This window comes from Bos indicus x Bos taurus, chromosome 25 (genome assembly GCF_003369695.1).
Source record: "Bos indicus x Bos taurus breed Angus x Brahman F1 hybrid chromosome 25, Bos_hybrid_MaternalHap_v2.0, whole genome shotgun sequence".
NCBI classification, from domain to species: domain Eukaryota; kingdom Metazoa; phylum Chordata; class Mammalia; order Artiodactyla; family Bovidae; genus Bos; species Bos indicus x Bos taurus.
Genome location: NC_040100.1, coordinates 6,792,647 through 6,862,031, shown reverse-complemented (window position 1 = coordinate 6,862,031; position 69,385 = coordinate 6,792,647). Strand labels below are relative to the sequence as shown.

Below are 69,385 nucleotides of genomic sequence, written 5' to 3'. Positions count from 1 at the left end.
GGGCCAGCAGCCTGTGCAGTGTCTCCATGAAGTTTGGAAAGAGCTGACCCGACACTTGGGCCGATGCAACCCCCAGGATGAAGGCAGACAGAGACCACTGTCCAGATGAAGAAAAAGCCCCCTTGGGGAGGGTGGATTCCAGCAAACCATCAGCAACATAGCACAGCCCAGGCCCCTCCCTCCACACCTGTGGGTCCCCAGGGTGACCCCTTTAGCTCCCAAAGACAGGATGAGGTCATGGCCGGGGTGTCCATCCCTTGAGCAGCCCCCTCCCCTGAAAAGAGAGGGAGGGAAGAAAGAAGGGAGGTTAGCCCCCTGAAGCCCTGCCTGAGGCCAGCACACACCAGGACCACTGGGAACCTGGGCCAGGTCTCACTCACCTGATGATACGAATGTGGCAGTGGCCGTGGATGAGGCAGTGATGGGTACCCAGAGCCAGAAAACCATCGGCAGGATCCAGGTCACCAGCATCTCCCTGAGCATGAGGCCCTGGCTGTAGGGTCTGCCCACATCAGGAGAGACTAAGAAATGAGTGCTTCCCAGGGAGGGCTCAGCTATATAAAGCACCCTGGAGACCTTTGCTTTGGGAAGGACAGTGTCTGGCCCAGGGTGGAGATGAGTGTGATACATGCTGACCACGGGGAGGTGGTCAAAGGGCAGCTGGGCCACCCTCCTCCTCTCTAAGAGACCAGAACCAGCCTCCGCAGGGTCTCTAGACAACGGAAGCCAGAGTCACGGGTGGGGCAGGGCAGGAGGGAGGGACAGGCAGTCAGAGGTGTCAGAGTACATGACGGTTGCCAAGAGGCAGGGGCCAACAAATGCCAGGAAGATGGTGACTGTGGAGGGAGGGGTACCAGAGCCCTGGCAGGAGCTGCAGGACAGGCCAGGCAGAGGGAAGAACCCTCCACCTTTGCCCCCGAGAAGCTTCCCTTCTGGTCTTCTTTCCCCGTCATCCACCCAATGCTGGCCCCTTCCGCAGAAGGGCAGTGGCTTCTTCCCCCAGGCCACCTCTGACCACTAGTGCCTCTCCTGGGTAGGGCTGCCTCTCACACCTGAGGCTTTATGGTCCTGGTCTCCACCCTCACAGTGGCCACTGCCAGTACCCTCTTCTGTCCTGAACAAAAGTCCCAGGGGCTTTCTGACAGCCCCACCCAAGGAAGCAGGTTGTGCCAGCCCTGACCCACCTCAGCTCTGGTCTGACGGGCCTGGCTGCCCACAATAGTGGGAATGAGAGGGGATGCTTGGCTTTACCCATCAGAGCCAAAGGCGGCTCTGACCATTGTGTGTCTGCTACCGAGGCGCAGTGACTGAGTTTGTGACCACACTGAAGGTTGTATCTGTATTATGGATGGTGGGGGAAGAAGGGATGTGATTTGTGGTGGTGAGTGAGGTGCTTGAGAGCGCAAGTGTGGAGCTGAGGTCACCTGTGGAGCTCAGTGAGCCAGTGGTACTCGTGGCTGTGGACTCAGTGGTGGCTGGTGTCGGGGTGGGGGCTTCGGTAGTGACAGAGGAGGGAGGTGCAGTCGTGGACAATGTCAAGGTACTGGTGTCAATGGGAGTCGATGTGGTGGATGCCGGAGAAAGTAGCGTGCTGGTGGGAGTGACCGACGATGTGACTGATGACGGAGAGGACACCTCCGTGGTGACAGGCTGGCTGGAGGTGTCACTGGGAGGAGTTGCTGTGGTTGTGTGCAGTGCACTGGTGCCTGTGGCAAGTGAGGTGGTACTTGTTGCCTGAGTGGTCCTGGTAGCACTTGTAGACACAGAAGAACTGCCCAGTGATGTAGCTGGAGTGCTGGTCGTGAGGAAGGGAGTCACTGTGCTGTGGCTGGTAGCGGACGTGGATGTCTCAGTAGGCGCAGTGACTGAGTTTGTGACCACACTGAAGGTTGTATCTGTATTATGGATGGTGGGGGAAGAAGGGATGTGATTTGTGGTGGTGAGTGAGGTGCTTGAGAGCACAAGTGTGGAGCTGAGGTTGCTGGTAGAGGTCAGTGAGACAGTGGTACCCCTGGATGTGGACTCAGTGGTGGCTAGCGTGGTTTTCCTTCCTGTGGAGAAGCTGGGTGAAGATGTGATACCTGGTGTTCTTTGTGTTGCTCTTGATGTGGGTGTTACTCTGTCTGTAGTCGCAGTCTTGTCTATTTCTGTAATTGAGGTGGTTGACAATGTTGCTGTAACTGAGGTGACTGGGTTTGAAATATAGGTGGGAGTGGTGATTTCTGTTGGAGCCGTGGTCAGAGTAGTAGTGGGAAATGGAGGGGTGGACGTAGCCTGGGTAGTCGTTATTATCAAAGTGGATAGAGGGGAAGGGTGTGAGGCTGTAGTCAGGACTGGTTCTGTGGTCAGAGCAGGTGAAGACTGAGGCTTACTGATGGGTGATGTCAAGGTATTGGTAGTCACTAAAGTGGAAGTAATGGTTGTCGGATAATTGTCTGTATTTGTAGGTGTGTCTGATGATGTGATTGGGGGAGTAGAAGTAATCTCTGTTGTTACAGATTCTTTAGAAACAACAGTCATAGTAATAAATGTGGTTTTCCTGATGGAAGAAGCATGAGATGTTGGGTCCCTTGTCTCGCCTATTTCTTCAGTGGCTACAGTGGTGGAGGGTGGGGCCATGGTTGTGGGAGTTTTCCCTGCAGTGGTGACTGTGGGGGGACTGGTCACGGCGGAGGTGACTCTCTTGGTTGTTGACATGGCATAAGTACTGGTGATGGTTGTCCGTGGTGTCTCTGTCCCAGGTGTGGTGGTGTGAGAGCTGGGGAAGGACACTTGGGTCTGGCTCACGCAGGTGGTGGTGGGGTAAGTGGTGGTGATTATGAGGCTCGTTGGATTGGTGCACTCTGTCGAGCCCATATAGACGATCATGGTAGGTGGGGTGGTTTCAACCTTGAAGACAAACTTGGACGTGGGGCTTGTTGGGGGGTTGGAATTGATGGGTGATTTGAGCAATGTTTCAGACAGGGATTTCGAGTGGGGGGAGGTGCTGATAGTCTTGGGTATGTTTTCCCTAGCATCAGGACTGGGAGAAGTTTGGGGGGTGTTCAGTGGCCACTTTGCTGTGCCTTTGGAGTGTGGGGGATTCCTCAGAGCAGTGTGCCAAAGCTCATTAGGGGTGGATGTGGCCATGGCTGAAGTTCCTGTATTGGCGATAGAACAGAGGAACTCAGTGGTAGGTTGGCCCGTCACCTTAACACCACATATTTACTCACTTCCCCATGTTCCAGGTACGTGTCACAGAAGGTAGGAAGTGCCACCAGTTATTCCCCCATCAGAGCACTTTGGGGCCGGGGTCCTTCCAGGTTCAAAGGCCAACATCTCTCTGCTTCCCGGGGCAGCCTCACCAAGGGGAATTGGGATGGGAAGGAAACCTTAATCCTTTGCCCACTTGTCTTCCAGCCTTGGGATTGAGACAGACAGGACCGGGGACCCTTCACTGCAGTGTTGCAATGATTTCACCTCGACACACCTCTCCCTGGGCAACAAAATATGGAGAAAGTATATGGGACTACCATGCTATGCTGTGCTTAGTCACTCAGTCGGGTCTGACTCTTTGTGGACCCCATGGACTATAGCCTTCCAGGCTCCTCCGTCAATGGGATTCTCCAGGCGGGAATACTGGAGTGGGTTGCCATGTCCTCCTCCAGGGGATCTTCCTGACCCAGGGATCAAATCCAGGTCTCCCACGTTGCAGGTGGATTCTTTACTGTCTGAGCTACCAGGGAAGCCCATATGGGACTATTATATGGAACTAAAATAACTGCTTGCATTGGCAGTTGGGGCAATATTATGGACAAAAGATACAAAGAGACCAAAAACTCAAGTGCCATTTTTAAAGAGCCCAGAACAAAGAAGCCAAAGCAGGGAGTCAGAAGCAAAGAGCAGGGTACTGTGCGTGCCACCTTCACACAACGCCACTTAAGTGGTGGGCAAAACACCTAAACCACCCCTCTGGCCCATCCCCTGGACACACATGTACCATCACCCCACATAAGGTGCAAGCTCGCCTCCCCCTCCTCAGGGAGTTATTAATAGCAAGCAAGGGAACTTGCTATTTATTCTCACTTCCCCGTTCTGCAGCAGAGGCCCCAGCAAAGTCTTGCCTGAAATTTTGGTCTGGCCTCTTGTCAATTTCTATGGGTTGGAGAAACCCAAGAACCCTGGTCAGTATCAGGATGGCGGTGCTGAGCACGCAGGTTCAGCGTGCTACCTCCTCCCATCGCCTCTCCCATCTCTTCCTCCTCACACACCCTTGTTCCCCTTACTCTGCTCCCTCCTCTCACCTTCACCTGCTGCCCAAAGTCCCTTCTGGTTCTGTGCCCCACCCTCTGGCCCACCTCTGCCCCTCTCCCTGTGACCCACTGCTGTCTAGGCTGACTCTCCTCTTTGGAGAGGGAGAGACAGAGAACCCAGCCAAACCTGGGGTGGGGACACATCATGGAATTCAAGAGACGAGGGGTCAGAGAGCAGCGATCTCAAAGAGAATACCAAAGGGGAAAACAGACTGAAGCTCAGACTTCATTGAGTTTGAAGGGCAAGGAGTCTGGACCACATGCTGCTGAGGGTCAGGACAGAAAGGAAACTTCCAGAAAGAGACACCTCAGCAGGCAGGCATGAGTCCTTGAGACTTTAAGGTGCAGCCTTGAGTGTTGATAATATACACAGATACACTTTCTATCATTTATTCCATTTAAGCCAAGGGATTAATTAGTTTACAAACACGAGTCCCTCCCTACAGATATTGTCAATCCCACCTTGTAGGTGGTAAGAGTGAGGGTCAAAGATCTCGTGATGCTAAGGATCAACAGCAGACACAGCAGTTACAAGCAGGAAACACCCAGACCTCCTGCCCTCTCGGGGTTAGTGTCCTCAACTAGACTCATCATGTCTTTGCTCTGAGAGCTGGGATTTCACTTCTCAGCTTTGCTGGGGTGTCACAGAGGTAAGACAGGGGATTCTGAAGATTCCTGGCCCAGAGCCCTTGTCACCAAGAGCCGACCCTGGAGATAAGTGAGAGGGCAGACTGGGTACCTATGTGTTGGGAAGGTCTAGGATTGGGGCTCAGGAGTAGACCCTGGGGCAGGAGCAGAGGGAAGGGAAGTGCAGAGGAATTCCAAGGTTCCTAAGGAGAGGGAGAGACCCCATACCAGGTGGTCTCAGAAGCACCCTTTGGGAGCCATCAGAATCTCCCCCCACCACCCTGCCAAGGACATCTGTGTCCAGATACATGGGCTGGGTTGGGGTGGGAGAGTCAGGGGCAGAGCTGGAGGAGGGGCCACTGTGACCAAAAGTGGGGATGCCCCAGAGAAAGGAGGGGTTCCCAAGGCAGACAGGGAACCTCAGGTTCCCATTCAGGTCCCTCAGGAGGGCTGAATGGACGGAAGTAAAGGGAGGGATGGGGCTTCCCTGGGGACTCAGTGGTAAAGAATCTGCCTGCAATGCAGGAGACGCAGGAAGTGTGAGTTCAGTCCCTGCTGGGAAGATCCCCTGGAGAAGGAAATGGCAACCCACTCCAGTATTCTTGCCTGCGAAATCCCATGGACAGAGAAGCCCGACGGGCTACAGTTCCTGGGGTCGCCAAGAGGCAGACAACACTGAAGTGACTGAGCAGGCACGCACAAAGGGAGAGAGAGAATCCACGCTGGAGGAAGCATCAGAGCTGGGGGAGCAGGAGCAACAGGACAAGGGGAGCTCCAAAAACTGACTCCAATTGGGAAGACCAGAAAGAGGTTATCCCATCCAACTGATGCACGCGGACTCCTGCAAACCTGCTCCGTCCCAGGGGAGAGAGCAGCACCCCTGGGACCCAGCTTCCCTCCCCTCCCCCGCCTCGGTTCTGCCCGCACAGAGCTCTCTGAGGGACCCCTCCTCAGGCTCCTTAGACCTCAGAGTCCCCCCAGACACACACACACACTCTGCCCTGGGACATCAGGACGGTCTCCGCAGCCCTCCCCCACCGCGCCTCCTCACCTGTGGACCCCAGGAAGGCCCTGAGCATCCAGAGGAGACGCAGCACCCTGAACAGCTGCATGGGTCCTGAGGCGCCGCGGAGGCTGGGAGCAGGGCCAGCGCCAGCACGGGGGACTGCAGCGGGGAGGCGGCACCAGATGAAGTTATCTGCCCTGCTGGGCGTGTTAGCTAAGCATAACTCCACCTTTGCAGGGCTCCACCTTCCCCCTTTCCCCCCACCCCGTCTCTGGATCTGATGTTGCTGCAGGGAGGGTGGACTACCTAGAAGATAAGACAAGCCCAGGAGGAGTCAGCAGGGAAAAGCTCCAACCCTGGGCTGCCTGGGCCACTCAGAGCAGTTCCTAGGACATTGCCCTTCCCTCTGCCGGCCCCCCACCAAGAACTTGCAAGAGTGGACAGAAAACTCACTTGGCCAAGACTTTGGACTTTGGAGTCTGGGGCCTGGCCTCAGTTTCATTTCCAGCTGCAGCGGGGAGGGGTACCGATATGGAAACTTGTTCTTCATTCCCTCCACCCTCACTCTTTCCCTTCTCAGTCCATGGGGGAGGGACGGTTGGAGCAGAGGGGGCAGATCTCAGCTGCTGTTTGGGTTTTAAGACTTTCCGCAGGTTGACCAGCAATATGTTGTTGGTCCAGCTGTTCAGGTGGGGTCCCCGCATCCATGAGGTCAAACCACATGTGCTTCCAGGTCATTTTCCCCTGACCCTTTAGAGCCCATTAGGATAGCCCCTTTGGCTTTCTGAGCCGCTTCTCCATCTCTGGTCTTTCCCCCAGCCTGCACCCATTCCTGGGATTTGTCAGTTTCCCCCAGATCAGCAAAGGGTGGCCCAACATCATAAATATCATGAGTCATAACTGGGCTCAGCATGTCTAACCCTTCCTACACCAGGTAGTGAGGGCGGACGGGAGCATCTTAGCTCTCATTCCTGCAGTGAAGGTGGCCCAATCAGGACCTTTGAAGACAGGGGCATAGGCTGCCTGTCCCATTCCCAACTCTTTATGAATTTGTTGTACCTCTTCTATAGATTTCCAGGGTCCCACATGCCCAGGAAAGTCCCTGTTACTGGGCAAGCCTCCCTTCAGGGTAGAATAATCTGATCTATAGGAAGTGAGGACCTTGAAGCTCACTGCCAGCAGCTTGCATGTTTGTCAGATGATATTGATTGATTCTGTACTTTGTCTCTGCCTCCTTTGGATCAGTGAAACCATTGCTCCTCAGATCCCATGCCTGCTAACTCTGCTAGCTTTCCCTAGTCTTTGGCTAGAATTTAGCACCTATATCCATAAACCCAGCAGGTGTGTATTCTGTCACCATGAAAGTTTCCTGAATTGGGGGCATCTCCCCCACCCTGCAACCCTGTCTGGTGGTGCTTAGCTATGCTTTTGCATTTCTTTGTATTTGACTGGGGTAATAGTTGCACGGGGCTTCCCTGGTGGCTCAGACAGTAAAGAATCTGCCTGCAGTACAGGAGACCTGGGTTCTGTCCCTAGGTAGAGAAGATCCTCTGAAGAAGGAAATGGAAACCCACTCCAGTATTCTTGCCTTGAAAAATCCCATGGACAGAGGACCCTGGTGAGCTACATTCCATGGGGTTGCAAAGAGTTGGCCATGACTGAGCAATTAAAGCTTTCAACAGTTGCCCAGCTATGTGAATATACTAAAAACCACTGAATTGTACACATTAAAAAGCTGAATTATATAGTCCAGCTCAATAAATAAATGTTTTTAAAAACTAGTAAATATTGGATGGGGATGGGAGTGAGGAAAATATTAGAAAATACTGTTCTCATGAGCCTTTTTTGAAAATACTAAAAGAAAAAAAATCAGTCAACTGAAAGTCAGCCAAGAGATGAGTGGATAAACTACTAACTCTGATCACTGAATCTCTCTAACTGCTGAAGTAAAACTAAAAGCAATGTGAAGGCTATGGTTAAAAGACAGTGCTTCTATTATAAAACCAAATGGCATAGAAATAATGTTTTGTTAATTGGGAGGGGAAGAGGAGGCATGACTTCCTTACCTTTTACAGCCAGAGATTTATACACATCATTTAAAACTAATGAGTAATAAACTTACAAAAGTCTCTAACAATACAAAGGTAAATATTAAGAAAGGTAATAAGATAAACAGTACGGTTCTAGTGTATGGCACAGGGAGCTATATTCAGTACCTTGTAATAGCCTATAATGAAAGAGAATGTGAGAAAGAATATGTATATATATATATATATATATATATATATATATATATATATATCTGAATCATTTTCCAGTACACTAGAATCTAAACCAACATTGTAAATCAACTATACTAAAAGAACTAAAAAATTATAAAATGAGAACATAATATATACAAGCAAAGGAAGTGAAGGATGGGAAGCCAGAAGAATGAGATCAATATATTGATCTCATTATTGCTCATAGTGGGGAATTAAATCCTAAAGAAACAGAATTACATATAAGTTCCATATCCTATAATAGTGACCATAGTAACATTGCCTGATATTCCAAATTGTCAGAAGAAACATACAGAAAAGAAAGCAGAATCCAAACAATACAAGTGTTTTTAAGTTATAAAGCATAGGGAGGAAAAATGCGAGGAAAGAAAACAGCTGTCCCATAAATAAAAGAAAATGAATTTAGATTAGCTGCTTCCCTGGTGGCTCAGATGGTAAAAAATTCACCTGCAATGTAGGATACACAGGTTCGATCCCTGGGTCAGGAAGAAGGGAAATGGCTACCCACTCCTGTATTCTTGCCTGGCAGGCTACAGCCCGTGGGGTCGCAGTCAGACATTACTGAGTGACTACACGTTCACACACTTTTTTAAAAGATTTTAATATTGGCACACAAAGGAAAATTCAACTCTATTGTATACAAAAGAAACATCTCAGACAAAGTGATTCAGAAACTTTTTAAAAAATACTTTAATTTGATTGGAGTATAGTCCATTTACAATGCTGTGTTAGTTTCAGGTGTACAGCAAAGTGATTCAGTTACACATATACATACATCATTGTTTTTTAGATTCAGAAACTTTTGATGGCCAAACGTTTCCTAGACAAACGCAAACAAGAAAGCAACGGTGATAATATTAATTGATTTCTTCTTCTTCTTTTATTCTTTCATTTCTTTCTGTAAATTTTTATTATTTTTCTTTGGAATGTCTGCCAGGGCATCCAAGGCTAACAGTTTTGGCAATCTGAGTGTGAGCAGTTCAGTTCAGTTCAGTCACTCAGTCGTGTCCGACTCTTTGCGACCCCATGAATCGCAGCACGCCAGGCCTCCCTGTCCATCACCAACTCCCGGAGTTCACCCAGACTCATGTCCATCGAGTCGGTGATGCCATCCAGCCATCTCATCCTCTGTTGTCCCCTTCTCCTCCTGCCCCCAATCCCTCCCAGCATCAGAGTCTTTTCCAGTGAGTCAACTCTTCGCATGAGGTGGCCAAAGTACTGGAGTTTCAGCTTTAGCATCATTCCTTCCAAAGAAATCCCAGGGCTGATCTCCTTCAGAATGGACTGGTTGGATCTCCTTACAGTCCAAGAGACTCTCAAGAGTTTTCTCCAACACCACAGTTCAAAAGCATCAATTCTTCAGTGCTCAGCCTTCTTCACAGTCCAACTCTCACATCCATACATGACCTCTGGAAAAACCGTAGCCTTGACTAGACGGACCTTTGTTGGCAAAGTAATGTCTCTGCTTTTGAATATGCTTAGAGCACAATATTTGAAAGGAGCAAAGATCCAGTGTGTCGATCACAGATATAGTTACAATACAAAGGAAAAGAGGAAAAAAATCCAAGGACTGAAATGTATCCTGGTTATAATTCTTATACTAAAATTTCATTGTTTAGTCACTAATCAAGTCTGACTGTGATCCCATGGACTGTAGCCTGCCAGGCTCCTCTGTCCATGGAATTTCCCAGGCAAGAATACTGGAGTGGATTGCCATTTCCTTCTCCAGGGGATCTTCCTGACCCAGGGATTGAACCCTCATCTCTTGCTTGGCGGGCAGATTTTTTACCACTGAGCACCTGGAAAGCTGTGTCAATATTAGATCTCTCATTTTATCGCTGCTGTAGTCTACAATATGGATATACCACAGTTCATTCATTCACTGCTGGATGGACATTTGAATTGTTTCCAGTGTGTGGCATTTCTTTGAGAACTGAAGATTTCACTTCTCTAGTGCAAACACCCAGGAGATGGATTGATGGGGGTCATATGGTTAGTGCATATTTAATTTACTTGTGAGAAATGGAATATTTCCTGCCATGTTGATCTTGGTGAGGCAGCAGTGAGTGGTGGCCTGAAGCAAGATCAATTCCCTGCCCAGGAATTGAACCTGGGTAGGGCTTCCCCAGTGGCTCAGATGGTAAAGAATCTGTTTGCAATGCAGGAGACCAGGGTTCAGTCCCTGGGTTGGAAGGATCCCCTGAAGAAGGAAATGGCAACCCACTTCAGTATTCTTGCCTGGGAAATCCCATAGACAGAGGAGCCTGGCGGGCTACAGTCCATGGAATCGCAAAGAGTCGGACATGACTGAGCTACTAACACTTTCACTCTCAGCCTGGATGAAAACCAGGAATCCTAGCCACCAGACTAGCAAGGGCCAGAGGCTAGAAGCTGTTTTTCCCTGAACCTTTGCCCCTAATGAAAAATGCATTTATTACAGAGGCAGAAACTGTAAATGCAGGTACCAAGTTCATTACCTGAGACATAGCTCAACAAGTGGGAGAGCACATAGAAAAACAGTTTGTTCAGTTAAAATAGGAACAAAAGGCAGAGAGGCACACCTAGAGAGAAAGGGTGTGGGTGTCACCCCTAGCGAGGGGGAGCGCTGTATAAAGGCAGTTGAAAAGTAAAAGTGGCTCAATTGTGTGCGACTCTTTGTGAGTTTGGGGGCTCTATACAGTCCATGGAATTCTCCAAGCCAGAATACTAGAGTGGGTAGCCTATCCCTTCTCCAGTGGATCTTCCCAACCCAGGGATCCAACCCAGGTCTCCGGATTCTTTACCAACTGAGCTATTAAGGAAGCCCTAAAGAAGCAGTTAAGTCATTTATGTAGGTCAGTTCTTCTTTGTCTTCCTTCAGGCCAGTTATCTGGTTTATTTTTCCACATCTGATTTACCCTGCTGGGTGGGCACCTACCCTTCAGCCAAGATGGGTCTCAAAGTGACGGCTTCTGGGAGGAGCAAGACTCATTATGGCCTGGAGATATCCTGACTTTTGACCTCCAAGGAGCCTTGTCCCCAAAAGGGGGTAAGGGGAGATTCCTTAATCCTTTACTCAGACAGGGTTTTGCCCCGCATTGTCCCTGCCATGACTATTACCTTAGGATGTTTACAAGACAAAAAGGCAGGCTATTCACCCGGTTTCTGTTGTTACTTCCTTTTCAGAGGGCAAATAGGAGGCTGATTGTAAATGCCTTAACTGGAGCCCATTTAACTCTTGTCTCAGGAAATTCTAACAGTTTTAAGTACCCAGGCTGAAGCTCACTTCTTCGTGTCCCATGAAATGCAAACAGACGGCCAGTTGTAAATGTCTAACCTGGAGCCCTAAGGACACTCAGAAAGGAGAAAACTACCTGAGACTTAGCAGTCATCGCAGACTGCAGCCGTCCCTACCAGTGACCCCCAAGGGAGCTCAGGCAGTAAAACAAAACAGAAACAGGCTACTGGCCCTGGATTGCTGAAATGGATATAAGAGGAATGATTCCAGGGAGCCCAGGCTCTTGCATCTTCCCATACCTAGAAAAGCGCTAACTTCCCTAACTTGAGATCTCTGGCTTCCTTTAATTAACAATAATCTTTTGTTGAGACTACCTGCCCTTGGTTGCAAAACTTCTATATAACCTGGCTCCTCCCTTAACCTCCTCGGAGAAGTTCTCTCAGGGTTGCTTGAGATGCTGTCTCCCAGGCTTGTAGTCCTCTAAAATTTCCCACCGAATAAAACATAACTCTCGACGTTTAGATGGTGAATATTTTTTAAGATGACACTTGGTGAGAAACTGCCAAACTCTTCTCCAGAGTGTGGCTGTAGCATTTTCCGCCTTGGCAGCAATGTATAGTTTTGCTCCTCATCCCCATTAACGCTTTACCAACTGTCAGTGCTTTTTAATTTTACCATTCTCATAGGCGTGTAATGGTACTTCATTGTGGTTTTAATTTGCACTTCCTTAATGACTAGTGATGTTGAACATCTTGTGATATTCTTACTTACTACCTATATATCCTCTTTGGTGAAGTATATGTTCAAGTCTTACTCATTTTTTAGTATTTTCTTACAGTTGAATTTTGAGAGTGCTTTATGTATTCTGAATACAAGCCCCTTGTCAGATACATGATCTGTGAATATTTTCTCCCATTTTGTAGTTTATTTCATTCTCTTAACAGTGTCTGTCAGAGAGCAAAGCTTTTAATTTTGACAAAGCCCAATTTATCAATTTTTTCCTTCTACAGATGGCATTTTGGGTACCACAAAAGATGCGTTCTAATGGCAGGGTGTACAGTTCACAATGATGATAAGAAAGTTATCTATGTACCAATTTGCAAAGCACTAATGTTTTTAGAGCTATACTTATACAAAATAGAAGAAGGAACAGACAGAAGCATATGAACAATAGAAAACTAATTCATTCCTCTTAGCCCAGGAAAAATCAAATGGATCTAAAAAGAAAGAAATGTAGAAAGGGTTTGACAGAATCACAAGAGCCTACATAACACGATAGGCCAAGTCCAATTGATCTATATAATGAATACTGCGTCCTGAAACAGAGAATAGATCTCCTTAGCAGCTGCCAATAGAACAGCCACAAACATTACCATGCATGAGACCAAAGAAAGAGAACACATTTCTCTCTAAACCAAAAGAACTAGGCAGTATTGCATTAGTGGTCAGAAAGTTGGGGCCTGGGGCTGTGCTGGACTGTGGGTCCTGTGAGCTGCTCAGAAAACGCTAACCTTCTCTGACCACAGCTGAGGTCTGGGAATCCCATGCCCTCAGGCCCTAGCCTGGCAGAGGAGGGCAGTATCCTGCTGTCATCTCCTGCCGTCTGGAGAGTTCTCTGGGTGTAGGAGTGGGGTGGAGGTGTGAGGTTCCTGGAAACTGCAGACAGCATCACCTTCCTTCTCCCCCAGAGTTCATCCTGCCCTGGCTCTCGCCCCTCAGAATGCTGGGGCAATACCCTAGCAGCTCTCACCCTGACCCCAAGGTCTTATGGAGTCTCCCGGTCTTTGGAGGAGCTAGGCTTACCCATCAGAACCAATGGAAACTGACCTAGCCAGAGTCACCCACCTGCTTGAGCCAGCCCTGGACTCTTAACGTCTGGGGGAACAGACAACAAACCCAACAGACTCCCACCTGCTCCTTGAGAAAAATGGGTCCTCCAACCTTGATGTTCCCTTTGAGGATGGTCATGGACCCAGAGAGCCAGCCATGGACCCCTTCCTTCCTGGGAGAAACCAGCACTCTGAGGCCCCTAGACATATCCTCTGATATCCTTGTTCCTCAACTGAGTGAAGAGACCAGAGCATTAGAAAGAAAAAGACATACAGCAGTTTCTTTGAAAATGCTATATTAAACTACAATGCTATATTATGATCAATTGGGTGAACTGGAGACTTGCAGACTTCCTGTCCCCAGGTGAGGTCTTCCTACAAAGGAGGCTGGGCTCCTGGCTTCACAGGTTACAGCAGAGATGGGGCTGAGCCAGGGAGAGGAGTGGGGAGGGGAGGAGGGGGAGGGGTAGGAAGTGGGGGGCACTAAGGGAGAGGAGGGAGAGTTAGGGGAATGGGGAGGAGGGGCTGAGGGAGCTTTCCCACCTTAGGTCCCCTCTTCTCCTCATCTTCAGGGACCTAGGAACCTACCTGCCACCCCCCACCCACCGGGATCCAGGGCCCTTAGGGGTGACTGGAAGGATGGGGACTCAGAATGGGGGACCTGGCCTAGGGAACCCCAGTTGGGGGTCCTAAGATGAAGAGGGCATCTGTACCTACCTAGGGAGAGGGGGTGGGGAGGAGGGAGGATTTAGGAGTGAGGCATGGAGATGTGGGGGGCAGGGGGAATTTAGGATTGAGGGTAGAAAGATGAGGAAGGGGAAAGTATGGAAACAGGGAGACACAGGGTGGGACTGTGGGGGAGGAGGGACTTAAGAAGAAGTGGGTTCAGAGGGAAATGGAAACCCACTCCAGGATTCTTGCCTGGAGAATCCCAGGGACGGAGGAGCCTGGTTGGCTGCTGTCTATGGGGTCACACAGAGTCGGGCATGACTGAAGCGACTTAGCAGCAGCAGCAGCAGGTTCAGAGGGGAGAGGGTTAAGAAGTGGTGGAGGGGCGCAGCAGGGAGTTACAGAAGGACAGGGTAGGAGGCTGGGACAGGCTGCAGGCTGCTTACAGGTACGGGGGGGAGGACCTGGCTGGCAGTAGGGATGCACAGGAAAAGGAGAGGCAGAGGCCTGAGCCTCGGGGAAGGACACGGGGACTGGGGATGTGAGTGAAGCCATATGAGCACGAAGGCCGACACAGGAAGGTGCATGGGGACAGAGGTCGGACCCAAGACATCTGGTTTCACTATAAACAACAGGAAGTACCAGAGGAGTGGCCACTTGCATTTTGCAGGTGACAAAACCGAAGTTCGGAGAAGTTACTGACTTGCCCAAGGTCCCACAGTGGAAGAGCGTGGATTTGAACTGGGTCTCCAGGTGGGTTTCACCCAAGTTGGGGGAAGGATGAGGGTAGGCGGAGGTCTGTTATGCCCTAGGAAACCAGGAGACTGAGCCGCACGAGCCCGCGGCCATCTCTCCAAAGGCAGTGCAGATGGTTCTCTCCGCTGTCCGGGCAGGTGGAGAGAGCTGTGTGGGCTCACACTGAGGACGAGACCACCTCAGGTCTATGAATATGCACCTGCCATAGAATTCACAAGACGGGCAGTGAGAACAAGGAACCATCCTGCGGGGGGCTGGCTGGGACAGGAGGCAGTGACATCAGGAGCTGGACCTGTGACAGCTCCTTACCATCAACCCATCCCGACCCCTCACCCTGGCATTGGTGTCCATGGTGTCCAAGGCCACAGAGAAATTTTTATCTTTAACTGAGAGAGAAAAGAGAACAGGGGGAGGAAGAGGAAGAGATGGGGAGTAAAAGGGGGAGGGAAGGAAAGTGAGGAAGGTAGGGCCTCAGGGCGTTCCTGGGCCCCTGGGCCTGCCCTGCAGGGAGGGCCTGTGCAGGACCTGGGCCTTAGAGGGGTGCGTGGAAGCAGGGAAGCAAACTCTAGGGCAGGAGGTAGACGCCTGTCTTGGACAAGAGAAGTCCTCTGGTCTGCCCAGACCAAAATGGTGCCCAGGGAAGTGCCCTCCAGCCCCCACCTTCTCCAGGAGACCAGACTCACCTCTTCTGTCATCCTGGAAGGCAAAGTTAGAAAAAGCCGGTTTTGCACTCTCATCCCAGGTCTCGAACCACTTCCTGTCGTCCCTGGACCTGCCAGAAGGGCGCCGCGTTGTCAGAGCAGGGTAACCTGGTCTGGGACGCCTTTCCCCTCACCCATTCACCCCCAGCTCACTCACCTGCCTCGGCCTTGCCTGTCCCTCCTCCGGGAGCGCACAACGAACACGCTCAGCACCACCACCAGCAGCAGCAGAAGCAGGGCCCCGGCTCCCGCCAGGCCCCCGACCAGCGCCTTCCAGGAGATGGCCACCTCGCAGCGCGGGCCCAAGAACCAGTGCGTGTCCGTGGAGAAGCAGCTGGAGGAGGGGGTCACAGGTCAACACCCTCACCACCTCCCGCGCCAGGACAATAAGTGCCCCTAGACAACCCAGGTCCTGGCAAGTGGGCGGGGCTCCACCAGGAGACGAGGGGGCGGAGCCGGAGGGGCCTGATGATTGGCCCAGCTGGCTGTGGGCGGGACCTCACCGACAAGAAGGACCACTCTTCTGCAGAATGCATTGGCCCTGATGGCAGTCAATGGCGCCTTTCACGCCTGCTGTGCATTTGGTGACACAGCGGAGCTGGTTCTCCTCCAGGAAAGGGAAGTAGAAATCCTCAAAACCTTCGGCAGCAGCGCGGCGACAGATGGCTGGGGGGTAGGTAGGGGGTTGCAGACGTAAAGACCTCATTCACTCTACTCTGGGGCCTGGCTATGGTAATTCTGAAAATCGGTAGAGGACTGCACTTCCGCGGGTGGCGTGTCAGCGGGTAGACCGTGGGATTAGATGAGTGCAGGGTAGGCTCGTCACCCTCTCCTCACCTTCCCTGTTGATCCTTCCCCACGCGGAAGCTACCAACAAGGACCTGAGAGGCAGCCCTGCCAGGTCGGTACCACTTGCGTCCCCAGAAGGTCTCCCCTCCTCCTTGGGAATTCCAACGGACAGATGTCCCTTGTGGGAGGGGTCCCGGCCACCTGGGGCCACTCAGCCCTTTGCCCCACCTCTCACCTTCAGGTGACAGCTCCGTCCTGGTGTTGTTGTTCACCTTGATGGAGTCAGGCTTAAAACACAGGACTGGGGGGCCACAGGCACAGGTGGAATCGGGGGAGGCACAGGAAGGGACAGAGAGCGCTCTGTCAGTATGGGGGAGGTTTGGATGGGCCATGAAGGAAGGCTCCTTGGGCCTCCCTCATGTCCCCTGATTAGCCAGGGGTCCTCAGCCACCCGGGAGACCTTGAGCAACTCTCTCTTCTGCAGCTCCTAGGTTCTGACAACCCTTCCTTAGGCTCACCCTTGACCCGGTTTTCTGTGGACCTGTCTCTCTTCTCCTATCCTGCCTGAGGTACCACAGGGCTGACACCTGCCCCCCGAAGGCCCCTGTGTGAGTTGGAGCAGGCTGGGATGGTGGCTGTGACCCTGACCCCTCCCTCCAGCCCCAGGCCCCCAGCCTCTGTTCACCTTGGTCATTCTGGCAGCTGTTCCCATCCTGGCTGACATTCTGGAGCTCCTCCTTCAAGGCCACCTTCACCTTCTCATACTCCTCCTCCAGCTGGGGGCTGAAGGGTAACTCCAGCAGGACTAGATATTCCACCACGATGCTGCCATTCCTGGGGGAAGGGGTGGGGTGCAGAGAGCCTTAAAAGGGGCCCAGGCCCAGGCCACCATACAACTGTAGAAGGGCATTTCCAGACCAGCCACAGCTATGCAGGTGTTGGCAGGAAGGGGCAGAGGCAATGAGATGGGATTCCAGACGGATTATGTCCAGAAGGGGCTGCTAGCCTGTGTAGGCGGGACAAGGAATGATTGACATTCTCTTTGTGTTCCCTCAAGCCATAATCAAACCAGGCCCTTCTGGGCTCTCTGCCTCCCTCTTGCTGACCCATCCACTAGACCAGTTGCCAACCAGAGAGACCAGCTATGGTTCAGACACCAGGGACCAAGCCTCAGGCACCACCCCCCTGTAGATGCCAATCATTCTGCATCCAGCATGCTTCAAGGAGAGGGGAGACATCCCTCCTACAGAGGAATGAATCCTGAAAGTGATCCCCAAACACCCTCCATGGAGTAGTTTTCTTGCTTCCTCCGTCCATCCCTCTCTTTATGACATTGAATGATTCCAAAAGCAAGGGATGGCTTCCTTGGCCCTTCTTTGTGCTCCCCACCCACCACCACACACACTTGACACTTGCCTCCACAGCCCCGGAAAGGGGTCCTACCTCAGAGAAAGGATCTGCACCTCCTTGAACCCCTGCACATTTTGGTAAATCTTCTTTATCTGAAATGCGAAGGATCCTGGCTCACATCTGAACCTCCAATCAGAGGGCACCCCCAGGCCCAAGCTCCACTCCAAGGTCATTTGAGTTTTGAATTCCCCCACCCCTTCCTCCTCACCTGATCCCGGAAGGTGTTCGTGAAATCCCGGTAGACCTTAGAACTGTTGTCATCGAGGTCCAGGGAAAACTCCTGGTTGACAGACACCTCCATGCCCACTTCACTGTCCACCATATCTGTACACAACATGCCCTGCTCTGGTCACTTCAACGTCCATTCCTGTCTGACGTCACCACCACCACCCTAACCCAGAAGCTGCTCCCACTGCCCCTCTCCATGTTCCCTGAGGACTGACTGAATAGCAGAAGGAAGAAGGTAGGATTTCTGGGATGTGTTGTCCTGAGATGTGAGAAATACTGGAAGTGGGATGTCCCACAGTCAGTTCTGTAGTCTTTCTCTAGTCTGTCCCAGTGGGAAGAAGAATAGTGGCCCCAAAGATGTCTATGTCTAATCCCCAGAACCTGGAAATATATTATGCTACATGACAAGGAGGAGCTAAAGTGGCAGAAAGAATTAAGGGTACTAATCAGCTGACTTTAATATGGGAAAACTAACGTGGAATATATGATTGAGCCCAGTGTAATCACAAGAGTCCTTAGCAGGGGAAGAGGGACTCAGAAGAAATGAGAACCACTCAGGGGATGATGTTAACTATGGAAAAAAGGAACAGACATGCAATGTGGCTGGCATCAAAGATGTAGTCAGGGGGCCTTGAGGAAGAAATGTAGGAGGCTGGAGAATGTGGAAAGGGCAAAGAAATTGATTCTCCCCTAGGGCTACCAAAAAGAACCCAGCCCTAGCCAACACCTTGATTTTAGCCCTGCAAGACTCAGGTTGGACTTCTAATCTACAAAATTCTACAGTAATAAATTTGCATGGTTCATCTGCTGAGTTTGTGGTAATTTGATACAGCAGAAATTAGCAACACAGACTGGGAGGAGGTCCTAGGAAAAGAGAGTGGCCCCAGTAACGTCCTGGAGGTAAGAGTGGAGGATAGGTATGGTATGGGGTAGAAGAGAGCATGAGGGAGAAAACAGGGATAAAGAGATTTGGCAAAATGATTGGTCTCATTAAAGTGACACCTCCCAAGAGAAAGTGCAAAAAGCAACTCACCCAGATATATCTCTCTGGCAGCCAACTCGCAGTGGGAGCCATAGAAAGTTCGGGGACAGAAGCACCGGCCCTGCATCCAGGTGCCACCATTGTCACAAATGCCTGGGTAGCAAGTGAAAAGGGAAGTTCAGGCCAGGACTGACCATGCTCATGGAATTCAGTAAGGGAATGAGAAGGGATAAAAAATAGGCAGGAGATCCAACCTGGGCTGCTGATAAACCTAGACTGTGTGGTCATCTGAGTAGTGGTCAAAGTTGTCCAGCGAGATGTATGCGTAGAGAGAGTCTTGGTGTCCACCAGTATCCGTGGAACTCTGGTGAATGGTAGGCTTTGAGGTGTCAACTTGCGTGTAGCCATCGTGGAAGATGAAGATCTCCTTCGACGTTTCACGATGCGTGGGGAGGTAATGAGGTCAGGCACAGGCCGAGTATTTACAAAGTTGGAGTTGATCCGGGTCCCACTATTAGGCCTTAGTTTGCTCGGGAAAACCATGTTGATGGGAATTCTTCCAATGTTGATAGAACTAGGAGCAGCAGTCTTGTTGGAGGGGTTAGTATCCAGCATGGGAGGAGAAGTACCCAGTTTATCAGGGAACAGAGTTGTCATACTTGTGGAATTGGGAGAGGTGACCATCTCAGTAGTAGAGGTAAAAACTGATAATGGGACAGTGGGCATAGAGGTAACTTCAGCATTTGGACTCACTTCGACACATGGTGTAGTGGGAGAAGCAGACACTATTGTAACTGATATGGATTCTGGACACGGGGTGGTGGAAGACAGAGTCATCATGGTGGTCGTCTGGGTAGGAGATGTCATTAGGGAAGTCACGGTGGAAGAAGTTTTTGTCGTTTCAATTGATGAAAAGGTGGGAAAAGCAGTGAGAGAGGAAGGGCCTGTGTTCTCTGCACTGGACATATGAGAGGAGGTAGAAAAAGAACTACTTGTCGTAGAGACCTCTGAACTTGGGCTAATGGAAGATGACATTATTGCAAGTGTTGAAGAGGAGATGATGGTACCAAAAGGGGTACTTATCGCATTAGTAGAAGTACTCAATATAGGGAAAGCTGAAGAGGGAGAAACACCTGAAGTACCGAGAGCTGTTATGGAGGTGGGTGTTGTTGCCATGTTTGTGGTCCCAGTCTTGGCAACTTCTGTGGTTGAGGGAGTGCTAGATGGTGCTGTGATCAAGGTGGCAGGGGGAGATGTATGCGTGGGAGTGGTGACCTCAGTTCTGGTTGTGGTTAACGTCCCAGTCGGAGATGGAGGGGTGGACATGGACTGGGTGGCAGGGATCGTGGGTGGGGTAAACAGAGGGGTGGAGGCTGTGGCTTCAGTGGGTACTGGTTCTGTGGTTGGGAAAGATGGAAATGATACAGGCGAACTGGATGCTGTCAAGGTACTACTGGTCACTGGCATAGAGACTGGAGATGTCTGAAAATGGGCTGTACTTGTTTGAGTGCCTGAGGATGTGATGGGAGAAATAGAAGTAATATCTGTTGTCAGAGACTCTACAGAAAGGCTACTGATAGGAGTAACTGTGGTTCTCAAAGTGTACGAAGGAAGCAGGGTTGTGTCCCTCATCATGGCTGTTTCTATAGAAGCTACAGTGGAGGACAGTCCCAAGGAACTGGACTGATACAGGTGTAGATCAGTGGTGGTGGGTGCCAAAGTGGTTTCAGCGGGGTCCTGCATTGAATTAGACATGCTAATTTTATGTGAGGTGGTATTGTCTGCCTGAGTGGTCCAGGTACTGCTGCTAGGCATGAGAGAATGACCTAAAGATGGAACTGGAATGCTGGTAGAGAGTAACGGAGTTGCTGTACTTTGGATGTTAGGGAACACAGATGTCTCACTGGGCCTAATGGACAAGGTTGTCACGATATTAGAGGTTGTTCCTGTATTATGGGTAGGGGGAGAAGATGGGATATTATGAGTGGTGGGGGGGAGGTGCCAGACAGGGAAAGTGTCAAGCTGAGGTCGGTCTTGGAGGTGGAGGAACCAGCAAAATTCATGAATGTGGACTGGGTGGAGGCTGGTAACAAGGTAGACACTTCTATACTGTCAGAGGAGGCAGGTACAGGCGTGGATGTCGGCACAATAGTGGAGCTACACACAGATGCAGTGGAAGCAGACCTGGCAATGTTCCCAGGAGACAAGGTGGTTGAAGAGGTGATGTGCAGAGCACTTTGCTCTTTTGTGGGGATGACTGTGGTCACCAAGGGTGTGCTATCAGACTGGGTGGATTCTGCAGTGGAGGGCAAGGGCAGAGGGGCTGTGATTGAGGTGGTTAAATTTGGAGTGTCTGTCAGACGGGTGATTGCTGTCCAGGAAGTGATGACAGAACGGCCAGGAGGTGAACGAAGAGAAGTGGCGTAGGGAGAGAGGATATTGGATGTAAATGTAGAGAGGCCATTTCTATTGCTGGTGGAACTGGAGCCTGGATCTGTGGTTGCGGTAGGAGTGAATGAAGGTAAACTAGTGGACAATAACAAGGTATATCTGCTGGGAAGTGAAGGGCCGGCAGTGGTGTGGGTGGTGGGGAGTGTGGTCATGTCGGTGGGCAGAGGGCTGGTGTGCGGGGTGGAGGCGGAGGCGGAGGCGGGCTCTGTGCCGGGGGCAGGTGGAGGGGAGCGAGGCACCCCCGTGGACGCGGTGGGGCTACTGGTGGCCACGGGAGTGGAGGTGGTGGACGCGGGAGCATGGAGTGTGCTGCTGGGCGTGGCGGAGGATGTGACTGACGGCGGAGAGGGCACCCCCGTGGCGACAGGCTGGCTAGCGGTGTCACTGGGAGGAGTCCCCGTGGTGGTGGGGTGCGGGGGCGGCACACTGGCGCTCGGGGCAGGTGGGCTGGCACCCTCGGCCGGAGTGGTACTGGCCCTGGTGCTGCCGGGGGCCGGGGAGGAGGCGCCTAGCGATGTGGCGGGAATGGCGCTGGAGCGGAAGGGAGTCGCCGTGCTGCGGGGAGTGGTGAAGATGGAGGTGGCGGCCGGCGTGCTGGCCGAGGTTGCCTGGACAGGGAAGGTGCTGTGTGTGCGGGGGGTGGTGGGGCCGGAGGAGATGATCCCGGTGGTGGGGGTGGCCGCGGCCGTGGGCGCGGCCGCGGGGCTGGGGCTGGGTGTGGCTGAGGGGCTGGCCAGAGCGAGTGTGGAGCCGAGGGCCACGGCGGAGGTGGCGGTGGTGGATGGAGCCGCGGGCCCGGCGGATGTGGCCTCGGTGGTGGCGGGCGCGGAGCTGGGGGCTCCCGTCCCGACCGAGGAGGGAGGGAGAGTCGTGGATGTGTGCGGCGCGGCGGAGGCCGGGAGGGGTGAGGTGAATGCGGAAGTGAGGGTGCTCCCGCCGGGGTAGATGGTGGAAGAGGTGAGGGCCGGAGCGCTGGGCCGTGCGGTGGGCATGGGTGTGGTCACCAGGAGGGTGCTAGCAGCCCCGGTGGTGTGCGCGGCGGCGGCAGAGGGCCGAGTGGCCGTGAGGGAGGTGGCCGGGGCTGCGGTGTCCCTGGGAGTGGCGAGCTGCGTGGTGGAGCCGGTGGGCGTGCTGGCGGGAGGCGAGGGGCCGGCAGTGGTGTGGGTGGTGGGGAGTGTGGTCATGTCGGTGGGCAGAGGGCTGGTGTGCGGGGTGGAGGCGGAGGCGGAGGCGGGCTCTGTGCCGGGGGCAGGTGGAGGGGAGCGAGGCACCCCCGTGGACGCGGTGGGGCTACTGGTGGCCACGGGAGTGGAGGTGGTGGACGCGGGAGCATGGAGTGTGCTGCTGGGCGTGGCGGAGGATGTGACTGACGGCGGAGAGGGCACCCCCGTGGCGACAGGCTGGCTAGCGGTGTCACTGGGAGGAGTCCCCGTGGTGGTGGGGTGCGGGGGCGGCACACTGGCGCTCGGGGCAGGTGGGCTGGCACCCTCGGCCGGAGTGGTACTGGCCCTGGTGCTGCCGGGGGCCGGGGAGGAGGCGCCTAGCGATGTGGCGGGAATGGCGCTGGAGCGGAAGGGAGTCGCCGTGCTGCGGGGAGTGGTGAAGATGGAGGTGGCGGCCGGCGTGCTGGCCGAGGTTGCCTGGACAGGGAAGGTGCTGTGTGTGCGGGGGGTGGTGGGGCCGGAGGAGATGATCCCGGTGGTGGGGGTGGCCGCGGCCGTGGGCGCGGCCGCGGGGCTGGGGCTGGGTGTGGCTGAGGGGCTGGCCAGAGCGAGTGTGGAGCCGAGGGCCACGGCGGAGGTGGCGGTGGTGGATGGAGCCGCGGGCCCGGCGGATGTGGCCTCGGTGGTGGCGGGCGCGGAGCTGGGGGCTCCCGTCCCGACCGAGGAGGGAGGGAGAGTCGTGGATGTGTGCGGCGCGGCGGAGGCCGGGAGGGGTGAGGTGAATGCGGAAGTGAGGGTGCTCCCGCCGGGGTAGATGGTGGAAGAGGTGAGGGCCGGAGCGCTGGGCCGTGCGGTGGGCATGGGTGTGGTCACCAGGAGGGTGCTAGCAGCCCCGGTGGTGTGCGCGGCGGCGGCAGAGGGCCGAGTGGCCGTGAGGGAGGTGGCCGGGGCTGCGGTGTCCCTGGGAGTGGCGAGCTGCGTGGTGGAGCCGGTGGGCGTGCTGGCGGGAGGCGAGGGGCCGGCAGTGGTGTGGGTGGTGGGGAGTGTGGTCATGTCGGTGGGCAGAGGGCTGGTGTGCGGGGTGGAGGCGGAGGCGGAGGCGGGCTCTGTGCCGGGGGCAGGTGGAGGGGAGCGAGGCACCCCCGTGGACGCGGTGGGGCTACTGGTGGCCACGGGAGTGGAGGTGGTGGACGCGGGAGCATGGAGTGTGCTGCTGGGCGTGGCGGAGGATGTGACTGACGGCGGAGAGGGCACCCCCGTGGCGACAGGCTGGCTAGCGGTGTCACTGGGAGGAGTCCCCGTGGTGGTGGGGCGCGGGGGCGGCACACTGGCGCTCGGGGCAGGTGGGCTGGCACCCTCGGCCGGAGTGGTACTGGCCCTGGTGCTGCCGGGGGCCGGGGAGGAGGCGCCTAGCGATGTGGCGGGAATGGCGCTGGAGCGGAAGGGAGTCGCCGTGCTGCGGGGAGTGGTGAAGATGGAGGTGGCGGCCGGCGTGCTGGCCGAGGTTGCCTGGACAGGGAAGGTGCTGTGTGTGCGGGGGGTGGTGGGGCCGGAGGAGATGATCCCGGTGGTGGGGGTGGCCGCGGCCGTGGGCGCGGCCGCGGGGCTGGGGCTGGGTGTGGCTGAGGGGCTGGCCAGAGCGAGTGTGGAGCCGAGGGCCACGGCGGAGGTGGCGGTGGTGGATGGAGCCGCGGGCCCGGCGGATGTGGCCTCGGTGGTGGCGGGCGCGGAGCTGGGGGCTCCCGTCCCGACCGAGGAGGGAGGGAGAGTCGTGGATGTGTGCGGCGCGGCGGAGGCCGGGAGGGGTGAGGTGAATGCGGAAGTGAGGGTGCTCCCGCCGGGGTAGATGGTGGAAGAGGTGAGGGCCGGAGCGCTGGGCCGTGCGGTGGGCATGGGTGTGGTCACCAGGAGGGTGCTAGCAGCCCCGGTGGTGTGCGCGGCGGCGGCAGAGGGCCGAGTGGCCGTGAGGGAGGTGGCCGGGGCTGCGGTGTCCCTGGGAGTGGCGAGCTGCGTGGTGGAGCCGGTGGGCGTGCTGGCGGGAGGCGAGGGGCCGGCAGTGGTGTGGGTGGTGGGGAGTGTGGTCATGTCGGTGGGCAGAGGGCTGGTGTGCGGGGTGGAGGCGGAGGCGGAGGCGGGCTCTGTGCCGGGGGCAGGTGGAGGGGAGCGAGGCACCCCCGTGGACGCGGTGGGGCTACTGGTGGCCACGGGAGTGGAGGTGGTGGACGCGGGAGCATGGAGTGTGCTGCTGGGCGTGGCGGAGGATGTGACTGACGGCGGAGAGGGCACCCCCGTGGCGACAGGCTGGCTAGCGGTGTCACTGGGAGGAGTCCCCGTGGTGGTGGGGCGCGGGGGCGGCACACTGGCGCTCGGGGCAGGTGGGCTGGCACCCTCGGCCGGAGTGGTACTGGCCCTGGTGCTGCCGGGGGCCGGGGAGGAGGCGCCTAGCGATGTGGCGGGAATGGCGCTGGAGCGGAAGGGAGTCGCCGTGCTGCGGGGAGTGGTGAAGATGGAGGTGGCGGCCGGCGTGCTGGCCGAGGTTGCCTGGACAGGGAAGGTGCTGTGTGTGCGGGGGGTGGTGGGGCCGGAGGAGATGATCCCGGTGGTGGGGGTGGCCGCGGCCGTGGGCGCGGCCGCGGGGCTGGGGCTGGGTGTGGCTGAGGGGCTGGCCAGAGCGAGTGTGGAGCCGAGGGCCACGGCGGAGGTGGCGGTGGTGGATGGAGCCGCGGGCCCGGCGGATGTGGCCTCGGTGGTGGCGGGCGCGGAGCTGGGGGCTCCCGTCCCGACCGAGGAGGGAGGGAGAGTCGTGGATGTGTGCGGCGCGGCGGAGGCCGGGAGGGGTGAGGTGAATGCGGAAGTGAGGGTGCTCCCGCCGGGGTAGATGGTGGAAGAGGTGAGGGCCGGAGCGCTGGGCCGTGCGGTGGGCATGGGTGTGGTCACCAGGAGGGTGCTAGCAGCCCCGGTGGTGTGCGCGGCGGCGGCAGAGGGCCGAGTGGCCGTGAGGGAGGTGGCCGGGGCTGCGGTGTCCCTGGGAGTGGCGAGCTGCGTGGTGGAGCCGGTGGGCGTGCTGGCGGGAGGCGAGGGGCCGGCAGTGGTGTGGGTGGTGGGGAGTGTGGTCATGTCGGTGGGCAGAGGGCTGGTGTGCGGGGTGGAGGCGGAGGCGGAGGCGGGCTCTGTGCCGGGGGCAGGTGGAGGGGAGCGAGGCACCCCCGTGGACGCGGTGGGGCTACTGGTGGCCACGGGAGTGGAGGTGGTGGACGCGGGAGCATGGAGTGTGCTGCTGGGCGTGGCGGAGGATGTGACTGACGGCGGAGAGGGCACCCCCGTGGCGACAGGCTGGCTAGCGGTGTCACTGGGAGGAGTCCCCGTGGTGGTGGGGCGCGGGGGCGGCACACTGGCGCTCGGGGCAGGTGGGCTGGCACCCTCGGCCGGAGTGGTACTGGCCCTGGTGCTGCCGGGGGCCGGGGAGGAGGCGCCTAGCGATGTGGCGGGAATGGCGCTGGAGCGGAAGGGAGTCGCCGTGCTGCGGGGAGTGGTGAAGATGGAGGTGGCGGCCGGCGTGCTGGCCGAGGTTGCCTGGACAGGGAAGGTGCTGTGTGTGCGGGGGGTGGTGGGGCCGGAGGAGATGATCCCGGTGGTGGGGGTGGCCGCGGCCGTGGGCGCGGCCGCGGGGCTGGGGCTGGGTGTGGCTGAGGGGCTGGCCAGAGCGAGTGTGGAGCCGAGGGCCACGGCGGAGGTGGCGGTGGTGGATGGAGCCGCGGGCCCGGCGGATGTGGCCTCGGTGGTGGCGGGCGCGGAGCTGGGGCTCCCGTCCCGACCGAGGAGGGAGGGAGAGTCGTGGATGTGTGCGGCGCGGCGGAGGCCGGGAGGGGTGAGGTGAATGCGGAAGTGAGGGTGCTCCCGCCGGGGTAGATGGTGGAAGAGGTGAGGGCCGGAGCGCTGGGCCGTGCGGTGGGCATGGGTGTGGTCACCAGGAGGGTGCTAGCAGCCCCGGTGGTGTGCGCGGCGGCGGCAGAGGGCCGAGTGGCCGTGAGGGAGGTGGCCGGGGCTGCGGTGTCCCTGGGAGTGGCGAGCTGCGTGGTGGAGCCGGTGGGCGTGCTGGCGGGAGGCGAGGGGCCGGCAGTGGTGTGGGTGGTGGGGAGTGTGGTCATGTCGGTGGGCAGAGGGCTGGTGTGCGGGGTGGAGGCGGAGGCGGAGGCGGGCTCTGTGCCGGGGGCAGGTGGAGGGGAGCGAGGCACCCCCGTGGACGCGGTGGGGCTACTGGTGGCCACGGGAGTGGAGGTGGTGGACGCGGGAGCATGGAGTGTGCTGCTGGGCGTGGCGGAGGATGTGACTGACGGCGGAGAGGGCACCCCCGTGGCGACAGGCTGGCTAGCGGTGTCACTGGGAGGAGTCCCCGTGGTGGTGGGGCGCGGGGGCGGCACACTGGCGCTCGGGGCAGGTGGGCTGGCACCCTCGGCCGGAGTGGTACTGGCCCTGGTGCTGCCGGGGGCCGGGGAGGAGGCGCCTAGCGATGTGGCGGGAATGGCGCTGGAGCGGAAGGGAGTCGCCGTGCTGCGGGGAGTGGTGAAGATGGAGGTGGCGGCCGGCGTGCTGGCCGAGGTTGCCTGGACAGGGAAGGTGCTGTGTGTGCGGGGGGTGGTGGGGCCGGAGGAGATGATCCCGGTGGTGGGGGTGGCCGCGGCCGTGGGCGCGGCCGCGGGGCTGGGGCTGGGTGTGGCTGAGGGGCTGGCCAGAGCGAGTGTGGAGCCGAGGGCCACGGCGGAGGTGGCGGTGGTGGATGGAGCCGCGGGCCCGGCGGATGTGGCCTCGGTGGTGGCGGGCGCGGAGCTGGGGCCTCCCGTCCCGACCGAGGAGGGAGGGAGAGTCGTGGATGTGTGCGGCGCGGCGGAGGCCGGGAGGGGTGAGGTGAATGCGGAAGTGAGGGTGCTCCCGCCGGGGTAGATGGTGGAAGAGGTGAGGGCCGGAGCGCTGGGCCGTGCGGTGGGCATGGGTGTGGTCACCAGGAGGGTGCTAGCAGCCCCGGTGGTGTGCGCGGCGGCGGCAGAGGGCCGAGTGGCCGTGAGGGAGGTGGCCGGGGCTGCGGTGTCCCTGGGAGTGGCGAGCTGCGTGGTGGAGCCGGTGGGCGTGCTGGCGGGAGGCGAGGGGCCGGCAGTGGTGTGGGTGGTGGGGAGTGTGGTCATGTCGGTGGGCAGAGGGCTGGTGTGCGGGGTGGAGGCGGAGGCGGAGGCGGGCTCTGTGCCGGGGGCAGGTGGAGGGGAGCGAGGCACCCCCGTGGACGCGGTGGGGCTACTGGTGGCCACGGGAGTGGAGGTGGTGGACGCGGGAGCATGGAGTGTGCTGCTGGGCGTGGCGGAGGATGTGACTGACGGCGGAGAGGGCACCCCCGTGGCGACAGGCTGGCTAGCGGTGTCACTGGGAGGAGTCCCCGTGGTGGTGGGGCGCGGGGGCGGCACACTGGCGCTCGGGGCAGGTGGGCTGGCACCCTCGGCCGGAGTGGTACTGGCCCTGGTGCTGCCGGGGGCCGGGGAGGAGGCGCCTAGCGATGTGGCGGGAATGGCGCTGGAGCGGAAGGGAGTCGCCGTGCTGCGGGGAGTGGTGAAGATGGAGGTGGCGGCCGGCGTGCTGGCCGAGGTTGCCTGGACAGGGAAGGTGCTGTGTGTGCGGGGGGTGGTGGGGCCGGAGGAGATGATCCCGGTGGTGGGGGTGGCCGCGGCCGTGGGCGCGGCCGCGGGGCTGGGGCTGGGTGTGGCTGAGGGGCTGGCCAGAGCGAGTGTGGAGCCGAGGGCCACGGCGGAGGTGGCGGTGGTGGATGGAGCCGCGGGCCCGGCGGATGTGGCCTCGGTGGTGGCGGGCGCGGAGCTGGGGCCTCCCGTCCCGACCGAGGAGGGAGGGAGAGTCGTGGATGTGTGCGGCGCGGCGGAGGCCGGGAGGGGTGAGGTGAATGCGGAAGTGAGGGTGCTCCCGCCGGGGTAGATGGTGGAAGAGGTGAGGGCCGGAGCGCTGGGCCGTGCGGTGGGCATGGGTGTGGTCACCAGGAGGGTGCTAGCAGCCCCGGTGGTGTGCGCGGCGGCGGCAGAGGGCCGAGTGGCCGTGAGGGAGGTGGCCGGGGCTGCGGTGTCCCTGGGAGTGGCGAGCTGCGTGGTGGAGCCGGTGGGCGTGCTGGCGGGAGGCGAGGGGCCGGCAGTGGTGTGGGTGGTGGGGAGTGTGGTCATGTCGGTGGGCAGAGGGCTGGTGTGCGGGGTGGAGGCGGAGGCGGAGGCGGGCTCTGTGCCGGGGGCAGGTGGAGGGGAGCGAGGCACCCCCGTGGACGCGGTGGGGCTACTGGTGGCCACGGGAGTGGAGGTGGTGGACGCGGGAGCATGGAGTGTGCTGCTGGGCGTGGCGGAGGATGTGACTGACGGCGGAGAGGGCACCCCCGTGGCGACAGGCTGGCTAGCGGTGTCACTGGGAGGAGTCCCCGTGGTGGTGGGGCGCGGGGGCGGCACACTGGCGCTCGGGGCAGGTGGGCTGGCACCCTCGGCCGGAGTGGTACTGGCCCTGGTGCTGCCGGGGGCCGGGGAGGAGGCGCCTAGCGATGTGGCGGGAATGGCGCTGGAGCGGAAGGGAGTCGCCGTGCTGCGGGGAGTGGTGAAGATGGAGGTGGCGGCCGGCGTGCTGGCCGAGGTTGCCTGGACAGGGAAGGTGCTGTGTGTGCGGGGGGTGGTGGGGCCGGAGGAGATGATCCCGGTGGTGGGGGTGGCCGCGGCCGTGGGCGCGGCCGCGGGGCTGGGGCTGGGTGTGGCTGAGGGGCTGGCCAGAGCGAGTGTGGAGCCGAGGGCCACGGCGGAGGTGGCGGTGGTGGATGGAGCCGCGGGCCCGGCGGATGTGGCCTCGGTGGTGGCGGGCGCGGAGCTGGGGGCCTCCCGTCCCGACCGAGGAGGGAGGGAGAGTCGTGGATGTGTGCGGCGCGGCGGAGGCCGGGAGGGGTGAGGTGAATGCGGAAGTGAGGGTGCTCCCGCCGGGGTAGATGGTGGAAGAGGTGAGGGCCGGAGCGCTGGGCCGTGCGGTGGGCATGGGTGTGGTCACCAGGAGGGTGCTAGCAGCCCCGGTGGTGTGCGCGGCGGCGGCAGAGGGCCGAGTGGCCGTGAGGGAGGTGGCCGGGGCTGCGGTGTCCCTGGGAGTGGCGAGCTGCGTGGTGGAGCCGGTGGGCGTGCTGGCGGGAGGCGAGGGGCCGGCAGTGGTGTGGGTGGTGGGGAGTGTGGTCATGTCGGTGGGCAGAGGGCTGGTGTGCGGGGTGGAGGCGGAGGCGGAGGCGGGCTCTGTGCCGGGGGCAGGTGGAGGGGAGCGAGGCACCCCCGTGGACGCGGTGGGGCTACTGGTGGCCACGGGAGTGGAGGTGGTGGACGCGGGAGCATGGAGTGTGCTGCTGGGCGTGGCGGAGGATGTGACTGACGGCGGAGAGGGCACCCCCGTGGCGACAGGCTGGCTAGCGGTGTCACTGGGAGGAGTCCCCGTGGTGGTGGGGCGCGGGGGCGGCACACTGGCGCTCGGGGCAGGTGGGCTGGCACCCTCGGCCGGAGTGGTACTGGCCCTGGTGCTGCCGGGGGCCGGGGAGGAGGCGCCTAGCGATGTGGCGGGAATGGCGCTGGAGCGGAAGGGAGTCGCCGTGCTGCGGGGAGTGGTGAAGATGGAGGTGGCGGCCGGCGTGCTGGCCGAGGTTGCCTGGACAGGGAAGGTGCTGTGTGTGCGGGGGGTGGTGGGGCCGGAGGAGATGATCCCGGTGGTGGGGGTGGCCGCGGCCGTGGGCGCGGCCGCGGGGCTGGGGCTGGGTGTGGCTGAGGGGCTGGCCAGAGCGAGTGTGGAGCCGAGGGCCACGGCGGAGGTGGCGGTGGTGGATGGAGCCGCGGGCCCGGCGGATGTGGCCTCGGTGGTGGCGGGCGCGGAGCTGGGGCCTCCCGTCCCGACCGAGGAGGGAGGGAGAGTCGTGGATGTGTGCGGCGCGGCGGAGGCCGGGAGGGGTGAGGTGAATGCGGAAGTGAGGGTGCTCCCGCCGGGGTAGATGGTGGAAGAGGTGAGGGCCGGAGCGCTGGGCCGTGCGGTGGGCATGGGTGTGGTCACCAGGAGGGTGCTAGCAGCCCCGGTGGTGTGCGCGGCGGCGGCAGAGGGCCGAGTGGCCGTGAGGGAGGTGGCCGGGGCTGCGGTGTCCCTGGGAGTGGCGAGCTGCGTGGTGGAGCCGGTGGGCGTGCTGGCGGGAGGCGAGGGGCCGGCAGTGGTGTGGGTGGTGGGGAGTGTGGTCATGTCGGTGGGCAGAGGGCTGGTGTGCGGGGTGGAGGCGGAGGCGGAGGCGGGCTCTGTGCCGGGGGCAGGTGGAGGGGAGCGAGGCACCCCCGTGGACGCGGTGGGGCTACTGGTGGCCACGGGAGTGGAGGTGGTGGACGCGGGAGCATGGAGTGTGCTGCTGGGCGTGGCGGAGGATGTGACTGACGGCGGAGAGGGCACCCCCGTGGCGACAGGCTGGCTAGCGGTGTCACTGGGAGGAGTCCCCGTGGTGGTGGGGCGCGGGGGCGGCACACTGGCGCTCGGGGCAGGTGGGCTGGCACCCTCGGCCGGAGTGGTACTGGCCCTGGTGCTGCCGGGGGCCGGGGAGGAGGCGCCTAGCGATGTGGCGGGAATGGCGCTGGAGCGGAAGGGAGTCGCCGTGCTGCGGGGAGTGGTGAAGATGGAGGTGGCGGCCGGCGTGCTGGCCGAGGTTGCCTGGACAGGGAAGGTGCTGTGTGTGCGGGGGGTGGTGGGGCCGGAGGAGATGATCCCGGTGGTGGGGGTGGCCGCGGCCGTGGGCGCGGCCGCGGGGCTGGGGCTGGGTGTGGCTGAGGGGCTGGCCAGAGCGAGTGTGGAGCCGAGGGCCACGGCGGAGGTGGCGGTGGTGGATGGAGCCGCGGGCCCGGCGGATGTGGCCTCGGTGGTGGCGGGCGCGGAGCTGGGGCCTCCCGTCCCGACCGAGGAGGGAGGGAGAGTCGTGGATGTGTGCGGCGCGGCGGAGGCCGGGAGGGGTGAGGTGAATGCGGAAGTGAGGGTGCTCCCGCCGGGGTAGATGGTGGAAGAGGTGAGGGCCGGAGCGCTGGGCCGTGCGGTGGGCATGGGTGTGGTCACCAGGAGGGTGCTAGCAGCCCCGGTGGTGTGCGCGGCGGCGGCAGAGGGCCGAGTGGCCGTGAGGGAGGTGGCCGGGGCTGCGGTGTCCCTGGGAGTGGCGAGCTGCGTGGTGGAGCCGGTGGGCGTGCTGGCGGGAGGCGAGGGGCCGGCAGTGGTGTGGGTGGTGGGGAGTGTGGTCATGTCGGTGGGCAGAGGGCTGGTGTGCGGGGTGGAGGCGGAGGCGGAGGCGGGCTCTGTGCCGGGGGCAGGTGGAGGGGAGCGAGGCACCCCCGTGGACGCGGTGGGGCTACTGGTGGCCACGGGAGTGGAGGTGGTGGACGCGGGAGCATGGAGTGTGCTGCTGGGCGTGGCGGAGGATGTGACTGACGGCGGAGAGGGCACCCCCGTGGCGACAGGCTGGCTAGCGGTGTCACTGGGAGGAGTCCCCGTGGTGGTGGGGCGCGGGGGCGGCACACTGGCGCTCGGGGCAGGTGGGCTGGCACCCTCGGCCGGAGTGGTACTGGCCCTGGTGCTGCCGGGGGCCGGGGAGGAGGCGCCTAGCGATGTGGCGGGAATGGCGCTGGAGCGGAAGGGAGTCGCCGTGCTGCGGGGAGTGGTGAAGATGGAGGTGGCGGCCGGCGTGCTGGCCGAGGTTGCCTGGACAGGGAAGGTGCTGTGTGTGCGGGGGGTGGTGGGGCCGGAGGAGATGATCCCGGTGGTGGGGGTGGCCGCGGCCGTGGGCGCGGCCGCGGGGCTGGGGCTGGGTGTGGCTGAGGGGCTGGCCAGAGCGAGTGTGGAGCCGAGGGCCACGGCGGAGGTGGCGGTGGTGGATGGAGCCGCGGGCCCGGCGGATGTGGCCTCGGTGGTGGCGGGCGCGGAGCTGGGGCCTCCCGTCCCGACCGAGGAGGGAGGGAGAGTCGTGGATGTGTGCGGCGCGGCGGAGGCCGGGAGGGGTGAGGTGAATGCGGAAGTGAGGGTGCTCCCGCCGGGGTAGATGGTGGAAGAGGTGAGGGCCGGAGCGCTGGGCCGTGCGGTGGGCATGGGTGTGGTCACCAGGAGGGTGCTAGCAGCCCCGGTGGTGTGCGCGGCGGCGGCAGAGGGCCGAGTGGCCGTGAGGGAGGTGGCCGGGGCTGCGGTGTCCCTGGGAGTGGCGAGCTGCGTGGTGGAGCCGGTGGGCGTGCTGGCGGGAGGCGAGGGGCCGGCAGTGGTGTGGGTGGTGGGGAGTGTGGTCATGTCGGTGGGCAGAGGGCTGGTGTGCGGGGTGGAGGCGGAGGCGGAGGCGGGCTCTGTGCCGGGGGCAGGTGGAGGGGAGCGAGGCACCCCCGTGGACGCGGTGGGGCTACTGGTGGCCACGGGAGTGGAGGTGGTGGACGCGGGAGCATGGAGTGTGCTGCTGGGCGTGGCGGAGGATGTGACTGACGGCGGAGAGGGCACCCCCGTGGCGACAGGCTGGCTAGCGGTGTCACTGGGAGGAGTCCCCGTGGTGGTGGGGCGCGGGGGCGGCACACTGGCGCTCGGGGCAGGTGGGCTGGCACCCTCGGCCGGAGTGGTACTGGCCCTGGTGCTGCCGGGGGCCGGGGAGGAGGCGCCTAGCGATGTGGCGGGAATGGCGCTGGAGCGGAAGGGAGTCGCCGTGCTGCGGGGAGTGGTGAAGATGGAGGTGGCGGCCGGCGTGCTGGCCGAGGTTGCCTGGACAGGGAAGGTGCTGTGTGTGCGGGGGGTGGTGGGGCCGGAGGAGATGATCCCGGTGGTGGGGGTGGCCGCGGCCGTGGGCGCGGCCGCGGGGCTGGGGCTGGGTGTGGCTGAGGGGCTGGCCAGAGCGAGTGTGGAGCCGAGGGCCACGGCGGAGGTGGCGGTGGTGGATGGAGCCGCGGGCCCGGCGGATGTGGCCTCGGTGGTGGCGGGCGCGGAGCTGGGGCCTCCCGTCCCGACCGAGGAGGGAGGGAGAGTCGTGGATGTGTGCGGCGCGGCGGAGGCCGGGAGGGGTGAGGTGAATGCGGAAGTGAGGGTGCTCCCGCCGGGGTAGATGGTGGAAGAGGTGAGGGCCGGAGCGCTGGGCCGTGCGGTGGGCATGGGTGTGGTCACCAGGAGGGTGCTAGCAGCCCCGGTGGTGTGCGCGGCGGCGGCAGAGGGCCGAGTGGCCGTGAGGGAGGTGGCCGGGGCTGCGGTGTCCCTGGGAGTGGCGAGCTGCGTGGTGGAGCCGGTGGGCGTGCTGGCGGGAGGCGAGGGGCCGGCAGTGGTGTGGGTGGTGGGGAGTGTGGTCATGTCGGTGGGCAGAGGGCTGGTGTGCGGGGTGGAGGCGGAGGCGGAGGCGGGCTCTGTGCCGGGGGCAGGTGGAGGGGAGCGAGGCACCCCCGTGGACGCGGTGGGGCTACTGGTGGCCACGGGAGTGGAGGTGGTGGACGCGGGAGCATGGAGTGTGCTGCTGGGCGTGGCGGAGGATGTGACTGACGGCGGAGAGGGCACCCCCGTGGCGACAGGCTGGCTAGCGGTGTCACTGGGAGGAGTCCCCGTGGTGGTGGGGCGCGGGGGCGGCACACTGGCGCTCGGGGCAGGTGGGCTGGCACCCTCGGCCGGAGTGGTACTGGCCCTGGTGCTGCCGGGGGCCGGGGAGGAGGCGCCTAGCGATGTGGCGGGAATGGCGCTGGAGCGGAAGGGAGTCGCCGTGCTGCGGGGAGTGGTGAAGATGGAGGTGGCGGCCGGCGTGCTGGCCGAGGTTGCCTGGACAGGGAAGGTGCTGTGTGTGCGGGGGGTGGTGGGGCCGGAGGAGATGATCCCGGTGGTGGGGGTGGCCGCGGCCGTGGGCGCGGCCGCGGGGCTGGGGCTGGGTGTGGCTGAGGGGCTGGCCAGAGCGAGTGTGGAGCCGAGGGCCACGGCGGAGGTGGCGGTGGTGGATGGAGCCGCGGGCCCGGCGGATGTGGCCTCGGTGGTGGCGGGCGCGGAGCTGGGGCCTCCCGTCCCGACCGAGGAGGGAGGGAGAGTCGTGGATGTGTGCGGCGCGGCGGAGGCCGGGAGGGGTGAGGTGAATGCGGAAGTGAGGGTGCTCCCGCCGGGGTAGATGGTGGAAGAGGTGAGGGCCGGAGCGCTGGGCCGTGCGGTGGGCATGGGTGTGGTCACCAGGAGGGTGCTAGCAGCCCCGGTGGTGTGCGCGGCGGCGGCAGAGGGCCGAGTGGCCGTGAGGGAGGTGGCCGGGGCTGCGGTGTCCCTGGGAGTGGCGAGCTGCGTGGTGGAGCCGGTGGGCGTGCTGGCGGGAGGCGAGGGGCCGGCAGTGGTGTGGGTGGTGGGGAGTGTGGTCATGTCGGTGGGCAGAGGGCTGGTGTGCGGGGTGGAGGCGGAGGCGGAGGCGGGCTCTGTGCCGGGGGCAGGTGGAGGGGAGCGAGGCACCCCGTGGACGCGGTGGGGCTACTGGTGGCCACGGGAGTGGAGGTGGTGGACGCGGGAGCATGGAGTGTGCTGCTGGGCGTGGCGGAGGATGTGACTGACGGCGGAGAGGGCACCCCCGTGGCGACAGGCTGGCTAGCGGTGTCACTGGGAGGAGTCCCCGTGGTGGTGGGGCGCGGGGGCGGCACACTGGCGCTCGGGGCAGGTGGGCTGGCACCCTCGGCCGGAGTGGTACTGGCCCTGGTGCTGCCGGGGGCCGGGGAGGAGGCGCCTAGCGATGTGGCGGGAATGGCGCTGGAGCGGAAGGGAGTCGCCGTGCTGCGGGGAGTGGTGAAGATGGAGGTGGCGGCCGGCGTGCTGGCCGAGGTTGCCTGGACAGGGAAGGTGCTGTGTGTGCGGGGGGTGGTGGGGCCGGAGGAGATGATCCCGGTGGTGGGGGTGGCCGCGGCCGTGGGCGCGGCCGCGGGGCTGGGGCTGGGTGTGGCTGAGGGGCTGGCCAGAGCGAGTGTGGAGCCGAGGGCCACGGCGGAGGTGGCGGTGGTGGATGGAGCCGCGGGCCCGGCGGATGTGGCCTCGGTGGTGGCGGGCGCGGAGCTGGGGCCTCCCGTCCCGACCGAGGAGGGAGGGAGAGTCGTGGATGTGTGCGGCGCGGCGGAGGCCGGGAGGGGTGAGGTGAATGCGGAAGTGAGGGTGCTCCCGCCGGGGTAGATGGTGGAAGAGGTGAGGGCCGGAGCGCTGGGCCGTGCGGTGGGCATGGGTGTGGTCACCAGGAGGGTGCTAGCAGCCCCGGTGGTGTGCGCGGCGGCGGCAGAGGGCCGAGTGGCCGTGAGGGAGGTGGCCGGGGCTGCGGTGTCCCTGGGAGTGGCGAGCTGCGTGGTGGAGCCGGTGGGCGTGCTGGCGGGAGGCGAGGGGCCGGCAGTGGTGTGGGTGGTGGGGAGTGTGGTCATGTCGGTGGGCAGAGGGCTGGTGTGCGGGGTGGAGGCGGAGGCGGAGGCGGGCTCTGTGCCGGGGGCAGGTGGAGGGGAGCGAGGCACCCCCGTGGACGCGGTGGGGCTACTGGTGGCCACGGGAGTGGAGGTGGTGGACGCGGGAGCATGGAGTGTGCTGCTGGGCGTGGCGGAGGATGTGACTGACGGCGGAGAGGGCACCCCCGTGGCGACAGGCTGGCTAGCGGTGTCACTGGGAGGAGTCCCCGTGGTGGTGGGGTGCGGGGGCGGCACACTGGCGCTCGGGGCAGGTGGGCTGGCACCCTCGGCCGGAGTGGTACTGGCCCTGGTGCTGCCGGGGGCCGGGGAGGAGGCGCCTAGCGATGTGGCGGGAATGGCGCTGGAGCGGAAGGGAGTCGCCGTGCTGCGGGGAGTGGTGAAGATGGAGGTGGCGGCCGGCGTGCTGGCCGAGGTTGCCTGGACAGGGAAGGTGCTGTGTGTGCGGGGGGTGGTGGGGCCGGAGGAGATGATCCCGGTGGTGGGGGTGGCCGCGGCCGTGGGCGCGGCCGCGGGGCTGGGGCTGGGTGTGGCTGAGGGGCTGGCCAGAGCGAGTGTGGAGCCGAGGGCCACGGCGGAGGTGGCGGTGGTGGATGGAGCCGCGGGCCCGGCGGATGTGGCCTCGGTGGTGGCGGGCGCGGAGCTGGGGCCTCCCGTCCCGACCGAGGAGGGAGGGAGAGTCGTGGATGTGTGCGGCGCGGCGGAGGCCGGGAGGGGTGAGGTGAATGCGGAAGTGAGGGTGCTCCCGCCGGGGTAGATGGTGGAAGAGGTGAGGGCCGGAGCGCTGGGCCGTGCGGTGGGCATGGGTGTGGTCACCAGGAGGGTGCTAGCAGCCCCGGTGGTGTGCGCGGCGGCGGCAGAGGGCCGAGTGGCCGTGAGGGAGGTGGCCGGGGCTGCGGTGTCCCTGGGAGTGGCGAGCTGCGTGGTGGAGCCGGTGGGCGTGCTGGCGGGAGGCGAGGGGCCGGCAGTGGTGTGGGTGGTGGGGAGTGTGGTCATGTCGGTGGGCAGAGGGCTGGTGTGCGGGGTGGAGGCGGAGGCGGAGGCGGGCTCTGTGCCGGGGGCAGGTGGAGGGGAGCGAGGCACCCCCGTGGACGCGGTGGGGCTACTGGTGGCCACGGGAGTGGAGGTGGTGGACGCGGGAGCATGGAGTGTGCTGCTGGGCGTGGCGGAGGATGTGACTGACGGCGGAGAGGGCACCCCCGTGGCGACAGGCTGGCTAGCGGTGTCACTGGGAGGAGTCCCCGTGGTGGTGGGGCGCGGGGGCGGCACACTGGCGCTCGGGGCAGGTGGGCTGGCACCCTCGGCCGGAGTGGTACTGGCCCTGGTGCTGCCGGGGGCCGGGGAGGAGGCGCCTAGCGATGTGGCGGGAATGGCGCTGGAGCGGAAGGGAGTCGCCGTGCTGCGGGGAGTGGTGAAGATGGAGGTGGCGGCCGGCGTGCTGGCCGAGGTTGCCTGGACAGGGAAGGTGCTGTGTGTGCGGGGGGTGGTGGGGCCGGAGGAGATGATCCCGGTGGTGGGGGTGGCCGCGGCCGTGGGCGCGGCCGCGGGGCTGGGGCTGGGTGTGGCTGAGGGGCTGGCCAGAGCGAGTGTGGAGCCGAGGGCCACGGCGGAGGTGGCGGTGGTGGATGGAGCCGCGGGCCCGGCGGATGTGGCCTCGGTGGTGGCGGGCGCGGAGCTGGGGCCTCCCGTCCCGACCGAGGAGGGAGGGAGAGTCGTGGATGTGTGCGGCGCGGCGGAGGCCGGGAGGGGTGAGGTGAATGCGGAAGTGAGGGTGCTCCCGCCGGGGTAGATGGTGGAAGAGGTGAGGGCCGGAGCGCTGGGCCGTGCGGTGGGCATGGGTGTGGTCACCAGGAGGGTGCTAGCAGCCCCGGTGGTGTGCGCGGCGGCGGCAGAGGGCCGAGTGGCCGTGAGGGAGGTGGCCGGGGCTGCGGTGTCCCTGGGAGTGGCGAGCTGCGTGGTGGAGCCGGTGGGCGTGCTGGCGGGAGGCGAGGGGCCGGCAGTGGTGTGGGTGGTGGGGAGTGTGGTCATGTCGGTGGGCAGAGGGCTGGTGTGCGGGGTGGAGGCGGAGGCGGAGGCGGGCTCTGTGCCGGGGGCAGGTGGAGGGGAGCGAGGCACCCCCGTGGACGCGGTGGGGCTACTGGTGGCCACGGGAGTGGAGGTGGTGGACGCGGGAGCATGGAGTGTGCTGCTGGGCGTGGCGGAGGATGTGACTGACGGCGGAGAGGGCACCCCCGTGGCGACAGGCTGGCTAGCGGTGTCACTGGGAGGAGTCCCCGTGGTGGTGGGGCGCGGGGGCGGCACACTGGCGCTCGGGGCAGGTGGGCTGGCACCCTCGGCCGGAGTGGTACTGGCCCTGGTGCTGCCGGGGGCCGGGGAGGAGGCGCCTAGCGATGTGGCGGGAATGGCGCTGGAGCGGAAGGGAGTCGCCGTGCTGCGGGGAGTGGTGAAGATGGAGGTGGCGGCCGGCGTGCTGGCCGAGGTTGCCTGGACAGGGAAGGTGCTGTGTGTGCGGGGGGTGGTGGGGCCGGAGGAGATGATCCCGGTGGTGGGGGTGGCCGCGGCCGTGGGCGCGGCCGCGGGGCTGGGGCTGGGTGTGGCTGAGGGGCTGGCCAGAGCGAGTGTGGAGCCGAGGGCCACGGCGGAGGTGGCGGTGGTGGATGGAGCCGCGGGCCCGGCGGATGTGGCCTCGGTGGTGGCGGGCGCGGAGCTGGGGCCTCCCGTCCCGACCGAGGAGGGAGGGAGAGTCGTGGATGTGTGCGGCGCGGCGGAGGCCGGGAGGGGTGAGGTGAATGCGGAAGTGAGGGTGCTCCCGCCGGGGTAGATGGTGGAAGAGGTGAGGGCCGGAGCGCTGGGCCGTGCGGTGGGCATGGGTGTGGTCACCAGGAGGGTGCTAGCAGCCCCGGTGGTGTGCGCGGCGGCGGCAGAGGGCCGAGTGGCCGTGAGGGAGGTGGCCGGGGCTGCGGTGTCCCTGGGAGTGGCGAGCTGCGTGGTGGAGCCGGTGGGCGTGCTGGCGGGAGGCGAGGGGCCGGCAGTGGTGTGGGTGGTGGGGAGTGTGGTCATGTCGGTGGGCAGAGGGCTGGTGTGCGGGGTGGAGGCGGAGGCGGAGGCGGGCTCTGTGCCGGGGGCAGGTGGAGGGGAGCGAGGCACCCCCGTGGACGCGGTGGGGCTACTGGTGGCCACGGGAGTGGAGGTGGTGGACGCGGGAGCATGGAGTGTGCTGCTGGGCGTGGCGGAGGATGTGACTGACGGCGGAGAGGGCACCCCCGTGGCGACAGGCTGGCTAGCGGTGTCACTGGGAGGAGTCCCCGTGGTGGTGGGGTGCGGGGGCGGCACACTGGCGCTCGGGGCAGGTGGGCTGGCACCCTCGGCCGGAGTGGTACTGGCCCTGGTGCTGCCGGGGGCCGGGGAGGAGGCGCCTAGCGATGTGGCGGGAATGGCGCTGGAGCGGAAGGGAGTCGCCGTGCTGCGGGGAGTGGTGAAGATGGAGGTGGCGGCCGGCGTGCTGGCCGAGGTTGCCTGGACAGGGAAGGTGCTGTGTGTGCGGGGGGTGGTGGGGCCGGAGGAGATGATCCCGGTGGTGGGGGTGGCCGCGGCCGTGGGCGCGGCCGCGGGGCTGGGGCTGGGTGTGGCTGAGGGGCTGGCCAGAGCGAGTGTGGAGCCGAGGGCCACGGCGGAGGTGGCGGTGGTGGATGGAGCCGCGGGCCCGGCGGATGTGGCCTCGGTGGTGGCGGGCGCGGAGCTGGGGCCTCCCGTCCCGACCGAGGAGGGAGGGAGAGTCGTGGATGTGTGCGGCGCGGCGGAGGCCGGGAGGGGTGAGGTGAATGCGGAAGTGAGGGTGCTCCCGCCGGGGTAGATGGTGGAAGAGGTGAGGGCCGGAGCGCTGGGCCGTGCGGTGGGCATGGGTGTGGTCACCAGGAGGGTGCTAGCAGCCCCGGTGGTGTGCGCGGCGGCGGCAGAGGGCCGAGTGGCCGTGAGGGAGGTGGCCGGGGCTGCGGTGTCCCTGGGAGTGGCGAGCTGCGTGGTGGAGCCGGTGGGCGTGCTGGCGGGAGGCGAGGGGCCGGCAGTGGTGTGGGTGGTGGGGAGTGTGGTCATGTCGGTGGGCAGAGGGCTGGTGTGCGGGGTGGAGGCGGAGGCGGAGGCGGGCTCTGTGCCGGGGGCAGGTGGAGGGGAGCGAGGCACCCCCGTGGACGCGGTGGGGCTACTGGTGGCCACGGGAGTGGAGGTGGTGGACGCGGGAGCATGGAGTGTGCTGCTGGGCGTGGCGGAGGATGTGACTGACGGCGGAGAGGGCACCCCCGTGGCGACAGGCTGGCTAGCGGTGTCACTGGGAGGAGTCCCCGTGGTGGTGGGGCGCGGGGGCGGCACACTGGCGCTCGGGGCAGGTGGGCTGGCACCCTCGGCCGGAGTGGTACTGGCCCTGGTGCTGCCGGGGGCCGGGGAGGAGGCGCCTAGCGATGTGGCGGGAATGGCGCTGGAGCGGAAGGGAGTCGCCGTGCTGCGGGGAGTGGTGAAGATGGAGGTGGCGGCCGGCGTGCTGGCCGAGGTTGCCTGGACAGGGAAGGTGCTGTGTGTGCGGGGGGTGGTGGGGCCGGAGGAGATGATCCCGGTGGTGGGGGTGGCCGCGGCCGTGGGCGCGGCCGCGGGGCTGGGGCTGGGTGTGGCTGAGGGGCTGGCCAGAGCGAGTGTGGAGCCGAGGGCCACGGCGGAGGTGGCGGTGGTGGATGGAGCCGCGGGCCCGGCGGATGTGGCCTCGGTGGTGGCGGGCGCGGAGCTGGGGCCTCCCGTCCCGACCGAGGAGGGAGGGAGAGTCGTGGATGTGTGCGGCGCGGCGGAGGCCGGGAGGGGTGAGGTGAATGCGGAAGTGAGGGTGCTCCCGCCGGGGTAGATGGTGGAAGAGGTGAGGGCCGGAGCGCTGGGCCGTGCGGTGGGCATGGGTGTGGTCACCAGGAGGGTGCTAGCAGCCCCGGTGGTGTGCGCGGCGGCGGCAGAGGGCCGAGTGGCCGTGAGGGAGGTGGCCGGGGCTGCGGTGTCCCTGGGAGTGGCGAGCTGCGTGGTGGAGCCGGTGGGCGTGCTGGCGGGAGGCGAGGGGCCGGCAGTGGTGTGGGTGGTGGGGAGTGTGGTCATGTCGGTGGGCAGAGGGCTGGTGTGCGGGGTGGAGGCGGAGGCGGAGGCGGGCTCTGTGCCGGGGGCAGGTGGAGGGGAGCGAGGCACCCCCGTGGACGCGGTGGGGCTACTGGTGGCCACGGGAGTGGAGGTGGTGGACGCGGGAGCATGGAGTGTGCTGCTGGGCGTGGCGGAGGATGTGACTGACGGCGGAGAGGGCACCCCCGTGGCGACAGGCTGGCTAGCGGTGTCACTGGGAGGAGTCCCCGTGGTGGTGGGGCGCGGGGGCGGCACACTGGCGCTCGGGGCAGGTGGGCTGGCACCCTCGGCCGGAGTGGTACTGGCCCTGGTGCTGCCGGGGGCCGGGGAGGAGGCGCCTAGCGATGTGGCGGGAATGGCGCTGGAGCGGAAGGGAGTCGCCGTGCTGCGGGGAGTGGTGAAGATGGAGGTGGCGGCCGGCGTGCTGGCCGAGGTTGCCTGGACAGGGAAGGTGCTGTGTGTGCGGGGGGTGGTGGGGCCGGAGGAGATGATCCCGGTGGTGGGGGTGGCCGCGGCCGTGGGCGCGGCCGCGGGGCTGGGGCTGGGTGTGGCTGAGGGGCTGGCCAGAGCGAGTGTGGAGCCGAGGGCCACGGCGGAGGTGGCGGTGGTGGATGGAGCCGCGGGCCCGGCGGATGTGGCCTCGGTGGTGGCGGGCGCGGAGCTGGGGCCTCCCGTCCCGACCGAGGAGGGAGGGAGAGTCGTGGATGTGTGCGGCGCGGCGGAGGCCGGGAGGGGTGAGGTGAATGCGGAAGTGAGGGTGCTCCCGCCGGGGTAGATGGTGGAAGAGGTGAGGGCCGGAGCGCTGGGCCGTGCGGTGGGCATGGGTGTGGTCACCAGGAGGGTGCTAGCAGCCCCGGTGGTGTGCGCGGCGGCGGCAGAGGGCCGAGTGGCCGTGAGGGAGGTGGCCGGGGCTGCGGTGTCCCTGGGAGTGGCGAGCTGCGTGGTGGAGCCGGTGGGCGTGCTGGCGGGAGGCGAGGGGCCGGCAGTGGTGTGGGTGGTGGGGAGTGTGGTCATGTCGGTGGGCAGAGGGCTGGTGTGCGGGGTGGAGGCGGAGGCGGAGGCGGGCTCTGTGCCGGGGGCAGGTGGAGGGGAGCGAGGCACCCCCGTGGACGCGGTGGGGCTACTGGTGGCCACGGGAGTGGAGGTGGTGGACGCGGGAGCATGGAGTGTGCTGCTGGGCGTGGCGGAGGATGTGACTGACGGCGGAGAGGGCACCCCCGTGGCGACAGGCTGGCTAGCGGTGTCACTGGGAGGAGTCCCCGTGGTGGTGGGGCGCGGGGGCGGCACACTGGCGCTCGGGGCAGGTGGGCTGGCACCCTCGGCCGGAGTGGTACTGGCCCTGGTGCTGCCGGGGGCCGGGGAGGAGGCGCCTAGCGATGTGGCGGGAATGGCGCTGGAGCGGAAGGGAGTCGCCGTGCTGCGGGGAGTGGTGAAGATGGAGGTGGCGGCCGGCGTGCTGGCCGAGGTTGCCTGGACAGGGAAGGTGCTGTGTGTGCGGGGGGTGGTGGGGCCGGAGGAGATGATCCCGGTGGTGGGGGTGGCCGCGGCCGTGGGCGCGGCCGCGGGGCTGGGGCTGGGTGTGGCTGAGGGGCTGGCCAGAGCGAGTGTGGAGCCGAGGGCCACGGCGGAGGTGGCGGTGGTGGATGGAGCCGCGGGCCCGGCGGATGTGGCCTCGGTGGTGGCGGGCGCGGAGCTGGGGCCTCCCGTCCCGACCGAGGAGGGAGGGAGAGTCGTGGATGTGTGCGGCGCGGCGGAGGCCGGGAGGGGTGAGGTGAATGCGGAAGTGAGGGTGCTCCCGCCGGGGTAGATGGTGGAAGAGGTGAGGGCCGGAGCGCTGGGCCGTGCGGTGGGCATGGGTGTGGTCACCAGGAGGGTGCTAGCAGCCCCGGTGGTGTGCGCGGCGGCGGCAGAGGGCCGAGTGGCCGTGAGGGAGGTGGCCGGGGCTGCGGTGTCCCTGGGAGTGGCGAGCTGCGTGGTGGAGCCGGTGGGCGTGCTGGCGGGAGGCGAGGGGCCGGCAGTGGTGTGGGTGGTGGGGAGTGTGGTCATGTCGGTGGGCAGAGGGCTGGTGTGCGGGGTGGAGGCGGAGGCGGAGGCGGGCTCTGTGCCGGGGGCAGGTGGAGGGGAGCGAGGCACCCCCGTGGACGCGGTGGGGCTACTGGTGGCCACGGGAGTGGAGGTGGTGGACGCGGGAGCATGGAGTGTGCTGCTGGGCGTGGCGGAGGATGTGACTGACGGCGGAGAGGGCACCCCCGTGGCGACAGGCTGGCTAGCGGTGTCACTGGGAGGAGTCCCCGTGGTGGTGGGGTGCGGGGGCGGCACACTGGCGCTCGGGGCAGGTGGGCTGGCACCCTCGGCCGGAGTGGTACTGGCCCTGGTGCTGCCGGGGGCCGGGGAGGAGGCGCCTAGCGATGTGGCGGGAATGGCGCTGGAGCGGAAGGGAGTCGCCGTGCTGCGGGGAGTGGTGAAGATGGAGGTGGCGGCCGGCGTGCTGGCCGAGGTTGCCTGGACAGGGAAGGTGCTGTGTGTGCGGGGGGTGGTGGGGCCGGAGGAGATGATCCCGGTGGTGGGGGTGGCCGCGGCCGTGGGCGCGGCCGCGGGGCTGGGGCTGGGTGTGGCTGAGGGGCTGGCCAGAGCGAGTGTGGAGCCGAGGGCCACGGCGGAGGTGGCGGTGGTGGATGGAGCCGCGGGCCCGGCGGATGTGGCCTCGGTGGTGGCGGGCGCGGAGCTGGGGCCTCCCGTCCCGACCGAGGAGGGAGGGAGAGTCGTGGATGTGTGCGGCGCGGCGGAGGCCGGGAGGGGTGAGGTGAATGCGGAAGTGAGGGTGCTCCCGCCGGGGTAGATGGTGGAAGAGGTGAGGGCCGGAGCGCTGGGCCGTGCGGTGGGCATGGGTGTGGTCACCAGGAGGGTGCTAGCAGCCCCGGTGGTGTGCGCGGCGGCGGCAGAGGGCCGAGTGGCCGTGAGGGAGGTGGCCGGGGCTGCGGTGTCCCTGGGAGTGGCGAGCTGCGTGGTGGAGCCGGTGGGCGTGCTGGCGGGAGGCGAGGGGCCGGCAGTGGTGTGGGTGGTGGGGAGTGTGGTCATGTCGGTGGGCAGAGGGCTGGTGTGCGGGGTGGAGGCGGAGGCGGAGGCGGGCTCTGTGCCGGGGGCAGGTGGAGGGGAGCGAGGCACCCCCGTGGACGCGGTGGGGCTACTGGTGGCCACGGGAGTGGAGGTGGTGGACGCGGGAGCATGGAGTGTGCTGCTGGGCGTGGCGGAGGATGTGACTGACGGCGGAGAGGGCACCCCCGTGGCGACAGGCTGGCTAGCGGTGTCACTGGGAGGAGTCCCCGTGGTGGTGGGGTGCGGGGGCGGCACACTGGCGCTCGGGGCAGGTGGGCTGGCACCCTCGGCCGGAGTGGTACTGGCCCTGGTGCTGCCGGGGGCCGGGGAGGAGGCGCCTAGCGATGTGGCGGGAATGGCGCTGGAGCGGAAGGGAGTCGCCGTGCTGCGGGGAGTGGTGAAGATGGAGGTGGCGGCCGGCGTGCTGGCCGAGGTTGCCTGGACAGGGAAGGTGCTGTGTGTGCGGGGGGTGGTGGGGCCGGAGGAGATGATCCCGGTGGTGGGGGTGGCCGCGGCCGTGGGCGCGGCCGCGGGGCTGGGGCTGGGTGTGGCTGAGGGGCTGGCCAGAGCGAGTGTGGAGCCGAGGGCCACGGCGGAGGTGGCGGTGGTGGATGGAGCCGCGGGCCCGGCGGATGTGGCCTCGGTGGTGGCGGGCGCGGAGCTGGGGCCTCCCGTCCCGACCGAGGAGGGAGGGAGAGTCGTGGATGTGTGCGGCGCGGCGGAGGCCGGGAGGGGTGAGGTGAATGCGGAAGTGAGGGTGCTCCCGCCGGGGTAGATGGTGGAAGAGGTGAGGGCCGGAGCGCTGGGCCGTGCGGTGGGCATGGGTGTGGTCACCAGGAGGGTGCTAGCAGCCCCGGTGGTGTGCGCGGCGGCGGCAGAGGGCCGAGTGGCCGTGAGGGAGGTGGCCGGGGCTGCGGTGTCCCTGGGAGTGGCGAGCTGCGTGGTGGAGCCGGTGGGCGTGCTGGCGGGAGGCGAGGGGCCGGCAGTGGTGTGGGTGGTGGGGAGTGTGGTCATGTCGGTGGGCAGAGGGCTGGTGTGCGGGGTGGAGGCGGAGGCGGAGGCGGGCTCTGTGCCGGGGGCAGGTGGAGGGGAGCGAGGCACCCCCGTGGACGCGGTGGGGCTACTGGTGGCCACGGGAGTGGAGGTGGTGGACGCGGGAGCATGGAGTGTGCTGCTGGGCGTGGCGGAGGATGTGACTGACGGCGGAGAGGGCACCCCCGTGGCGACAGGCTGGCTAGCGGTGTCACTGGGAGGAGTCCCCGTGGTGGTGGGGTGCGGGGGCGGCACACTGGCGCTCGGGGCAGGTGGGCTGGCACCCTCGGCCGGAGTGGTACTGGCCCTGGTGCTGCCGGGGGCCGGGGAGGAGGCGCCTAGCGATGTGGCGGGAATGGCGCTGGAGCGGAAGGGAGTCGCCGTGCTGCGGGGAGTGGTGAAGATGGAGGTGGCGGCCGGCGTGCTGGCCGAGGTTGCCTGGACAGGGAAGGTGCTGTGTGTGCGGGGGGTGGTGGGGCCGGAGGAGATGATCCCGGTGGTGGGGGTGGCCGCGGCCGTGGGCGCGGCCGCGGGGCTGGGGCTGGGTGTGGCTGAGGGGCTGGCCAGAGCGAGTGTGGAGCCGAGGGCCACGGCGGAGGTGGCGGTGGTGGATGGAGCCGCGGGCCCGGCGGATGTGGCCTCGGTGGTGGCGGGCGCGGAGCTGGGGCCTCCCGTCCCGACCGAGGAGGGAGGGAGAGTCGTGGATGTGTGCGGCGCGGCGGAGGCCGGGAGGGGTGAGGTGAATGCGGAAGTGAGGGTGCTCCCGCCGGGGTAGATGGTGGAAGAGGTGAGGGCCGGAGCGCTGGGCCGTGCGGTGGGCATGGGTGTGGTCACCAGGAGGGTGCTAGCAGCCCCGGTGGTGTGCGCGGCGGCGGCAGAGGGCCGAGTGGCCGTGAGGGAGGTGGCCGGGGCTGCGGTGTCCCTGGGAGTGGCGAGCTGCGTGGTGGAGCCGGTGGGCGTGCTGGCGGGAGGCGAGGGGCCGGCAGTGGTGTGGGTGGTGGGGAGTGTGGTCATGTCGGTGGGCAGAGGGCTGGTGTGCGGGGTGGAGGCGGAGGCGGAGGCGGGCTCTGTGCCGGGGGCAGGTGGAGGGGAGCGAGGCACCCCCGTGGACGCGGTGGGGCTACTGGTGGCCACGGGAGTGGAGGTGGTGGACGCGGGAGCATGGAGTGTGCTGCTGGGCGTGGCGGAGGATGTGACTGACGGCGGAGAGGGCACCCCCGTGGCGACAGGCTGGCTAGCGGTGTCACTGGGAGGAGTCCCCGTGGTGGTGGGGTGCGGGGGCGGCACACTGGCGCTCGGGGCAGGTGGGCTGGCACCCTCGGCCGGAGTGGTACTGGCCCTGGTGCTGCCGGGGGCCGGGGAGGAGGCGCCTAGCGATGTGGCGGGAATGGCGCTGGAGCGGAAGGGAGTCGCCGTGCTGCGGGGAGTGGTGAAGATGGAGGTGGCGGCCGGCGTGCTGGCCGAGGTTGCCTGGACAGGGAAGGTGCTGTGTGTGCGGGGGGTGGTGGGGCCGGAGGAGATGATCCCGGTGGTGGGGGTGGCCGCGGCCGTGGGCGCGGCCGCGGGGCTGGGGCTGGGTGTGGCTGAGGGGCTGGCCAGAGCGAGTGTGGAGCCGAGGGCCACGGCGGAGGTGGCGGTGGTGGATGGAGCCGCGGGCCCGGCGGATGTGGCCTCGGTGGTGGCGGGCGCGGAGCTGGGGCCTCCCGTCCCGACCGAGGAGGGAGGGAGAGTCGTGGATGTGTGCGGCGCGGCGGAGGCCGGGAGGGGTGAGGTGAATGCGGAAGTGAGGGTGCTCCCGCCGGGGTAGATGGTGGAAGAGGTGAGGGCCGGAGCGCTGGGCCGTGCGGTGGGCATGGGTGTGGTCACCAGGAGGGTGCTAGCAGCCCCGGTGGTGTGCGCGGCGGCGGCAGAGGGCCGAGTGGCCGTGAGGGAGGTGGCCGGGGCTGCGGTGTCCCTGGGAGTGGCGAGCTGCGTGGTGGAGCCGGTGGGCGTGCTGGCGGGAGGCGAGGGGCCGGCAGTGGTGTGGGTGGTGGGGAGTGTGGTCATGTCGGTGGGCAGAGGGCTGGTGTGCGGGGTGGAGGCGGAGGCGGAGGCGGGCTCTGTGCCGGGGGCAGGTGGAGGGGAGCGAGGCACCCCCGTGGACGCGGTGGGGCTACTGGTGGCCACGGGAGTGGAGGTGGTGGACGCGGGAGCATGGAGTGTGCTGCTGGGCGTGGCGGAGGATGTGACTGACGGCGGAGAGGGCACCCCCGTGGCGACAGGCTGGCTAGCGGTGTCACTGGGAGGAGTCCCCGTGGTGGTGGGGTGCGGGGGCGGCACACTGGCGCTCGGGGCAGGTGGGCTGGCACCCTCGGCCGGAGTGGTACTGGCCCTGGTGCTGCCGGGGGCCGGGGAGGAGGCGCCTAGCGATGTGGCGGGAATGGCGCTGGAGCGGAAGGGAGTCGCCGTGCTGCGGGGAGTGGTGAAGATGGAGGTGGCGGCCGGCGTGCTGGCCGAGGTTGCCTGGACAGGGAAGGTGCTGTGTGTGCGGGGGGTGGTGGGGCCGGAGGAGATGATCCCGGTGGTGGGGGTGGCCGCGGCCGTGGGCGCGGCCGCGGGGCTGGGGCTGGGTGTGGCTGAGGGGCTGGCCAGAGCGAGTGTGGAGCCGAGGGCCACGGCGGAGGTGGCGGTGGTGGATGGAGCCGCGGGCCCGGCGGATGTGGCCTCGGTGGTGGCGGGCGCGGAGCTGGGGCCTCCCGTCCCGACCGAGGAGGGAGGGAGAGTCGTGGATGTGTGCGGCGCGGCGGAGGCCGGGAGGGGTGAGGTGAATGCGGAAGTGAGGGTGCTCCCGCCGGGGTAGATGGTGGAAGAGGTGAGGGCCGGAGCGCTGGGCCGTGCGGTGGGCATGGGTGTGGTCACCAGGAGGGTGCTAGCAGCCCCGGTGGTGTGCGCGGCGGCGGCAGAGGGCCGAGTGGCCGTGAGGGAGGTGGCCGGGGCTGCGGTGTCCCTGGGAGTGGCGAGCTGCGTGGTGGAGCCGGTGGGCGTGCTGGCGGGAGGCGAGGGGCCGGCAGTGGTGTGGGTGGTGGGGAGTGTGGTCATGTCGGTGGGCAGAGGGCTGGTGTGCGGGGTGGAGGCGGAGGCGGAGGCGGGCTCTGTGCCGGGGGCAGGTGGAGGGGAGCGAGGCACCCCCGTGGACGCGGTGGGGCTACTGGTGGCCACGGGAGTGGAGGTGGTGGACGCGGGAGCATGGAGTGTGCTGCTGGGCGTGGCGGAGGATGTGACTGACGGCGGAGAGGGCACCCCCGTGGCGACAGGCTGGCTAGCGGTGTCACTGGGAGGAGTCCCCGTGGTGGTGGGGCGCGGGGGCGGCACACTGGCGCTCGGGGCAGGTGGGCTGGCACCCTCGGCCGGAGTGGTACTGGCCCTGGTGCTGCCGGGGGCCGGGGAGGAGGCGCCTAGCGATGTGGCGGGAATGGCGCTGGAGCGGAAGGGAGTCGCCGTGCTGCGGGGAGTGGTGAAGATGGAGGTGGCGGCCGGCGTGCTGGCCGAGGTTGCCTGGACAGGGAAGGTGCTGTGTGTGCGGGGGGTGGTGGGGCCGGAGGAGATGATCCCGGTGGTGGGGGTGGCCGCGGCCGTGGGCGCGGCCGCGGGGCTGGGGCTGGGTGTGGCTGAGGGGCTGGCCAGAGCGAGTGTGGAGCCGAGGGCCACGGCGGAGGTGGCGGTGGTGGATGGAGCCGCGGGCCCGGCGGATGTGGCCTCGGTGGTGGCGGGCGCGGAGCTGGGGCCTCCCGTCCCGACCGAGGAGGGAGGGAGAGTCGTGGATGTGTGCGGCGCGGCGGAGGCCGGGAGGGGTGAGGTGAATGCGGAAGTGAGGGTGCTCCCGCCGGGGTAGATGGTGGAAGAGGTGAGGGCCGGAGCGCTGGGCCGTGCGGTGGGCATGGGTGTGGTCACCAGGAGGGTGCTAGCAGCCCCGGTGGTGTGCGCGGCGGCGGCAGAGGGCCGAGTGGCCGTGAGGGAGGTGGCCGGGACTGCGGTTTGCGTGAGTGCGGTTAACATGTAGGTTTTCAAACTCTCACTTGTTTTTGTCATGGAAGAAGTGGGCAGAGTGTCTGTGGTTGAGGTGGCATGCTCTGCAATGTCCGTGGGAATGGTGATTTCTGTTGTGGATCCAGTGGAATTTCTCTTGTGTGTTGAAAGGAGAGCAGTGGTGTGGGTATTAGGGAATCTGTTAGTCAGAGTGAGGAAAGGGCTCCTGTCTCTGGTTGAAGCAGATGGAGACTGATGCTTACTTAAGGGGATATCAAGGTATTGGTGGTCACTGAAGTAGAAGTAGTTGGATAAAAGACTGTATTTGTGAGAGTATATGATCGTGTGACTGGGGCTGCAGAAGTAATCTCTGTCGTTACAGAATCTGCACAAACCTCAGTGGTAGTAAGAAATTTGGTTTTCCTGGTGGAAGAAGCATGAGATGTTGGGTCCCTTGTCTCACCTTTTTCTGTCATGGCCACAGTGGTGGAGGGTGGCCCCTTGGTAGTGGATGTCAAGAGTGTATCAGTGCTGGTTGGCACAGGGCTGGATTTGGATGTGGTAAATGTGGCAGGGCTGCTTGAGGACATGACTGGAGAAACTGAAGTAACTGAGTCATTGAGAGTTTCTGTGGGAATGTCAGTCATTGGAATGAATGTCATTTTCTCGGAGCCCATCGTGCTCACAGGAGTTGTGTTTGGTGTACCTATTCCCGTGGTTGCTTCAGTGGCAGTAGAGACAACTGGTGTTGTAGGTGTTGTTAACATATCAGTTGAAGTGGGTGCTGGAGTGGTGGCTGTGGATGTTTTAAAAGTACTGACCATGTCTGGAAGAGAAGTAGTGCTCACAGTATGGGTGGCGGGTGAGAAGCTTTTGTCTGTTGTTATCAAGGTGTTCCTAGTCGTCAGAGAAGGGGTAGTAGCAGAGGTAGGCACGATTGTCGGGGTAGGAGGCACAGTTGTGTGGACACTTGCAGCAGCTGGGGTAGCCCTTTTAGTGGTACCAGTCATAGAGGAGATCAGAGTGTCTGGGGTTGTGTGTGAGGTTGGGACAAAGGAGGAGGGTGGGGCCGTGGTTGTGGGAGTTTTCCCTGCAGTGGTGACTGTGGGGGGACTGGTCACGGCGGAGGTGACTCTCTTGGTTGTTGACATGGCATAAGTACTGGTGATGGTTGTCCGTGGTGTCTCTGTCCCAGGTGTGGTGGTGTGAGAGCTGGGGAAGGACACTTGGGTCTGGCTCACACAGGTGGTGGTGGGGTAAGTGGTGGTGATTATGAGGCTCGTTGGATTGGTGCACTCTGTCGAGCCCATATAGACGATCATGGTAGGTGGGGTGGTTTCAACCTTGAAGACAAACTTGGACGTGGGGCTTGTTGGGGGGTTGGAATTGATGGGTGATTTGAGCAATGTCTCAGACAGGGATTTCGAGTGGGGGGAGGTGCTGATAGTCTTGGGTATGTTTTCCCTAGCATCAGGACTGGGAGAAGTTTGGGGGGTGTTCAGTGGCCACTTTGCTGTGCCTTTGGAGTGTGGGGGATTCCTCAGAGCAGTGCGCCAAAGCTCATTAGAGGTGGATGTGGCTGTGGCTGAAGTTCCTGTATTGGCGGTAGAACAGAGGAACTCAGTGGTAGGTCGGCCCGTCACCTTAACACCACATATTTACTCACTTCCCCATGTTCCATGTACGTGTCACAGAAGGTAGGAAGTGCCACTAGTTATTCCCCCATCAGAGCACTTTGGGGCCGGGGTCCTTCCAGGTTCTAAAGGCCAACATCTGGGGACTTCCCTGGTGATCCAGTGGCTAAGGCTGTACGCTCCCAATGCAGGGGAACCAGGTTTGATCCCTGGTTGGGGAACTAGATCCTACGTGCCGCAACTAAGAGTTCGAAAGACGCAACTAAAGATCCCACGTGGCGCAACTGAAAGATCACATGTGCCGCGACTAAGACCAGACGGAGCCAAATACACAAATATGTTTTAAAATCATAATAAATATATGAGGGCCAAAACATCTGTTTGCTCCCCAGGGCAGCCTCCCCATGGGAAGTTTCAGTGGAGACACCCTTGATTCCTTGGCCACCTTGTCTGAGTACTGACCTCACAGTCCTGAAATGGCGGTGCTGAGCACGCAGGTTCAGCAAAGGTCCTGCCTCCTCCCATCGCCTCTCCCATCCCTTCCTCCTCACACACCCACGTTCCCCTTACTCTGCTCCTTCCTCCCACCTTCTCCTGCTGCCCAGAGTCTTCAGCCCTTCTGGTTCTGTGCCCCACCTTCTGGCCCACCTCTGCCCCTCTCCCTGTGACCCGCTGCTGTCTGGGTTGATTCTCCTCTTTGGAGAGACAGACAGAGAACCCAGCCAAACCTGGGCTGAGGATGGGGACCCATCATGGACTCTGGGAGACAGGGTTGCCAGGGAGAGCAGAAAGTTGCCAAGAGAACACCAAAGGGGAAGATGGAGACTGAAGCTCAGACTTCACTGAGTTTGAGGGGCAAGGAGAGAGGACCACACACAGGCTGAGAGACAGGACAGAAAAGGAAACTTCCAGAAAGAGATACCTCGGCAGGCAGGCGTGAGTCCTGGGGGACCTTAATGTGTAGCTGTGAGTGTTAATAACAAACATAGATATGTTTTTGAGACTTCCCCGGTGGGCCAGTAACTAAGGCTCCATGCTCCCAGTGCAGGGGGTCTGGGTTTGATCCATGGTCAGGGAACTAGACCCCTCAAGCTGAAACTAAGACACGGCTCAACCAAATAAATAATATTCTTTTTAAAAAGGTACCAAAAAGATGTATTTTCTATTACCTATTCTATCTCGATTAACTAGTCTACAAACATGAGCCCTTCTCTCTACAGATACAGTATCCTCAACCCCATTTTACAGGTTACCGCTCTCACCAGAGTGAGGCTCAAAGATCTCAAGACGCTAAGGGTGACCGACAGACACAGCAGTTTCGAGCAGGAAACACCTAGACCTCCTGCCCTCTCTGGGGTTAATGTCCTCAACTAGACTCAGAACGTCTTGGGAGCCATCAAGATCTCCCCCCACCACCCTGCCAAGGACAGCTGTGTCCAGAAACGTGGGCTGGGTCGGGGTGGGAGAGTCAGGGGCAGAGCTGGAGGAGGGGCCACTGTGACCAAAAGTGAAGATGCCCCAGAGAAAGGAGGGGTTCCCAGGGCAGACGCAGGTCCCTCAGGAGGGCTGAATGGACGGAAGTAAAGGGAGGGATGGGGCTTCCCCGGGGACTCAGTGGTAAAGAATCTGCCTGCAATGCAGGAGACGCAGGAGGCATGGGTTCAATCCCCGCGTTGGGAAAATCCCCTGGAGAAGGAAATGGCAACCCACTCCAGTATTCTTGCCTGCGAAATCCCATGGACAGAGAAGCCCGACGGGCTACAGTTCATGGGGTCGCCAAGAGGCAGACAACACTGAAGTGACTGAGCAGGCACGCACAAAGGGAGAGAGAGAATCCACGCTGGAGGAAGCATCAGAGCTGGGGGAGCAGGAGCAACAGGACAAGGGGAGCTCCAAAAACTGACTCCAATTGGGAAGACCAGAAAGAGGTTATCCCATCCAACTGATGCACGCGGACTCCTGCTAACCTGCTCCGTCCCAGGGGAGAGAGCAGCACCCCTGGGACCCAGCTTCCCTCCCTTCCCCCGCCCCGGTTCTGCCCGCACAGAGAGCTCTGAGGGACCCCTCCTCAGGCTCCTTAGACCTCAGAGTCCCCCCAAACACACACACACACTCTGCCCTGGGACATCAGGACGGTCTCCGCAGCCCTCCCCCACCGCGCCTCCTTACCTGTGGACCCCAGGAAGGCCCTGAGCATCCAGAGGAGACGCAGCACCCTGAACAGCTGCATGGGTCCGGAGGCGCCGCGGAGGCTGGGAGCAGGGCCAGTGCCAGCACGGGGGATCGCAGCTGGGAGGCCGCACGTGTGCACAGCAGCACCAGATGAAGTTATCTGCCCTGCTGGGCATGGGGGCTGAACATAGCTTCACCTTTGCAGGGCTCCACCTTCCCCCTTTCCCCCCTCCTCCCTGGATCTGCTGTTGCTGCAGGGAGGGTGGACTACCTAGAAGATAAGACAAGCCCAGGGGGTGTCAACCAGGAAGAGCTGCTGGTGGCCCAACCCCAGGATGCCTGGCCCACTCAGAGCAGTTCCTAGGACACTTCCCTTCCTTACCCTTCCCCTGCCCTCCACCAAGAACTAGCAAAACTGGACAGAGAACTCACTTGGCCAAGACCTTGGACTCTGGAGTCTGGGGCCTCTCCTTAGTTTCACTCCCATTGGTTTAGATGGTAAAGTGTCTGCCTGCAGTGCAGGAGACCTGGGTTCGATCCCTGGGTCAGGAAGATCCCCTGGAGAAGGAAATGGCAACCCACTTGCCTGGAAAATCCCATGGATGGAGGAGCCTGGTAGACTACAGTCTATGGGGTCGCAGAGTCAGACACGACTGAGCGACTTCACTTCCACTTTTCACTTTCTTTGCCCTTGGGGGAGAGGAAAACGTGTTCTTCTTCACTCCCTCTGCCCCTCACTCTTCCCCCTCTCCATCTTGCCGTTAGCATGACTTGGGGCTATGACCCCACTGCTAGAGCCAGGGAACAGTGCAAAATTTCATCAGAAGTCATTTTAATATCTGAGGACTTGGTCCAGGTCTCAGAAAAGGAAACACAAATGGCTAGTGGAAACAATCAAATAAAACGACTACTTTTGACCTAGCAGATTAGCAAGTACTAGGAACTTTGATTCTGTCCAGTGTTGGGCAAAGTGGGAAGAATAAACACTTTTATGTGGCTGGCAGGAGTGTAAGTGGGTTGGGCTGCTTTAAAAAGGCAATTTGGTGGCATCTATTAAAATTTTAAATGCACGTACAAGGACCCAGTAATTCCAACTTTCCATCTCTGTGTTCAAGAAGCACTTTAAGAAGGCATTCATGAGAGTGTTTATTGCCATCCAGTTTATTGCACTTCCAGTAGAAATTGGAAACAACCCAAATAGCCCTCCATAGGAAACTAGAAGGACTATGGACAAGTCATAACATAGACTACCATGTTCAAATCAAAAATAATGGTACCGTCATGGCAAGGCTCTAAGAATGGTTCATGCAGTGAATCCAGTACACAGTTTTGTTAAAACATACACATATATGTTTCCTATGAATACATACACAAACATATACACATACATATGTATAAGTGCATTCAAACTTTGGAAAGAGACTCACTCCAATAACAGAGGTAAGGTTAGCTCAAAGAAGCATAAAGGAACTAATGTTGGGAATGATTGTCAGGCAATTCTGGCCCTATCTGTAGTTTTTACTTTGACAAGCATTGTCTCCTTGACCAGACTCTAGCCTGGCCTCCCTGAGTCTCCTTCTCTGCTGAGCCTCAACCTTGAACTATAAAGACTTGGACAGACACTAACAGAGTTTCTAACCACTCAAGGTCCCTAGGATGACCCCAGCCCTCCTTAAAAGTGCCAATCTAAGAAAACTCAAGGCTGTCAGAAGAACTTACTAATTGTTCTAGCCAACAGCTGGGATAGGGCTCCTGTCACCAGGCCTTTGTGAAGGATAGGAGCCTAAATTTATAAGAATGAATAAGAATGCATTGCTCATGCACGTGTGCTCAGTCACTTCAGTCATGTCCAACTCTGTGAGGCTCCTCTGTCCATGGGATTCTCCAAGGCAAGAATACTGGAGTGAATTGCCATTTCCTACTTCAGGGGATCTTCTCCACCCAGAGATCGAACCCCATTATCCTGTGTCTCCTGCTTTGGCAGGTGGAGTCTTTACCACTGAACCACCTGGGAAGCCAGGTAGCAAATCAAGATGAGTTTCACATGGACTACTCACCCCTTTAGGGAATTTTTCACTTTCCCAACACTGCTGAGCCCTTGCTTTCTCTCTTGCCTACACCTTCACTCTCCCTTTAAAATATCACACACATGTGCTAAGTCACTTCGGTCACATCCAACTCTTGGTGACCCTATGGACTGTAGCCCACCAAACTCCTCTGTGCATGAGTTTTTTTTTAGGCAAGAACACTGGAATGAGTTGCTATGCCCTTCTCCAGGGGATCTTCCTGACCCAGGGTTCAAACCCATGTCTCATATGTCTCCTGCATTGGCAGGTGGGTTCTTTACCACTAGTGGCACCTGGGAAACTCTTTAAAGTATCACTTCTGTGCAAATCTAAGTGGAATTCACTTTATGCTAGACTCTTTTTCCTATTGAAATAGTATATTACTGATTAAGATCTGTCCTTACCACTTTACGGAGAAGGCAATGGCACCCCACTCCAGTACTCTTGCCTGGAAAATCCCATGGACAGAGGAGCCTGGTAGGCTGCAGTCCGTGGGGTCGCTAAGAGTCAGACACGACTAAGCGACTTCACTTTCACTTTTCACTTTCATGCATTGGAGAAGGAAATGGCAACCCACTCCAGTGTTCTTGCATGGAGAATCCCAGGGACAGTGGAGCCTGATGGGCTGCCGTCTCAGGTCCCACAGAGTCGGACACGACTGAAGCGACTTAGCAGTTACCACTTTAATGTCTGGCTTTGTTTATCTTTGACAACTTGGAGAATATGTTTTTAAAGGTAATTAAAAAGTACTTTAGAGGAACTTTCTGGGGAGGCTGTGGGCTAGGATACATCAGGGCTTCATCTTCCCAGCTAAACAACAACTGCATTAGCAGAATCTGTCTGATCTAACTATTTTGGAATTTTAGAGTTTGTTGAAGGCTTGAAACTTGCAGGGGAAGACCTGGATGGTAAATTGCAAATTTTGGTCAATTTTAGTTCTTAGCACAGTAGCAGCTACCCATTCAACACCTCCAGCCACATGGTAGGCAGCTATGCCTGTGTTCCTGGAGTTGCTCACACACAGCTTGTGGGAGCTAGGGTAGGCAAAAAGGACCATGTACTCCAAATGTCAAGGATCTGTGTTCTGATCCACTGATTGCTACTGATCACATAGGTGCAGGAAAAGAGGTAGATGGCCAAAGTTGTTCCACTTCTCCTGCATTCTTACAAGCCCCTTCCTCTCCACCTGAAATGATTTCTGGGTGATTTAAAGCGCCAACAGCCCTCCCCCCTTCATTTTTTTGTCTTTTCTCCTTTTGAGAGTCAGATATTAAAGACTAAGACATTAAAAAACAACTGCATATATGGGGAAGATTTGAAAGTGGCCATGCATGCCCAGGGGAAGTATTAGAAAAGACCTGACAAGATTTTAATTTGTATATTATGCTGCGATCCTTGGCACAGAGACAGAGCACAATAATAATAAAAAAAAATGAAAACAATAGAAGAAAACAACAGACCCTAGGGAAGGAGGAGAGTCTGATTTCCAGAGTTGCCACACTATTAGATTCAAATATTTATTGTTCAACAAGAAACAAAACATTAGCAAACCAAATTCAATATTGCATTAAAAGGATTACATACCAAGATCAAGTGGAATTTATTCCAGGGATGCAAGAATGAATCCATATCTGCAAAACAATCAACATGATACACCACATTAACAAAGTTAAAGATAAAAATCATATGACCATCTCATTAGATGCAGAAAAAGCACTTGACAAAATTCAACAACTTAAGATTTTTTTTTAAACCTCTCAATAAAATGGGTCTGAGAATAACATACCTCAACATAATAAAGGCCTTCTATGACAAGTCCACAGCAAACATCATACTCAGTGGTGGAAAAACTGAAAGCTACCTCTTTAAGATCAGGAACAGAACAAGGATGCCCACTCTTGCTCCTCTTATTCAACATAGTATTGGAAATCCTAGGCAAGAAAAAGAAAAGGCTCCATATTGGAAGAGAAGAAGTAAAACTTTCCCTAGTTGCAAGTGACATGATTTTATGTATGCTGCTGAGTTGCTTCAGTCGTGTCCGACTCCGTGCGACCCCATAGACGCCAGCCCACCAGGCTCCCCCTTCCCTCGGATTCTCCAGGCAAGAACACTGGAGTGGGTTGCCATTTCCTTCTCCAATGCATGAAGGTGAAAAGTGAAAGTGAAGTCGCTCAGTCAAGTCCGACCCTCATCGACCCCATGGACTGCAGCCTTCCAGGCTCCTCCATCCATGGCATTTTCCAGGCAAGAGTACTGGAGTGGGGTGCCATTGCCTTCTCCAGATTTTATGTATAGAAAACCCTAAAGATTCCATCCAAAAAAAATACTTGAAAAAATAAATGAATACAGCAAAGTGCAGGGAATGAAACCAATATACAAAAATATGTTGCATTTTTATATTCTAACAACAAGCTAACTGAAAAATTAAGGAAACAATCCCATTTATAATCACAGCAAAAAGAGTAAAATACCTAGGAATAAATTTAACTGAGTGAAAGGCCTGTGCAATGAAAACTGTAAAACATTGCTGAAAGAAATTGAAGAAGACACAGAGAAATGGAAAGATAGTCTGTGCTCATGCCCCATACAGCCATCCCCAAGTTCCCTTCAGTTGACCCAGTGTGCCATATGCATATTCATTTTTTAAAGGTATTCTGTACTCATGGGTTAGAAGATATCACATTGTTAAAATGTTCATACTACCTAAAGCAATCTACAGATTCAGTGTAATCCCTACCAAAACCCCAACGATATTGTTCACAGGAATAGAACCAAATGTTCTAAAATTTATATGGAACTACAGAAGACTCCACCAATCTGTTCTCCGTATCAGTGAGTTTTGTTTTGGGTTTAGATTCCACATCTAAGTGAGATCAGGCAGTACTTGTCGTTTTCTGCCTGAGTTATTTCACTTAGCATAATGCCCTCAAGGTCTATCCACGTTGCTGCACGTGTCAGGATTTTCTTCTTTTTATGGCTAAATAATATCAGATTGTGATATTAGAATAATATGTGTATACACATTTCCTTTTCCATTCATCCATGAATGGACATTTCTCTGTCTTGGCTATTGTAAATAATACTGCAGTGAATATGAAGGTGCAGGAATCTTTTCAAGTTAGTGGGTTATCTTCCTTGAATGAATACTCAGAAGTGGAAATGCTAAATCATATGGTAACTCTACTTTTGATGTTTTCAAGGATCATCCATACTTTTTTCCTTACATTCCAACAGTGCACAGAGGCTCCCTCTTTTCCACATCCTCTCCAACACTTGTTATCGCTTGTCTTTTGATAATAGCCATTCTAACGGGTTAATGTGATTTTGATTTGCATATCCCTGGTAATCAATGATGCTGAGCACATTTTCTTGTACCTGTTGGCTTTCTGTGTATCTGTAGTATGTTTATGATATAGGAACATCGTGGGTAAAATGCTTTTAAGTATATTTTTTGAAACTTCTGTTTCCGTGTGAAGTTTGTTCCTTGTGAAATTTTTCCCATTAATCAATATCCCCCTTCTCTCCTCACCCCTGCTTCTCTCTTCTTCCTTGTTTTATGTATGCACAGTGGTTCCTAAGAAAGGAGTACCTAGCTCACCCTATTCATGTACCCAAGATCATAAAGTGGCATTTCAAGTGGCAGCCAGTTCTGTTCTTAACTTTCATGCTGGCAGTTTTATTTTATCACCACCACTTTAATGTAGTTCCTATAAATCCATTATATAAGCTTTATGATTTAACGCAAACACTCTAGCCTGAGAAAAAGCAAGCAGGGGGTGGGAGGACGGGGAGGGAGTAAGAGAACAAGTTTGCCAGTTTCCGTTTGCAATATGACTTAATATTATTGCCATCATTTTCATTCTAATGAGGGCTAATACCCTAATTAATTTCAGTTTGAGATTTATCCTCTTAGGAGGAATGCTCACAGTAAGTTAGAGAAATGAATGCCACCATTTACAGATTTATGAGTTTAAAAAAAAAAAGCTCACAGGAAGCTTGTGCAAGTATTTCTCACATGGCAACTGACTTCTGGGGGCTGTGTATAAGGAAGACCAAGTCAGCTTGAAGACTTCTGAAGGTTCACCAAAACGATTTCAACTCAAGGAAATTTAATCTCACCTTTCCCTAGCATTTATATCTTCTCTTAGTCACCTTCCTAAAGTCTGGTGTATTAGAAAGTTCTGTTAACACTAGCCTACCTGATACAGTCAGCCCAGGAACAACTATAAACATGGAGGGCACTATTGCCTACTGGAGAAGGCGATGGCACCCCACTCCAGCACTCTTGCCTGGAGAATCCCAGGGACGGGGGAGCCTGGTGGGCTGCCGTCTATGGGGTCGCACAGAGTCAGACATGACTGAAGCAACTTAGCATAGCATAGCATTGCCCTACTACTTATAAAGCCTTATAAAGGGCTTCCTTGGTAGCTCAGCTGGTAAAGAATCCACCTGCAATGCAGGAGACCACGGTTTGATCCCTGGGTTGGGAAGATCCCCTGGAGAAGGGAATGGCTACCCACTCCATTCTGGCCTGGATAATTCCATGGAGGGTATATTCCATGGGTTTGCAAAGAGTCAGACACAACTGAGCGACTTTAACTATAATGCCAACAGAATACTGAACAGTAAACACTCAACTAAAATGTAATTGAAGCTTTGGACCAAAACTGATGAAACTGAAAGATCTGTGTGTGTTGAGCATCCCAGACCATAATCTGTCACTCAGCTTTTACTTCCTATTAGTTACAGTCTTGTTGCTTCGAAGCTCTTGGAGTTTTTTGTTTGTTTGTTTGCCTTTGTTTTCTGGTTGGAAAGTTGCTTTTGTAAAACTATGCATTTATAAATACAAATTTGCTCTTAATAGTGAAAGTCACTCAGTCATGTCCAACTCTTTGTGACCCCATGGACTATGCACTCCATGGAATTTGCTCTTAGGATTTGGTTTTTTGATTGTTTGTTTAAAAAATTAATCCACAAGTCGTCTTCTGGCTTTGGTGAACCTCAGTTCTTGCTGAGTTTGGGGTTTGTTTTTTTTCAATTCTGATATCTAGACCAACTTCCAACTCAAACCACACTAAGAAACCCCTTTGCTTCCAAGTCTTAGGACTGTTTCAGAAGTTAAAACTGTTTTTTCCATGTCGGTGATCTTAAAAACTATCCTTTTTGTTGTTTAGTCACTAAGTCATATCTGACTCTTTTGAGACCCCATGTGCTGTAGCCCACCAGGCTCTTCTGTCCATGGGGTCTCCCAGGCAAGAATACTGGAGTGGGTTGCCATTTCTTTCTCTAGAGAATCTCCCCCACCCAGCAATCAAACCTCATCTCCTGCACCGGCAGGCGGATTCTTTACCACTGAGCCACCAGGAAAACCTTAAGAAAAAAAAAAAACTATCTTAGGAGTTTTTATTTTAATAGTTCTATTCTCTAACTGCAATCTGAAGTTGCTATAACATCTAGCCTTGGTGAATTGGTTAAAGTGTGCATTTTATTCAAAAGTAAAATTTAAGATAAAATATATACTCAACACATCTAGAAAACTTGGCTTGTGGTACACAATGGTGGATTACTCAGTAACTGTTATAGGTAGCTTTTGGGTCACACTTTTCATTTCTGGGTAGTGCTTTTACAATTCATTCCACTTTTATGACGTGAATGAACACCATATTTTAAAAAATATTACCAGGTTCAGTACCATTCTTACACTTTATACTACAGGAAATTTCATTTAATGGGTTTAAAATAAAACATTGTTGATGGGACTGTTAAAAGCAAACTACTATTCCTCCAGTTTACATGGAACATTCATTCACCAAGATAGACCACGCTCTCGGCCATAAAACACACCTGAACGTATTTCAGATAGAAATCATACAATGTCTGCTCTCAGACCACAGTGGAATTAAACTGGAAATCACTAATAGAAAGATAACTAGAAAAACATCATACTATATACAGATTAAGCAACCCACTTCTAAATAACACGAGCCAAAGAAGAAACCTCAAGAGAAATTTAAAAATATTTTGAACTAAATGAAAATGGAAATATAACTTATCAAAATCTGTGGGACGCAGTGAAAGCAATGCTTTAAAAGGAAATGTATTGCATTGAATGCATGTATTAGAAAAGACGATCTAAACTTAATCATCTAAGTTTCCACCTTAAGAATTCAGAAAAAGAAGAGCAAGTTAAATTCAAGACGAGCTGAAGAAAAGAAACAATAAGAATTAGAGCAGAAATCAATGTAACTGAACACAGGAAATCAAGAGAAAAAAATTAACTAAGCAAAAGCTAGTTCTTTGAAAAGATCAATAAAGTCAATAAGCCTCTAGCCAGGATAACTAAGAAAAAGAGAGCGACTTCCCCGGTGGCCCAGTGACTAAGACTTCACACTCCCAATACAGAGGGCCCAGGTTCAATCCCTGGTCGAGAAACTAGATCCCACATGCCACAACTAAGACCCAGCACAGCCAAATAAATAAAAATAATTTTAAGAGAAAAAGAGAAAGGGCACAAATTACTAATATCAGAAATGAAAGAGGGAACATCACTACAGATCCTCTGGACATTAAAAAGATAATAAAGGAATACTAAGAATAACTCCAAGCCCACAAATTTGATAACAGATGAAACAGATGAAATGGCTGCTGCTGCTGCTAAGTCGCTTCAGTCATGTCAGACTCTGTGCAACACCATAGATGACAGCCCACCAGGCTCCTCTGTCCCTGGGAGTCTCCAGGCAAGAACACTGGAGTGGGTTGCCATTTTCTTCTCCAATGCATGCATGCATGCAAAGTCACTTCAGTCGTGTCCGACTCTGTGCTACCCTATGGACAGCAGCCCTCCAGGCTCCTCTGTCCACAGGATTCTCCAGGCAAGAATACTGGAGTGGGTTGCCATTTCCTTCTCCCCAGATGAAATGGACTGATTTCCTTTTTGGTTTAAAAACTGAACGCCATACATGCAGGGCAAGAAGAGACTGAAAGAGTGACCACTGCAGTGCCCAGGTGGGACTGTATATTGTCAAAGGTGTTGGGTTACTCTTGAGATAGAGTGACTTTGTTAGTGTAGTAATAGCATGTCTTGTGAGTTCTAAACAACACCCAAGGCAACCAAGAGTTTGGATCCATCCACTAGGGTTCCAATTGGTGAGGAATTGATTAACCAGTGCCTTATGAGCTGGGATGTGGGGGGAAAAAAGATGGCCTCAGACCCTTGCAGGCAAACCCAAATGTCCTTTTGTTACTGAAAGGTATGCATTGGGGGGGGGGGGGGGGGGTGTCAGCTGCTCGCTACTCAAAAGCCAGTAAACAGGCCAGGTTGATGGAAAGGAAAGTTTGCTTTATTTCAGATGCCAGCAACTAGTGGGGGGAGGGTGATGGACATCTGCCCAAAGGCCGACTCTCTCCACCTCAGACAAGCAGGGGGTGAGAGCTTTTATAGATGGGGGGTGGGGGGCGGCGAGTGGCGGGAGGGGTCCATGCAGAAACAGCACAGTCATCTCTAATAGTCACTTTCAAATCAGTCATCTGTGGTCTGACTAGCATCACCTTGGTTTTTTAGGTACAGTTAATCTTAATCATTCCACTCTTTGTCCACCCTGTTCTATTTGCTTTCTTGTTCTTACACCCCGTCGCCACCCCAATCGGTAAAGAATCTGCCTACAGTGCTGGAGACCTGGGTTCAATTCCTGGGTTGGGAAGATCCCCTAGAGAAGGAAATGGCAACCCACTCCAGTATTCTTGCCTGGAGAATCCCAGGGACTGGGGAGCCTGGCAGGCTACAATCCATGGGGTCGCAAGAGTTGGACACGACTTAGTGCACTGTCGTGTCATGTCAATCTTTAGTTCTTGCAGTCAGTTCTCAGAACTGTGACAGCTCAAGTCCTGGGTACAGTCTGGTCATCATGTAGTTAACTTTTCCACCTCATATTTTGGTATCTATGACAGCTCACAGGACATGGCTCCAAATATTATCTATAGCCCTTGAGAAAGAACTAAGGGTCCTTGACTATGCTTAGTGACTACATTATTATTATTTAGTCACCATAAACTGTGGAAAATTCTGAAAGAGATGGGAATACCAGACCACCTGACCTGCCTCTTGAGAAACTTGTATGAAGGTCAGGAAGTAACAGTTGGAATTGGACATGGAACAACAGACTGGTTCCAAATAGGAAAAGGAATACATCAAGGCTGTATATTGTCACCTTGTCTATTTACTTATATGCAGAGTACATTATGAGAAATGCTGGGCTGGAGGAAGCACAAGCTGGAATCAAGACTGCCAGGAGAAATATCAATAACCTCAGATATGCAGATGACACCACCCTTATGGCAGAAAGTGAAGAACTAAAGAGCCCCTTGATGAAAGTGAAAGAGGAGAGTGAAAATTTTGGCTTAAAGCTCAACATTCAGAAAACTAAGATCATGGGATCCAGTCCCATCACTTCATGGCACATAGATGGGGAAACAGTGGAAACAGTGGCTGACTTTATTTCTCTGGGCTCCAAAACCACGGCAGATGGGGATTGCATAAAAGACGCTTACTCCTTGGAAGGAAAGTTATGACCAATCTAGACAGCATATTGAAAAGCAGAGACATTGCTTTGTCAACAAAGGTCCGTCTAGTCAAGGCTATGTGGTCATGTATGGATGTGAGAGTTAGTCTGTGAAGAAAGCTGAGTGCCGAAGAAGTGATGCTTTTGAACTGTGGTGTTGGAGAAGACTCTTGAGAGTCCCTTGGACTGCAAGGAGATCCAGCCAGTCCATCCTAAAGGAGGTCAGTCCTGGAAATACATTGGAAGCACTGATGTTGAAGCTGAAACTCCAATACTTTGGCCACCTGATGCGAAGAGCTGACTCATTTGAAAACACCCTGATGCTGGGAGGGATTGAGGGCAGGAGGAGAACGGGAAAACAGAGGATGAGATGGTTGGATGGCATCAACTGACTCAATGGGCATGGGTTTGGGTGGACTCCAGGAGTTGGTGATGGACAGGGAGGCCTGGCGTGCTGTGGTTCATGGGGTCTCAAAGAGTCAGACACAACTGAGCAATTGAACTGAACTGAACTGAACTGAACTGAGTCTCCTTAGACTGTTTTCCTTTGTTTCATCATTTTTCACTTCTCTGATTAAACTTATTTTTTGACTAAAGTTTTCCACAGGCAAAAGGCAGGCAGAAGACATGGCAAGGACCACAGAGTCCTGATCCGTTTCATTTTCCCACCACACACCCTGACCCCAACAAGTACCCACTCATGAATCATGCACCTCGTGGCTTCCCATTGGCCAAGCCATAGGGTTAGTCTCTTTAGAACAGACCAGCTCAAAGAGCTAACAACCAGGGTTCATGAGCCATTACCAGCCAGACCACTCTGAGGTCCCCCCATTGGTGGCTGGTTTACTCCCTTCTGAGAGCTCCACCTGAAGAAGCACGTGTACACTGCTAGGAGCTGTGACTCTGCGGAAGTGGATGGGGTTTCTGTCCCCTTCCAGAGCTGGGACCAAAATCCTAGGGGACTCCTCCCCTCCTGCTGTCTCTGCCACAATGTCTGAGCCATACCTTCCGGAGCCGCAGACCCATCTAATGCAAACGGCAGCCCTGCTAGAGAGATACCTTGAGCTATTTCACTAGTATTTTGCCTTCTCAAAAGTGGTTCTCTGCTCTGATCCCCAGTTCCATATGTACCTTTCTTTACCTGGCAGCACAAGGAGGGACAAGCCTACTAGCTCCCAGTTGCTATTTTCCTTCAGCTCTGGTTTGATAAACCCAGAGGCAGAATTCACTGATAGAGGTGGCAGAGTCTGAACTTGCAGGATGCCAAAGGACATGTTCTTTGTATTGTGTGTTGTGTCGCTCGGTTGTGTCTATTTGAGACCCCATGGGCTGCAGCCTGCCAGGCTCCTCTGTCCATGGTGATTCTCCAGGCAAGAATACTGGAGTGGGTTGCTATGCCCTCCTCCAGGTGATCTTCTCAACGCTGGGATCGAACCCAGGTCTCCTGCACTGCAGGCGGATTCTTTACCAGCTGAGCTACCACGTTCTATGCATTAGGAGAAAAGAACAAGACTGTACCCTGGAAGGCTCTGCTGGAGTAGGTGGGGCCTCAGAGATGGTGGAGGCGGAGAGGGCAGGTCTGATCTGTTGTTCGGGTTTTGTTGTTTATTTGGCTGCACCAGGTCTCAGTTGGGGCACACAGATCTTTAGTTGTGGCATGTGGGATCTAGTTTCCTGACCAGTGATCGAACCCAGAGCCTCTTCACTGGGAACACGGAGTCTTATCCACTGGACCTTCAGGGAAGTTCCTGTTGTTCGAGTTTTAAGACTTTCCACAGGTTGACCTACTCAACAATGTGTTGTTGGTCCAGCTGTTCAGGTGGGGCCCCTGCAGCCATGAAGTCAAACCACATATGCTTCCAGGTCATTTTCCCCTGACCCTTTAGAGCCCATTAGGATAGCCCCTTTGGCTTTCTGAGCCGCTTCTCCATCTCTGGTCTTTCCCCCAGCCTGCACCCATTCCTGGGATTTGTCCGTTTCCCCCAGATCAGCAATGGGTGGCCCAACGTCATAAATATAGTGAGTCGCAACTGGGCTCAGCATGGCTAACCCTTCCCACACCAGGTAGTGAGGGCGGACGGGAGCATCTTAGCTCTCATTCCTGCAGTGAAGGTGGCCCAATCAGGGCCTTTGAAGACAGGGGCAATGTGCAACTAAGAACCAGTGCAGCCAAATAAATAATGGATGTCCCAGGTGGTCCAGTGGTTAAGACTCCATACTCCCAATGCAGGGGGCCTGGGCTCACTCCCTGGTCAGGGAACTAGACCCCCATATGCTGCAACTGAAGATCATGCATGCTGCAACTAAGACACAGTACAGACAAATAAAAAACAAATTTTAAAAGGGCGGGGGCACATAGACTGCCTGCCTCATTCCCAACTTCCTATGAATTTGTTGCACCTCCTCTATAGATTTCCGGGGTCCCACATGCTCAGGAAGGTCCCTGTCATTGAGCAAGCCTCCCTGCCAGATAGAATAATCCAATCTCTAAGGGAGTGAGGACCTTGAACCTCCTGCAGGCTTGTCGGAGGCTAGAGTGTCTGGTGCTGTACTTTTTTACTGCTTCCACCGGATCAGGAAAACCATCACCTCTCCTATCCCATGGCCACACCAACCATGCCTGCTAACTTTCCCTGACCTTTAGCTGAAATTTGGCACCTATATCCAAAGCTCAGTGGGTGTGTATTCTTTCACCACGAACATTTCCTGGATACATGTCATTTAAAACTAATTAACAAGTACTAACTGTTTTAGAAAAGGCAGAGGAACCAGAGATCAAGTTGCCAATATCCGCTAGATCATGGAAAAAGCAAGAGAGTTCCAGAAAAACATCTATTTCTGCTTTATTGACTATGCCAAAGCCTTTGACTGTGTGGATCACAATAAACTGTGGAAAATTCTGAAAGAGATGGGAATACCAGACCACCTGATCTGCCTCTTGAGAAATTTGTATGCAGGTCAGGAAGCAACAGTTAGAACTGGACATGGAACAACAGACTGGTTCCAAATAGGAAAAGGAGTACGTCAAGGCTGTATATTATCACCCTGCTTATTTAACTTCTATGCAGAGTACATCATGAGAAACGCTGGACTGGAAGAAACACAAGCTGGAATCAAGATTGCCGGGAGAAATATCAATAATCTCAGATATGCAGATAACACCACCCTTATGGCAGAAAGTGAAGAGGAACTAAAAAGCCTCTTGATGAAAGTGAAAATGGAGAATGAAAAAGTTGGCTTAAAGCTCAACATTCAGAAAACGAAGATCATGGCATCCGGTCCCATCACTTCATGGGAAATAGATGGGGAAACAGTGGAAACAGTGTCAGACTTTATTTTTTGGGGCTCCAAAATCACCGCAGATGGTGACTGCAGCCATGAAATTAAAAGACGCTTACTCCTTGGAAGGAAAGTTATGACCAACCTAGATAGCATATTGAAAAGCAGAGACATTACTTTGCCAACAAAGGTTCGTCTAGTCAAGGCTATGGTTTTTCCTGTGGTCATGTATGGATGTGAGAGTTGAACTGTGAAGAAGGCTGAGCGCCAAAGAATTGATACCTTTGAACTGTGGTGTTGGAGAAGACTCTTAAGAGTCCCTTGGACTGCAAGGAGATCCAACCAGTCCATTCTGAAGGAGATCAGCCCTGGGATTTCTTTGGAAGGAATGATGCTAAAGCTGAGGTTCCAGTACTTTGGCTACCTCATGCGAAGAGTTGACTCATTGGAAAAGACTCTGATGCTGGGAGGGATTGGGGGCAGGAGGAGAAGGGGACGACAGAGGATGAGATGGCTGGATGGCATCACTGACTCTATGGACGTGAGTCTGGGTGAACTCCGGGAGTTGGTGATGGACAGGGAGGCCTGGTGTGCTGTGATTCATGGGGTTGCAAAGAGTCGGACACAACTGAGCGACTGAACTGAACTGAACTGAAATTTATAAAACTACTTAACAGTTCGAAGGAAAATGTTAAAACAGGTAAGAAGATAAACAATAAGGTCCTACTGTAAGGCACAGGGAACTATATTCAGTATCTTGTAATAGCCTATAATGAAAAAGAATATGAAAATATATGTGTGTGTGTATATATATATATGTGTGTGTGTGTGTGAATCACTTTGCTATACACCAGAATCTAACACAACAATGTAAAACCATTATACTAAAAAAACTAAAAAATTATAAGATAAAAAAATAATAAATAGAAACAAAGGGAGGGCGGGAAGGCAGAAGAAGAAAAGTATCAAGATATTGATCTCATTATTGCTCATAGTAGGGAATTAATTCCTAAAGAAGCAGAATTACAGCTATAAGTTACATATTCTATAACACTAACCATTGTTAAATAACTTAATATTCCAAATTATCAGGAGAAACATACACAAAATAAAGCAGAGTCCAAACAATAAAAGTGTTTTTAAGTTATAAAAAATAGGGGAGAAAATGTAAGAAAAAAAAGCTGTCAAATAATAAAAGAAAATTAATTGAGTTCACCTATATTTCAAAGACTTTAACACTGGCACACAAAGAAAAACCCAACTCTGCTATTTATAAAAGATACATCTCAAAGTGATTCAGAAACTTTTTTGAATATTTTAATTTTATTGGAGTACAGATGATTTACAATGTTGTGTTAGTTTCAAGTGTACAGCAAACTGATTCAGTTACGTAAATACATGTGCTCACTCTTTTGAAATTCTTTTCTCGATTCAGAAACTTTTGATGGCCAAAAGTTTCCTGCTGCTGCTGCTGCTGCTAAGTCGCTTTCAGTCGTGTCCGACTCTGTGTGACCCCAGAGATGGCAGCCCACCAGGCTCCCCCGTCCCTTGGATTCTCCAGGCAAGAACACTGGAGTGGGTTGCCATTTTCTTCTCCAATGCATGAAAGTGAAAAGTGAAAGTGAAGTCGCTCAGTCGTGTCTGACTCTTCGGGACCCCATGGACTGCAGCCTACCAGGCTCCTCCATCCATAGGCAAATGCAAATGAGAAAGTGAAGGTCATAATATTATTCTCGTTTATTATAATCCTTTTATTCCTTATTTCCTTTCTATAATTTTTTTTCCCTTTGGAATATCTGCCAGGGTATCCAAGGTTAAGAGTTTTGACAATCTGTGCACCAGCAGTTAGAGCACAATGTTTTGAAAACAGCAAAGATCCAGTGTGTGGATTCACAGACACAGTTGCAATACAAAGGAAAAGAGGAAGAATCTAAGAACCAAAGAGTATCCTGGTTACAACTCTTACATTAAAATTTTGGTGAGAGGAGTTGCAGGTTCAATCCCTGATGGGGGACTAGGGTGCCACATGGCACATGGCGAAAAAACTCAAAACAAACAAAGACCTCCCTCCAGCACTCCTTGTGTCACAACCTCTTCCCACCCGGAGCTTCTGAAAACTACTAATCTGCCCACTATTCCCGCAGCTTTGTCTTTGTGAGAAGTCATATAAATGAAGCGTTTGAGTTTGGCTTCTTTCGCTCAGCATAATGCCTTTCGGAGTCATCCAAGTTATTGGTATATCAATCCGGGCTTTCCAGGTGGCACTAGTGGTAAAGAATATACCTGCCAATGCAGGAGATGCAAAGGACACGGGCTCGATCCCTGGGTTGGGAAGATCCCCTGGAGTAGGAAATGGCAACTCACTCCGGTATTCTTGCCTGGGAAATCCCATGGACAGAGGAGCCTGGCAGGCTACAGTCCCCGGGGTCGCAAAGAGTCAGACATGACTGACTGAGCACAACAGTTCTTTCATTTTATCGCAGACTTATTCTGTGGTGTAGCTATACCACAGTTTATTTAGTCATTC

At 58.6% G+C, this 69,385-nt stretch overlaps 1 protein-coding gene across 1 annotated transcript; it reads right to left on the bottom strand.

The window, feature by feature from the left end:
* Positions 1-13,919: 13,919 nt before the first annotated feature.
* On the bottom strand, positions 13,920-51,308 carry LOC113883363 (mucin-19-like). Its single transcript, XM_027527044.1, is given in 17 exon segments — positions 13,920-13,970; positions 15,012-15,064; positions 15,362-15,450; positions 15,537-15,713; positions 15,883-16,045; positions 16,404-16,469; positions 16,854-17,002; positions 17,612-17,670; positions 17,787-17,902; positions 18,840-18,941; positions 19,043-20,708; positions 20,711-26,338; positions 26,371-29,301; positions 29,381-34,754; positions 34,808-49,417; positions 49,420-50,792; positions 51,246-51,308. Coding segments are annotated over 17 exon segments (32,670 nt in total).
* Between the last annotated feature and the right edge of the window lie 18,077 nt (positions 51,309-69,385).